The following is a 72,089-nucleotide window of genomic DNA, read 5'->3' as shown; positions in this document are numbered from 1 at the left end:
CTAAGAGACAAGATCAAACTCTTACATCTCTAACTTGTGAACTGAATGTACAGTCGTACAGCCAGAATGACATCCGGTTTGAACAGGTTACTTCCATTTACCTGACAACCAGTCCAATGAGTCTAGTACATCCTATTTATGTCTCACCAATGAACACTCATGCATTTCTCATTGGCAAAGACCTGCTAGACCACTTTGACCCTTTACTGAACTTCAAACAGCTAAAAGACTTTAATCAAGTGCGAGAACCTCTTTCCCTCCAGCCACACAGGTTGCAAGAGCCAGACTGCCAGGTCACAGAGGTCACGGGAACCCCAGCAGCCAGCCATGGGTACACAGCCCCTACGACAGACAAAAGCTCAAGCTCAAGTTCAAGCCTCTGTACCTTAGACAACGAACAGGGTACGGTGGTACCAGCTTACACCAAAGGGGTCGCTGTTCGGCTCAACCTGCAATGTGGTCAAACCTTAAACCACACGCTGGGTTTCTTCCAATTCTCACCTGAATGTGTGGAACTCGGACTCACACTTGAAGCCACACCCCTCACTGAAGTGTCATCTTGTATAGCCTACATCCTGTGCAACAACTGCACGACAACTGACATTAACATTCCCAAGGCCTACCGGCTGGGATGGCTAGTGAGCCATGACTTTATTGACTTTGAACTTGTACTACCTGTCATTGAGCCCATTCCACCTGCACTGATACCCGAAGGGAGTACAAACAACACATTGTTCACTGCACCCTTCAAATTCGTCGCCATCACATCTGTCATGTCGGTGAGCAAAGACCAGGTGTTCAGAATGGATCTGACAGATGACCGACACCTCGCAGTATACACAGTCTCCCACCAGAACGTCAGTGAGACTGATGAAGCTGCTACACCTCTCAATACCAAACTGACTGATGACACACCGACGGAGGAGCTTTACACAGGTTTTCAATCTCAAGTGCAGCAAATTCTACAAGACGCTCATGCACTTCAGAGTGATACAGATCACTCAGACAAGTTCTTTACAAGCTCAAAGAATCCTGTGCCAAAGACTCTTTAGACTGTGGTCTTACCAACCTACATACGGTGTGCATACCTACGCACACTGATGCTCCTCCCACTTCTGTCAAACAGTACAAGATTCCCATCGCCTCACACAAACCAGTGCAGGAGATCATTGAATCTATGCTGGAGAAAGGTGTCATCTATCCATGCAACAGCACCTACTCAACCCTCATCTGGCCCGCCCTCAAAATTAACTGCGAGGGGCGACCCACCATTGACTACAGGAAACTGAATCAAAAGGTGCCGCTGTCACGATGGCACAAGACACAGATGGAACAAGAAATGCCCTGAATCAGAGGAGCCACAATCCTCCCTACACTTGATGTGGCCTCTGGATTCTGGACCATTCCGGTGCACCCGGAAAACCAACACAAACTGGCATTCACACTTGGCAACCGACAGTTCACCTTCAACAGGTGTCTGTTCGACTATGCCGACTCACCAGCTGAATTCAATATCTGTTTGAACAAAGCCTGTACAGACTCTAACTATGCTAGACTCAGTTTCGTGTGCCATCTTCCATGCTGTAGACAGAATGGTTTCAAAACTGCAAACAACAAGCCAGTCAAACACCAACACCTGTTCCAGCAATGTGATAACATCACAAAAACACACAATGTGACTGTGTACTGGAAGAAGGTAAAAGGACACTCGAAGCTACCAGGTCTAGACAAGGACTTAAAAAATCAAACTGACACCCTTGCCAAAACTGGCACGCTAAATAACAGGCTGTGGTCACTCCCAACCCACCCACCCACATTCAGGGTTGAACTGATTACACACAGCATAAGAACTTTACTAGCTAAACTGCCTACCTCAGAAACGCTTATGCTGGCTCCGTTGTCTACACAGACCAACATAGCGGACATGCGGGCTTCTGAAACCTCCATAATGACTTTGCTTTACCACCTCTCAGACCCCTCCAACCACCCTGGCAACCAGTCTACAGTCACTGACAACCAACGCCCCAGACCACTGCATGATACATCGGACATGCTGCGTGCACAGAAAAACATTGTGGGTTGTGCACCGTCTGACATCACAATGCCAGGGCTTGTAATGCCACGTAGCAAAAGGGGGAAAATGCCAATATATTTCCATGACGCAGCATGTGCTGCACCATGCAGCACCAGAGCCACTGACAAGACACTGAAGCAAGCGTCATGCCAGCAGCAAGATGTGGCAAAACATGAGCCAGGGCGAGCTAAACCCAGTCGCCGCCCACGAAGCAAAGAGACTGCCCTGTCCAACCAAAGACAGCCCTCGCTTGTTTCTTCCTCTCCTTTCTCTCTCTCTCCCTGTTATCTGTACCAGGATGCTGCTGTGGTTTGCCGTGCTGTGCTGTCAGCCAAAGAAAGGACAGCTGCTGCCGAGAGAACCACTGAGACTCCTGATCACCGACGACAGAGCACACTACCCCAGCACCGTAACCCAACACAGCTGGACAGGTGTCCGATGGAGAGAGGACCTCACTCACACTGAGGCCGATGTCAAACACATGTTCAGCCCACATGAGAAAGAGACTGTTACACAAATGGAGTTAGGTGGACAACACCACCGCTCCAAACAGTTCCTGGGAGCTTTGCTCAGAGCCGCTGCTGCCGCCAGAACGTTTAACATTGGTATGTCCAGTGTCAATGCAGCAAACCAGACCGAAAACCCTATGAAACCGCTGTTTACTGTCTACCAGAATGACTTTACCCAGACTCAGCTGGTTACAGCATTAACAACAGACATGCTGTGGGAGGTTAGCTCCTCCAATGACAGCCTAACCACGGTTAAAACCCCACCATACATGATACCCTTAAGCCTTGTGCTAACTGTGCTGACTTACGCCATCACCACGCCAGCTGACCTGCTACAAATACACCTGGCCAACTCTCTGGATAGCACGATCCTACTGCACGTCAACCCCAAACAGAGAGAAGTGAATGTGCTCCTGAACCAACCCATCAGCGGGTCAAGCCAAGTCTACAGAACTAAAGACATTGTCAGTGTCAGGTCGTGGGAAAGCAACACCCACACCAAGACACACATTCCAGATGTGGTGGCCTACCACGACAGCGACACACAGCTGTACCCGGCCCCAAACCTGCACATGTGTACTTTGACCAAAGACATTCATTATCTCTGCCTTAGCAAACCCTTCCTCAGACACAACGCTGAAGGAATCTGCAGGTTGCAACCCCTGGTCAGCGACACACGCTGCCCTGCCGAAGCCAAGCCTTGTACACAAGTCACAGAAATGCAAGCAGAGATTGTAGGTGACAGATGGCACGTCAACTGTGCGCACAGCTACACTGACCTACGACCAGCATTACACTGCCACCCGTGTCAACCTGCTCGACCAAGTACTGAAAGGTGCCACCCAACACATTGACATTACTCCCGTCGACACAGCCCTCCAAGCACTGTCTCGACAGCCCGTTCTGAACCCGTCATCTGCGGTCTGAGCCTGGACTGCTGCCGACACTGCACGGTGTATCTCCACTGTCATTGGTCCCGCCCTGACCCTTGGCGTGACCTTCATCCTATACAGGAGACTCAACGAAATGCAAACCTCTACAGCCAAACTCACAACAGCCGTGCCTGGAGGTCTCCGATGGAATCCCCGGAAAGGGGGTGCCAAGTCAAAGACACCACCGAACCTCATCAAGCTGAATCCTCAGCTCCAGGAACCACCTGCCATCATGAACCACCTGACATCATGATCCACCTGCTACACGACCATCATGATTCACCTGTCATCTGCCCATCCTGATGATTGCCGTCCGATGATGTCCACACAGGGACTTCATCTGACGGAAAGGGGGGATGTAACGGATATGCAGGTCATCGATTCATGGGTTCTGAACTAATGAATCACGGTTCGATGAATCTAAAACAATGCAAACTTAACACTTGTAGATTTTGAATTCAGGCATATAAAATTAAACCTTTGTAAACTAAATGCCTGGCCTGGCGCCAGCCTGGCTGGATTTAAATTATTTACGACAAGAAATTCCAGAGTCACGTGAGCAGCCTCAAAGGAGAAACAAAACACCCACATTCCTAAGCACACACACACAAATGACCTTTTCTTTATGCTCTTTATATAAGTCCTTAATAATATGTATCTTGAATAGGTTTGCTTTGCATAAAATGGTTAATCCTTGTTATGTGAGGATCACAAGTTGCTAATTTATAAATTGGAAATGTTTCTCCTAATTTTAATGTTCTCAAATAGAATCGTGAGTTGTAATTCTACCCCCCTGCCCAGGTCGTAAAACTTTATGACCTAACAAACAGGACAGGAAAGCTAACTCTTAGAAAAGAGAATAGTACCCTTTTATTTTCTCAATGTATTCTAAATGTATTAAGTATTGCTTTTTGGTGCATTAGATGTTTTCCATAATCAAAAATTGGAGTATCCACAATTTTATCGTGTGTTAATCTTTAAAGGTGTGTAGTTCTACATAGAAAAGTAACTTTGTGTTCTGTATACTTTTATCTGTCGTGTTTGGTATCTACTTAACCGTTTTGCTTTGAATAAAACATTCATGAATAGGAAACTACAGTAAAATGTTTTATTCTGGAATTACCAACTTGCTGGAATAAAACTGCTGAACTCGACTGTACCATAACTCACTCGAGTAGTTGTCTCCCCAGAGACAAAGGAACTTTTCCCGCTTCAGATTTTTGGACATTCATTGGTTGTTCGCGCGAACAGAGGCGTGAACCAAGTCCCTCTATAAAAGGACTAACACGAAAAGTTCGAAAAAGCACTTCATCTGAGAGAACAGCCATTTCCATGGCTCCTCCGGGAGCTTTTATTTCTTTCCTTTTCGTTTCTTTTCTTTACTAAGTTTTACTCTTATATTCGCCTCCCCACGAGAAAGAACTCTGAATCACTTCTTTGAACCTTCAAAACTTCGCGCGAGTCCGCTCGCCCCGGAAGACACGAGAGAACACACCCAGACCGACGCACGCTGCACGCACGCTCGTCTTTCGCATACACAAAGAGAACCATGCAAGTATCATTCTCTATGGAGATTTAAATGCTGCTTAAAGTTTGTCTATGATTTGATTCGTTGTTGTCTTTCAAGGGTTACTGTCTGTGAGTTTGCATAACTGAGCGCGTGATTCTGTGATCACGCCTATTCTCTCATTCATCCTCTCTCACTCATTCTCTCTCTCCCTCTCTCTCTCTCTCCCTCTCCCTCATTTGGATTTCGTTATGTCTTGTACAAAGTTTACTGTCTATATTGTCGTATGCGTATTTACTCTGTATAAATCGTAGTTTGATGTATTATTAGTTCAATTATTAAATTCCATATAATCCAGATTGTCTGTCTAAGTTGCTCATGTTACAAAGTCAATGAAATGTCGATCTTAGCTACAAAGCTTATTTGTTACTTTTAAGTAATCTAAATTTTATAAGGACAGGAGAATGGTTTTAAGGCCAGAAACTATTTGTCCTGGAATTATAAGAAGTGATAGCGTTACTGAGATTTAATAAGTTAATCTTACGGCACTTTGCTGGACGAACCACGTTTGATTTACATTAATTTCTAGTAAAATATATCACAATAATTGATATGAAGAATGGAATATTGAAATATTAATGAGTAAATTACAGTGCCTTGTGATGAGTTATTAATATATACCATTGACATATTTTTCATCTTCAATAATTTTAATGCAACTGTAATATGATATATATATATATATTAATCATATTCCTGATTAATTATTCAAATTCCCTATATATCATTTGAGTTAATTATTATGTACAACCCAGTGCGACTACACAAGCTTGCTGATTGGTTTAAGAATAAACTGCTATTTATCTTAGATATTTTTGCTGGATATGCTACAGAACAACAGCAGTTGTGCCAAGCGGTGCCAGCCCGAGTTATTTTCTGTTCATTACCAGTTCATTCAATAAAGACAGTTAACAATCTAGCTTCTGAGTACTAAGTTATTAATCCAACAATAGCAACAATAACAATAGTTAATTTTTTTGCAGTGGGCCGCACAAAAATATGTGTTTGGTTGTGTGGGCTGTGAGTTGAAAAAGATTTGGAACCACTGCTCTACCTTTTTTGAATGATTTCTGGCTCTGACCCTTGATCAGACCTAACTATCTGTTCTGTCTTATCTTTGCTAGTTAAATGCCAGCTTATTTAATTTGACTCAGATAGGATGTCTGTGGAATATACAAATATACATCATATTTCCTGTTTGTAATGAATAAAAATTACTTTAGAGACACATTATTGAACACATTAAAGTACCATAACTCTTAAATATGCATAAGTTGTCTGTGGATACAATTTCTGACTAATTATCTAGGGCCTGTCAAATAACTTAAACCTATTGCCACCTATTTGATTTGGCAGAATCCCAGATTCCACCAAATTCATAAGCAGTTTGTGGACCAGTTTGTTGGAGTGTCTCTAGATGGGACAAGTGACCATTCACAGGGAGCTTGACTGAGAGGAGATCTGACCAATCATAATGCAAATATCTGTATATGCCGCCATTGTCATCCACAGTCTTGCCCGACAGCTATGGCTGATCTCCATAGAAATGTTAAATATTAAAACATGTAGATTGAACTGAAACTTTTTAAATATAACTTAATCTAAAAATGTGTACAGGGTTAAGCTGTGCTGCCGTGTTGCTGCCATGTGTACTGCGTTTGAGCTCTGTCACTATATTTTTTTATCGACTATTTTCCTAAAAATCTATTTTATACACCATCATTTTCGTTTTCTATAACGTGTGAATATGTCATCTATCGTATTCTACAACAAAAACAATCAGAGCACCTCATTATCACTAGTTTTATTTTTATTTCCTGGGTCCGCTATTTAGCTTATAGACCGTTAGCATCAGCAGCGTGGTAGCCACTAACCGCGCTTGCATTGCTAATACTCTTTTCACACACATTACCATTGCTTTAGTCACTGTTAATTGCTTTAATGTCGGATGTATGCCTACTTTTGTGAGTGTGTAAGCATACATCCGTGATAGGTGAGGACACATTGAGAAGCTGGAGGCCTTGGAGAAGCAGATTCACGACCTGGAGGTGGGACAGGCCCAGCTGAGAGAGCGGAGATCCGTGCTGGAAACCTCCTGGGCTGACGCTCACAAGTCTGGGGTAAGTATACAGCGCACTGCTAACAGTCCGTCCACCTCTACTCCGTGTGTTTCTCTGCACAGGCCCGGTGCACCCAGGACGCAATCTCAACCCGGAACCGCTTCGCTCCCCTCCACAAGAGGGAACGCGACGCTGTGATCATCGCAGACTCCATCGTCCGACACGTCCGTGCTACGTTAGCCGAAGGTAAAGTGCACACTCACTGTTTCCCTGGTGATCATATTCTCGATGTTTCTGCACAGATACCCGTGATCGTGAAGGCCGACGAGAGCCCCAGAGCGGTTGTGCTTCATGCCAGGGTTAACAACACCACGCTGCGGCAGACTGAGACACTGAAGTGGGTCTTCAGGAGCCTGATCGAGACGGTTCGCAGCACCACACCCGTGTCTACGATCATCATGTAAGGACCACTACCCACGTATAGACGAGGACAGGAAAGGTTCGGTACACTTGTTGCTTTAAATGAATGGTTTTTGTCATGGTGTAAAGAACAGAAACTGCTATTTGTTAATAATTGGAATCTTTTCTGGGAGTGTCCTTCGTGCTGTTGGCCTGCATCCCAGCAGAGTCGGAGCGGAGCTGCTCTCTGACATCTCCAAGACACTTCGCTCCATATGACTAGTAAGCCAATTTTCAAATAACAATTATGATGATTTTTGTTCTACACACTCAAATGATAGAAGTACTTGCGCTGTCCATTCTATTCCCCTGTCTATTCCCCGAATACTGAGGTCAAAATATAAATTTTATGTACAGTAGGATCTAGAAAAAATCTTATCATGATTAAACCAGAAAAAAATAAAAAATAAAAATTAAGTTTGGGCTCATAAATATCAGATCACTCACACCCAAAGCAGTTATTGTTAATGAAATTATCACAGATAATAGTTTTGATCTACTCAGCTTGACTGAAACTTGGCTAAAACCAAATAATTATATTGCTCTAAATGAGTCTACTTCACCAAACTACTGTTATAAGCATAAGCATAATGCAAAATAAATATATTGCATCTCTTGCTCTGGCTACTGTGTATAGACCACCAGGGCCATATACAGAATTCAGCTAAATTACAGCTAATCGTGGGAGATTTTAATATTCACGTTGATAATACAAATGATGCATTAGGACTTGAGTATACTGACCTAATAAACTCTTTTGGAGTCAATCAAAATGTCACCGGGCCCACTCATCATTTTAATCATACACTAGATTTAATTATATCACATGGAATCGATCTTATCGATCAAAGTGATGATGTTACAGACCATTTCCTTGTATAGTGCATGCTGCATATCACTGATATTAACTATATGGCTCAGCGTTACCGTCTGGGCAGAACTATTGTTCCAGCCACCAAAGACAGATTCACAAATAACCTTCCTGATTTATCTCAACTGTTATTTGTACCCAAAAATACACATGAAATAGACGAAATGACTGGCAACATGGGCACTATTTTCTCTAATACATTAGAAGCTGTTGCCCCCATCAAATTGAAAAAGGTTAGAGAAAAATGTACTGTACCATGGTATAACAGTAATACCCACTCTCTCAAGAAAGAAACTCATAGTCTTGAATGCAAATGGAGAAAACTAACTTGGAAGTTTTTAGAATTGTGTGGAAAAACAGTATGTCCAGCTATAGACAGGCTCTAAAAACTGCCAGGGCCGAGCATACTCACAAACTCATTGAAAATAACCAAAACAATCCAAGGTTTTATTTAGCACAGTGGCTAAATTAACAAATAACCAGACGGCACCTGATTCAAATATTCCATCAACATTTATTAGTAATGACTTTGAATTTCTTAACTGATAAAATAGATAACAACTGAAATACAATAGCGAATGTAGATTCTACAGCGTCTAATACTTCAGTATCATCCATCGCACCCAAAGATAAACTGCAGTGCTTTACAACTATAGGACAGGAAGAGCTAAATAAACTTTTTAGATTAGATTAGATTACATTCAGCTTTATAGTCATTATGCAGACTACAAGTACAGAGCTAATGAAATGCAGTTAGCATCTAACCAGAAGTGAAAGAATATAGTGTTTTATATACATAAAAGTGCAGAGTAAGTAAAGCTATGATATACAGAATGTACAGTGGAGTTGCTATATACAATATTGATCAGAGTATATACAGAATATAAATATGAATGCAATGTAGGGATTGTATGTACATCATGAACAGAGCAATGAAGGATTATATATACATTATGAACAGCAGTAACATGAGAACAGTGGTAATAAATACAGTTAGATGAGTGTGCAAAAGTATTGTTAAACAATGTATTCTATGCAAAATAACAGTAGTGCAATGATATTTTTTATAGAAATAGTTTACTGTGCTTGTACAGTAACAACTTTAGACAGTTTATAGTGTAATAGCTTTAACCATGTGCAGTCTGTGCAAAATATGAATAGTGCAAATACATGTATGTAAAGTACTGTGACCAGTGCAGTAAAAGAGCAGGTGCAGGTTAGATTGGTGGTGTGGCGTTCAGAAGTGTCACAGCCTCGGGGAAGAAGCTCTTCCTGAGTCTACTAGTGCGAGAGCGTAGGCTCCTGTAACGCCTGGCGGATGGAAGGAGGGAGAAGAGTCCATGGTTAGGGTGAGAGGCATCCTTGATGATGTTTCTTGCCCTGCCCAGACAGCGCTTGTGATAAATGTTCTCGATGGAAGTTAACTGGGTGCCAGTGATCCGTTGAGCAGTTTTCACCACCCACTGGAGTGCTTTGCGGTCAAATGCGGAGCAATTGCTGTACCATACTGAGATGCAGTTCGTGAGTATGCTCTCAATGGTCCAGCGGTAGAATTCAGCAAAGATCCTGGGACTGAGATGAACTTTTTTAAGGCTCCGTAAGAAGTAAAGGCGCTGCTGTGACTTTTTGACCAGGGTAGAGGTGTTTAGGGACCAGGTGAGGTCATCAGAGATGTGGATGCCAAGGAACTTGAAACTCGACACGCGCTGCACTACAGCTCCGTAGATGTAGATGGGTGTGTGTGCATGATTCCTAGTCCACAATGATCTCCTTTGTTTTCTGGGTGTTTAGTTCCAGGTTGTTGGTGGCACACCACACAGGCAGGTGCTGCACCTCATCCCTGTAGGCTGACTCATCGTCATCCTTAATCAGACCTACCACTGTGGTGTCATCTGCAAATTTGATTATGGTGTTGGAGCCATAAACAGGAACACAGTCATGGGTGAATAGGGAGTACAAGAGAGGGCTAAGTACGCAGCCTTGAGGCACTCCAGTGTTCAGGGTGATGACCCAGACAGCATTTACATTTGTGCCAGATCCGTTTTCGAATCAGCAGATTCGCGCAGCAGTCGCACTCACTATACAGATCTGCACCAACTCTGCGCCAGACTTGTCTGTTGCGAACGCTGTGACAGTCCGTCCTGCGGGTGCGGGGCCGATCCGGGGCAGCTGCGCCGACCAGACGCGCCACAACTGCATTGAATCCTCACGGCGGATGTGTGCGAGATCCGTGCCAGCTGCGCATATCGGACGCGCAGGCGATGCCTAACGTTTTTTCCCCCCGCATATACCCGCGGACGCATCAGAGAGTGGAAGACTGCAGTTACACCGTACTTTGCTAAGGAATTGGTAAGTTCATACAAGTACGATTTAGTTCCTGCATTATAAAAGTAAACTGGTGTTGATGTCATGTTTAGTCTGTTAAATTATTATATTAAAAAATAAGTTTACAAACGCTGACTTTCTGAGATGTGTCAGACAAGCTAGTAGGGGCTAGCTTAGTTAGCCAACGTTATAGGTCTTTTAAAACATCCACAACTAATGTGAACATAGGCTTTAATGCTGAATCGGTGATCTTTGCATATTTTTTACCAAAATGGCTGAATATCCTGTGTGTGTTAACAGCTAACTTGAGAGTATCGGACACACCGCCGCCATTAATTTTTTTCCCCCGCATATAACGTTAAGTTACACGCTGACACATCAGAGTGGAAGATCGCAGGTTACATCGTCTTTGCTTAGGAATTGGTAAGTGCATTTTACAAGTACAATTTCGCATATTTTTCACCAAAATGGCTGAATATAATGTCCATTGTGTGTTAACAGATAGAAGAGCTGTGTATATCGGACACACCGCCGCCATTAACGGTTTCCTCCGCATATAACGTTACCCGCTGACTCATCAGAGACTGCAGGTTACACCATCTTTGCTTAGGAATTGGTAAGTGCATTATACAAGTACAATTTCGCATATTTTTCACCAAAATGGCTGAATATAATGTCCATTGTGTGTTAACAGATAGAAGAGCTGTGTATATCGGACACACCGCCGCCATTAACGGCCCCCCCCCCCCCCCCCCCCCCGCATATAACATTACCCGCTGACGCATCACAGTACGTTGCACAGTAAGTTGCACAAACTCACTTTTTTTTTTTTTTTTTAACGAAGCAGGGAAAAACTCCGGCTATAAAAATATCTGTGTCTGTGAGACTGCTTATGATTTATGGGAAGTGAGTGGATTTTTATCACTGTAGGGTGGTTGCGTACACACACTGCCAACACACATTTATGTCCAAACATCATACAAAAGTGAATTTTGCATAATTGCAAAATTTTGCCCTCCCCCATTTTTTTTCTGCAAATTTCTACAGCTCGTGAGGGATGGATTCAAGAGAAACACTCCTCTCTGGGGCCGCCATGAGATGGAGAGCGCGTAGAGATGTTCAGAAGCGGCTACAACATATTAGGGATATGCACAGTGAAAGTTTTGCTTCCCAATGTTGTAGTGGGGAAAATGTAGTGGAAGGACATCCTGGATGTAGGGAAAGACTAGCAGAGACAGTCTTTGAGAATATGCAGGGTGACATGGAAGAGAGAGAGGAAATTGGAAATGAACAGATGATAGAGGAGGAGATTGGAGAGGAGGAAACCTCAAATGAGCAGTCCTTTAGGATGGATCAGCCTGGATCTGAGGAGGAGTCTTACTCAGACCAAGATTCTGATGAATCAGAGCAGACCTGTAACTTTGGTGATAGTCTACGCAACTGGGCATTAACTTTTGGAGTTTCCCTGGTGGCTCTTACAGCTCTTCTTAGCCTGCTGAGACTCTATCACCCTGACCTGCCAAAGGATGCCAGAACCCTCCTTAAGACCACAACCACATATAGCATAGAAAGAAAATGTGAAGGGCTGTATTATTATATTGGCATCCTGTCCTCCTTTAAGCAGAAGCTACAACAGGCATTTGAGTCATTTGCAGATGGCTGCACACTAAAACTCCAAATCAATATAGACGGATTGCCCTTATTCAAGAGTAGTGGGATTCAGGTGTGGCCAATTTTAGGATGTTTACTTAGTTTTCCAATTAAAGAACCTGTTGTGATTGCATTGTTCTGTGGACCACATAAACCAAAGCCAGCTGAGGTCTTTTTGGAAGATTTTGTTTCTGAGTTGAAAGAGTTGGAGACCGGTATTGACTTCAAGGGCAAAAAGATTTTTGTTAAGTTAGATTCTGTCATATGTGATACGCCTGCCCGAGCTTTTATAAAAAACATTAAGAGTGCTGTTGTTTTCCAGCATTGCAATTTTAGTCAGCCCAACCTTGTCCTTGATTCACTGGCAGTATGCTGAAAGATTGCTCCATATGTTTGTGACACATTTTGGCGAAATATATGGCAAGGAGGCAATTGTGTACAATGTGCATTCACTAGTACACTTAGCCCAAGATGTGAGAAAGCATGGTTGTCTCGACAATATTTCAGCTTTTCCGTATGAGAACCACTTGCAGAAACTCAAAAAACTTGTCAGAAAACCCCAACGCCCCCTTGCCCAAATGCTACGTCGATTGTCTGAGCAAAATCAACAGAATCAAATCATTGATAGAACACCGGTCTCTTTGAAAAAGTCACATTTTGTTGGACCGGTTCCAAATGAGCTTGCCTCTAGAAAGGTTAAAGGGCAGTACAGCCAAATGGTTTCTAACAAGTGGACTATCAAAGTCTCAACAGGAAACAATATATTTGCCATTGCTGGTGATATTTGTCAGATTGACAATATTGTTGAGTGTCATGATGGGATCTACTTGGTTTATAGAAGGTTTTCTGATAAGTCCATCTTTTTTACCTATCCATTCAGTTCAGACTTTCTGAATATCTATTAATTCTACATTCTGTGAAACGATAAAGTAGTTGGCTTGAATTATTTATTTATTTATTTATTTATTTATTTATTTGGAAGTAGGATCAGTTGTTTGATCAATTCTTGTTTTTAATTTTTGGGTTGGATGGTACTACAGCTGATAGTCTGATCTTAGTAATTGTTAGATTTGAGTTTTAAGCTTCTTCATCTACATTACATCAATTCTTTTATGCACATGTAAGTAAGTAAGTACACTTTCATGACACCAGTAAAATGCATTTTGTTAATAAACATGCATACACAACAGACACACCAGCAATATACAGTGTTTATGAAAAGTATTCACCATCCAGGCACCATAAATGGCTAATGCTATTTTCATTTTCTCTCTCTCTCTCTCTCTCTCTCTCTCTCTCTCTCTCTCTCTCAAAAGAATGTTCTGTGTTGTGCAATATTTTGATGCCAAGAAGTCTGTGTCTGTGGTGCCTCAATCATGGTACAGTGACGGTTTTACTTTCTGGCCAAATTACACAAGCGATGAGAGGATTAACAAAGCTGTGAAGTTCGCTGAAGTTCCAGGCCACAAATGGTCGAAGCATCCTGTCAGACTATTGAAGACATATGGTATAGATTTTTTTAATCGCCTAGTTGTTATTATTACCTTGTACTGTGTCTTTCCCGATGATTTACCTATGCAAATGTGCTTTTAGGTGACTTCCAGTCAGCCTGGCAAGGAATGAAACAGTCACTGACATGTGACACATCGGAGCTAGACACCGATGATGAAAATGAGGAAGTTGGTCGAGGCAAAAGAACACCTAAACCTTTGTAAGAGAGAATCATGTTTATGATATTTGTCAGGTTTAAATGGATATAATACATAGATTTTAGAGCTGAAACAACGAATCGATTTAATCGATAAAAATCGATTATTAAAATAGTTGTCAACTAATTTAGTCATCGATTCGTTGCTAAATAACTTTTATTTGCCGTAAGCGGCTCATTTCGTGCATATTTCAAATCTGCGGTGACCAAAGTGTGGCAGTAATGAGCCACCGGAGGTTTTACTCAGCCAGTACAGCAGGAGAAGTAGCGAATAGCCAATAGCTGGCCTCGTTTTATGTCACGTGCTTCCCGAACAGCGTCTCTGCAGCATTTAGCGGGATGTGGGAGACTGGGAGTACTTTACTTTGAGCCTTCAAAAAAGAAGAGTAACCTGTAAACTCTGCACTACTGAACTGTTTAAGGGGACGTTCACATATCGCGTCTTTTGCGCGCTCAAGTTCATTATTTCCAACACCGCGCCGCATCGAGTTAAAAACATCTCAACTTTTCAGAATGCTGCAAGCGCATCGCGGGTCATGTGACAAGAACTAACCAATCAGCTTCATCCTTTCCCGTAACAACGTTAAAAGCTCAGTCAAGATGAAAGGAACAGCTGATCATAGTTGTATATGGATTTCCATTTTGAAATAAATTTAGTAGCAGAGCTACTGCAAGCGATTTTTTGAGCTGCAAATCCATTTATCCTTTGCTGAAATTTCCGCGTCTTCAAGGAGAGAGCACGTCATGGTTGCTTAGCAAAGGCAGACGCCTCAGGGGCGCTTCTGCACGAGCGCTTTGGAAAGGAGAAAGCGGCGCGCCTAGCGTTTTCCACGCGTTTTTAGGCACGATATGTGAACTGCCCCTAAGACTTTTATTTGTGCAGATTCTCCAGTACAATGTTGTTTGCAAATGTTTAGTCGTAAAAGCTGATAACATTGCTTTTACAGTTAACATTTAAAGCTTTACAAACATGTTCTGTGATCAGTTTGTCGTTTACCAGTTCAAAATTCAGTCGTGCAGCCTAATTATGACTGAATGAGAGGGGTAAATGTTTAAAGATATTTGAAATGCACTTTTTTTCTAAGTATTCACTGCTCTTTTTCACACAGCAGGTTTTTTGTGTGCGTTCAATTTTTTTTTCTGGACAACCTTCTGATGGATTTTACTTTAAATTGTGAGTTCCATTCAGGTTTCATGCCATTAGCACTTTATTCGAAGGATTGTTTACAATTTCACAGCAAAAGCTATAAAGCTGTTTCCCAGTAAATAATAAAATACAATGCACTGCAATTTTATTCTGTTTTATCCTTATTCTTCGTGAAAATATGTTCTGAAAGATTCCTTAATAAGCTTCTTTCGGGATGTTAAACTACTTTAGGAGCTCTAAGGACTGCCATGGTGAAAACATTATTTGAAATCTCCTTGTAAAATTTGCTAGAGTATGGGTCAGTGTTCTGATTGCAGAAGAGTTAGACAAAGGATTACTAACACAATAAAACAACTCCAGGTATATTTTTGATTAGGATATGACAGTGCAAAATGGTTAAAATCTCTTAAAAATCTATGCTGAAGGATAAAGACCATTTATTAATAATTTACTTGGGGAAAAAATGGGAAAAACAAAAATATAAGTACATAAACCGATTAATCGATTAATCGTAAAAATAATCGACAGATTAATCGATTATCAAAATAATCGTTAGTTGCAGCCCTAATAGATTTTATTTGTCATGTACATAGAAATGTAATGTTAGACATGTACTGGATTAGAATTTGAATGTTCAACTTTTGTGTACATGGGGTGAAAGAAAGATCAGGAAAGTAATTTTTATAAATGGCAAAAGAGGGGAGTATAAGTGCAAAGTGTTCACAGTGTTAGTGTTAAAGGTGCTAGTGTGTGAAAGTGCAAGTGCCAAGTGATGTGGTGATTTATGTAGTTTTGGTGTGTTCTGTGTGAAAGTGCAAGTGTCAGTCTAAGTGAATTGTGTCTCCTAAAAATTAGGCACCATTACGGTGATACTGAAGACGACAGTGACAGAGAGCCTGCATCTAGGAAAGCACCCACATCATCGATTCAACATCGGCCTTCTTCAGGACCCTCATTAACATCACGATGGTAAAAAACTTTTAATAAATGGTGGGCATAGATGATTTTTTTTAAATCTAGATTAATTTATTATCGAGAACTAATCGATTGTCGATTAATCCTTGACATCCCTAATCAGGGTTTCCGCGGGGTCTTAAAAAGTCTTAAATCATGAACTTTAAATTTAAGGCCTTAAAAAGGTTTGGTGGAGGTGGCAGGGCGTCTCTGTCATGGAGACAATGATAGCAATTTAATATTCTAGCAACCCAAATAATCATGGATAGTGTTGTGAACTTAGAATCGAAAAGACCAGGAGACTTGGTTGTTCCTTCAGCAGGTTTCTTTATTGAAGACACCAGCCGTCGGCAGCTGCGATCACCAAGCCTTACGTGAATGTGTTCTTTCAGTTTATATACATTTAGGGGCAGGCACCGAAAAAGACAGGTTTAGGAACTGGTTTTAGACTGAGAGCATTGCCCACCCTAATCCACTCAGCATATCTATTCAAACACTGAGACCCGAGTACAGGACTGGCTGGACTTTCTTGCTAAGACACAAACTCCAAGAGTTTCAGTCAAACAGGACTGACCAGAGTCTTTTGCTAGAAAACTCTGATAATCATAATTTATACCTAACCTTAACATGCTAAATTCAATGTAAACCTAAATTAAACATTTTAATAAATCTGGATCCCCACAATAGATAGATACTTTAGTTATTCTGAGGTAAGTATATCTATCTAACATGGATTATCTGGTGTGTGCGCGCTAAATGGGTTTGAGTAGCCTGTTCAATCTCTATTATGAAACTAATGCTTTTTCAAATACTTATTCTTTTTTAGAAATCTTATGTTTGAAATGTCACTGAAATATCTCCATTATAACCTTCCCTTATGTTTAGCAACCAACCAGCTCCAGGGCCATCCTACTTTGCCCAACCTCCACTACCACCCCCCCCAGGGCCAACCTCCTGTTCTCCACCTCCACCACTCACCCCTCCAGAGCCATCCTCATTTTCTCCACCTCCACCATGCTCTCCTTCAAGGCCCGCCTCATTTTTTACACCTCCTACTCAGCAGCCATTCCAACCTCCTTACTTCTGTTCTTCTCAGAACACCGATATGTCTCTATGCCATCCACCTATTGGGATGTCATCTGATGGTTTAACAACTAGCTATAGAGAAAGAGCAACTGAAGTATTCATGCCCAGCTTGAACATGGGGCGTTCTGGGAAGGACCCAATCGTCTGTACACGTAAGTGAATTATTGCGCAATTAAACATGCTTACACAATAGCCGCTTTCCGACTGGAGGAACCTTTTCACAGTTCCTAGAACTATTGGCTAAAGTTCCCGGATGTTCCTGCGGTGCGAACATGCCAACTAGGAACGATATTAGTTTTAGGAACTCCATTTGGAGGAACTAATTTAACTCCTACTTCAGAGTAGGGTCTAAACCAGCACTATAGAAACTACCCACGACATTTGTGTACGCTGATTGACCAAACACACATGGAACACCTGCAGTCTGTATGCTATTTTGTTTCCATAGCAGATTAATAAAACGTATACCCTATAATAGCTATTAACACTAAGCCTAATAATAACAGTCTTTAGTTGACTCATTGTACCATTACAAAGAACCAAAAAATCACTCTTCAGAACATTCTCTTTCACAGTTCCATGCTGGTGGAATGATCTCCCCACCGTCATCCGTAATGCAGTCAAAAGACAATTGAAAACCTTTCACAAGCACTATACCCCATAGAAGAAAAAAAACATTTCCCTTACCTGTCCTTCTCCCTTCCTTGTCTGTCTTATACGTTCCTGAGCAATGTCTGCACTTTGTTTTGAGCACTTCTTGCGTTTTTTTTTTTGCCTCGTCACGATGACTCGCTTAATTTAATCCTAATTTTGTAAGTCGCTTTGGATAAAAGCGTCTGCTAAATGACTAAATGTACAACTCTGCCATGTGTGAAAATCAAAAGCAGCTTCAAACACTTGTTTAACAAGAGATTTTCTTCTTTTTTTACTGTCATTAATGTAGGTCAACGAGACATTAAGCCTGTAACTACTTGGTCGGAAAGCGGCTAATTAAAGAACCATTTAAACAAAACCAAATTATTTTAACATTGAGAAACTCACTCAGGAACATTAAAACAATGCTTCTAAAAAATATTTCAATTCAGTTATTTAGTATTTTCTGCGTTGTCTGCTTTTGTTGCATTTAGAATTAATATCATGTCTCTAAATTTGGTGCTTTTGTAGCTGCTGACCTCCACATGCTGACACTAATGGAGACCATGAAACAACAGATGAACCAGCTTTCACTGAATGTGAGTGTGATCATGGCCAGAATGGCACCTGCTGAGCCTGTTGTGGACATTCCGGAGGAGATCTCTTTGCCCCTAGCCTCCCTCGAGGAGGTTGATCATTTCGAAGGATGGTTGAAAAACCCAGGAAACACAACCAAAAAACAGCACTTGGTATTTATGCTTATATAACATCTAAGCACCCATTGCTATGTTGCCCATACCTCTCTATCATTTATCAATCTCTTACTTCTCACTAATTTAGTCTCTTGTTTCCACAGGTGGGGATGCTGGCCTCCATTGGGGGAAGAGACACAAAAAACATAATATTTAACATTTTGGCACACATTTTTGCCGACAGTGTAGCCAAATCAATCAATTGGAAAGGGATGAACAACAAAAGAAAATTCAGTGAGATGGCAACCAAGGCCATTATGACTCGTAAGTATTATATATATATTCCTTTCACTCAGTCTTTACTCAATCCCCTTCTCTCATCCATTCACTCACTTGTACAATGAACATTGTACGTGAACATTTACACTCACAGAGCTGAAATGTAAAAAACTTGTCAAATAGAAGTTGAATATTAAAATTTGCACTTTCATACAATAGTCACAAACCTGTATTCTGTCTATTGTCTGCGAGTGCAAATTTCAATATTCAACCTAAGATTTTTACTTTACAGGTTTTCACATTGGAGCTGTGAGTGTTAATGTTCACATACAAGTACGAATATGTATTGTACGAGTTCTCAAATTCACATCTGTGTGCTCTTGAGTTTTGCTATTGTTTACCTGTTTACTCACTCCACACTTTAGTCACATTTATTATTTATTTGTACAAGCATTTTACTATAATGTCATGTAATAAATAATTTTTTAATATTGATTCTAATAATTAATATTTTTCTTTGCTTTTTGTACGTTTTACAGGAGCAGTGAGGAAAAATCGTTTGTCCGACAAAGCTACAGACACTGAAATAAACCATTACGCCATCAGGTGGTTTAATCTTGCATGCGACCGTGGGGGTGGCCGCCGTGCCCGGTCACATCCACCTAATGACCAGTAAATTGGATAAGAACGCAGAGTTCACTAGGTTTTACTTGATTTTTTTGTGCACCTGGATGTTTACTGTAGAGCGCAGGGCAGCGTTTGAGTTTTTCCAAATGAGTTTCTTAGAAGTCCATGTGAAAAGAGCTTCAAGACTCTAGATATGATATAGATATATATAATATATATCTAGATGTGATATAGATATATATGATATACATATCTAGATATGATATAGATATATATGATATACATATCTAGATATGATATAGATATATATATATCTAGATATGATATAGATATATATGACAAAATGTAATAAATGACTGATTATTGTTTTGTTTTTTTGTGCATCTGGATGTTTACTGGATTGTTGTTCATGAGAGCGCAGGGCAGCGTTTGAGTTTTTCCAAATGAGTTTCTTACAGGTCCAAGTGAAAAGAGCTTCAAATCTCTAGATATGATATAGATATGATATATATATATACAAAATGTAATAAATGACTGATTATTGTTTTGTTTTTTTGTGCATCTGGATGTTTACTGGATGGTTGTTTGAGTTTTTCCAAATTAATTTCTTACAGGTCCATGTGAAAAGAGCTTCAAATCTCTAGATATGATATAGATATATATGATATATATATATATATATATACGTACAAAATGTAATAAATGACTGATTATTGTTTTTTTTGTGCATCTGGATTTTTACAGATGGTTGTTCGATTTAGAGCGTAGGACAGCATTTCAGTTGTTTTAGAGGTCCATGTGAAAAGAGCTTTAAGTCTTTAGATATGATTTGGACTCTTATATCATTAATAACAATGACATTGAGACGTGAGTGTGTATATACAAAATTTTATATGACCAAATGTTAGTTTCTTTTGCCTTTTTAAAATAAACTATTTTGAAAATTACAAATTGTGGTGTTTGGGTCACACAAAAAAGCATGTGAATAACGGACCAGGGCCAGATGAGCCCCAGATGTAAAATATGATTCGCAGATCTGGCCCAGATCTGCACCACACGTCATGGCATTAACAACTGTTCTGGTCCAGTTCTGGCCCAGATCTGTTTCTGATCCGTAAATCCAACCTGTTCCGGCATTGGGCCGTTGGAAAGGATGAGCCCGTTCCAGGTCCGTTTAGCGGATCTGGGCCAAATGTTAACGAAGACCTGGCCCAAATCTGGCCCAAATTCATTTTGCTGTCTGGGGATGGAGGAGGAGAGGTTATCTAACTTAACAGACTGAGGTCTGTTAGTCAGAAAATCTAGAATCCAGTTGCAGATGTGTGCTGATTACAAGATGGCTGAGCTTTGAGATCAGCTTGGAGGGGATTAGCGTATTTTTCGGACTATAAGTCGCACCTGAGTATTAGTCGCATCAGTCCAAAGATACGTCATGATGAGGAAAAAAACATATATAATTCGCACTGGACTATAGGTCGCATTTATTTAGAGCCAAGAACCAAGAGATAACATTACCGTCTACAGCCGCGAGAGGGCGCTATATGCTGCTCAATGGTAGGCTACAGGAGCACTGATCAGCATAGAGCACCCTCTTGCGGCAGTAGACAATAATGTTTTCTCTTGTTTCAGTTAATTTCTCCTGGTTCATGTCAAATTAATTTTGATAAACAAGTCGCACCTGACTATAAGTCGCAGGACCAGCCAAACTATGAAAAAAAGTGCGACTTATAGTCCGGAAAATACGGTAAAGTATTAAATGCAGAACTGAAATCTATGAACAGCATTCTCACGTGTGTGTTCTGACTGTCCAGGTGGGTGAGGGCCGAGTGAAGTGCCATTGAGATGGCGTCCTTGAAAATGTCCGTGGAGACCTCAGCCAGCTGCTCCGCACAGGTTTCACACATTTGATGACCGGGGTATACTTGGGGAACAGGAACAAAGAGAGGTGGTCAGACTGACCCAGATGGGGGAGGGGTGTGACTTTGTAGGCATCAGTCACATTAGTATAAACGTGGTCCAATGTTTTATGTCCCCTTGTAGTGCAGGAGACATTTTGATGAAATTTAGGGAGAACAGATCTTAAAGTGCAGTGATTGAAGTTCTCAGCAACAATAAAGGCTACACATTAATGTAAGCTGATCATTTGCTTTGATGTTCTTGAGTATTGTGGTGTGTTTAACACAGTCAGGTTCAAATGTGGGTGAAAAAAAATCCATTAAAACTCTAGCAGAGGTTTGTCAGAGCATTGCCATTGTGCTATTGCCTTGTGGACAAGTGAGAAATGTTAAATAAAGCAACATGGTAAAAAAATGAAAATGACTTTATTTTACTTTCAATTCCTTTTACATTCTCCAAGGTATTAACATTAACATTTTTCATTACTCCATGTAGGACGTTTCTGTACATAAATGTAAGCAGTGTGGCAGTAGTAATGCAATATTTAGAAAATTTACTCTTGTACTCTTGATTCTCAAGTACTTTTAAAAACAAGTACTTCAGTAATTTTACTTAAGTAGACATCTGACTGTAGTACTTTTATTTGTACTTAAGTAAAATTTAGCAAGAGGTATCTGTACTTTTACTCAAGTAATGAAGCTGTGTACTCTGTCCGCCTCTGTCTATATTTACCTGTAGATTATACTGTAGACCATTACTCTGCTTCAGAAGCCTGTGCAAAATCGATTCATGAGGAGAAAACAGACATGTCAGCTGGACACCCTGTTCCTGTTAATGGCACTCACATGGTGCTTGCATACTTATCACAGATAAAGTAAATAAAATGCAGATTTGTCAAATGCACAAGCGTTTCAGCCATATATTTCAAGAATAAAGTTCACATGATCAACATTCTTTTTAAATGCTAATACAGAGGGGTATATACGCTTTGATCAGTGTAGGATGATGACGTGACTCAATACAACATTAAAAGCTTACTCACTTACTTTAAAGTCACTCTGGAGAAACTGCAGGCTGAATCGTCACTGTCACGGTCATGTGCATCGGCACAGTCTCAGTCAGACAATATTCTACCCGGTATGCACTGCTTCAGTCTGATTGCGATCGGTTTGCACAGTGCAGGTGAGTTGAACAGACCTGATGCCTGATGCTCAGCGAGTCAGCTGCCTAAGATCGGATGCAGCCAGTACTTCTCACTAGTGATTCCCGATGGTTTCAGAGGATGCTTAGTCTGTGTCGCCCTCTGTTGTTCAGAGAAAGGTACACCAGGGTTTTTACGCCTTCGAGTAAATCCAAGCACTTCCAAAGACTTTCCAGCACTTTACCACTGGGTAAATTACCTTTTTTGCATACATACTCTTTGTAACGGCGAAAGAAGGTGAGGAAGTAAATGCAAGTAAATGGATATTTAATAATGCAGTCAAACACATGAGTAACATGAAACAGGATAACAGGTGGGTGAGGCGAAGTCTGATGGCGATCCGGGGAGAGACAATGTCCGATGGTGATCCAGGAAGTGGCGGTGAGGAGAGTCAGCAGGAGAGCATGACACAGGAGCTGAGATGAGCAAGCCGTGGAGGTGAAAGGTATAATCCGTGGAAGGTGAGGAGTGGATGGGGTTCCAAAGACACAGACGATCCAATGACGAGAAGAACACAGAGAACAGGAATGAAAGACCAGACATGAACACGGGGAACTGCAAACAATGCTCTGACAAACACAAGACGAAAGACAGGGCAATAAGTAGGGATCGAGTAATGAGTAGCAGCTGGTATAGATGAACAATTAACGGAGACGCCCACATGAAACAGTCAGTGTTGATGCGAGACACACACAAACTCCACCCACATAGTGCAAAGCCAGTACCCTCCCTCCCTCCTGGCGTTCCCAGATGACCCTACCTCGATTGTAATCATCAATCAGGGAGTGATCCAGTATGTCCCTAGCAGCTACCCAACTCCTCTCCTCCGGACCGTAACCCTCCCAGTTCACCAAGTAATGGAATCCTCGTCCCCTCCACCTCGAGTCCAGAATATGATTGACCGAATAGGTGGGTTCCCCATCTACGTGTTGCGGTGGTTGGGGAACCAGGGTGGGCGGGTTAATTTGTGAATAAAACACAGGTTTAATTTTGGACACATGGAAGGCGGAATGAATCCTCCTGTATGCCAGAAGTAGTTTGAGGCAGACTGTCACCGGACTAATAATCTTGGTGACAGGGAATGGGCCAATAAATTTGGGAGCTAACTTATTAGAAACGGAACGGAGCGGAATGTTGTTGGTTGAAAGCCACACTTTTTGACCCTCGGCGTATACAAGAGTCGCGTGGGCTCTGGTCCACATGCGGTGGCACCTCTGGACAAATGCGTGGGCGGAGGGGACTGCGACTTCAGATTCCAGACTAGGAAAAATAGGTGGCTAGTAACCTATGCTACACTCAAATGGGGAGAGGCCCGTGGCTGACACTGGTAGCGAATTATGAGCGTACTCAACCATAGAGAGTTGTTGACTCCAGGAAGAAGGATTCTTGAAGACTAAACATCGCAACGTTCTCTCTAAATCTTGGTTGGCCCGCTCAGACTGACCGTTGCTCTGTGGATGATAACCCGAAGACAGACTAACCGTCGCTCCTAATAATTTACAAAACTCCTTCCAAAATTTGGACACAAATTGGGATCCCCTGTCAGAAACAACGTCAACCTCCACCATGAACTGACGTGTGGGATCAGGAGCTACTAAGATGGGAGCCGAAATGAAGCAGCTCTTGATGTTGGAAAATACAGTTCGGTTCTATTAGATCACCTGAACGTAGTACTGGGGGAGGTCAAGGTGGTCAGAGGCGAGACTAGTTGGCTGAAATTACGAATAAAACGCCCATAAAAATTGGCGAACCCCAGAAACCACTGTAGGGCCTTCTGGACTTCGTTTCCACTTGCACACTGCCACCAAGGTGCGGAACTGGATGGAATAGTCCGCCACGGAATGATTCCCCTGCTTGAGGTCCGCGAGCTCTCTGTCCACCTCCTTGCAGGCAACGGCCCGGTCAAAAACTATCTTCATCTCCTCGGAGAGGGAGTGGAACGAAGCGCAGCATTGGTCTTGGTTCTCCCACACCGCCTTCCCCCACAGGGCAGCCCTCCTGGAGAGTAGAGTCAGAACGAACGCCACCTTGGACTCCTCGGTCTCAAATGTGCGAGGCTGCAGAGAGAAATGCATGGAACATTTAGTCAAAAATGTTCTGCAGTAGTTGGGCTCACCATAGTAGTTCTCTGGCACCGGAAGGCGTGGTTCCGGCCGGTAATGGGTTTCGGGGATAACCTGGGGAATAGACAGTGCGGGTGGCATGACACTCTTACCTCAGTTAAGCACATGCACATATACCCCACGGACACCCTTACTTGTAAAACGTTTGGATTTTGAAGCGCATTTGCAATTTCATTGTTCTAGACAAATCATCAAATTGCCAACAGGTGGTGCATTTGGACCGGTACAACGGTTTGTATGAATGTCCTTAGATTTTGTCACAATAACGATTAATGTTCGTGGGGGAATGACACATGTTCATAGACCCTTCGATAAGTGATTTTTGTAGCATAGCAGATGGTTAATCCATTCAGGATTTAATTTACAGAACGTGCAACATATCCCTGATTGATGACTGATGATTCTACTGCATTTCTCGGACTACGCCACAAATTAATTCTTGTTTATATCGTTCCGCTGTTTCTGACGACGATGTTCGCGAGAGTCCAGTCCAGTGACGCATGATCTGAACATGACTGGAGCATTCAACGCCGTGTGAGATTAATTAAAATGCCAATAATACCTACCCTGATGCTGGGGAACCCTGCATAAGATTGTATGCATGCAGTCTTAGAATGTAGTTTAACTGAGCAGGGAATTTTTGTTTGCCTTATATGCTCAAGCTCACGCTCTCCCATGGAAAACAAACCAAGCAGACTTTCTTTTTATCGGAGAGCTCGCGTTAATAGAGCACTCCACAGCCACAGGCGAAGACTCGAGCGGAGCTGCTTATAAAATTAACCATGGTTATCCATTCAGTAAGAAGTAAATATTAACCCAATGCGCACATTTACAGGCACTAATTTAAATCCAAGCATTTATATAATTAACCTTGAAAACACTGCATTAATTTCCAGCATTTTCAAGGATTCGAACACCCGTACTATGACTATGACAAGTATGAGGCCTTGACCATTTGATCAGGTGCACGCTCAGTCAGTGGAGGCTCGCAGTGGATCCAGCAAAAGCATGAATCCCCCCTATGCAATGGCAGGACTAGCACATGATGCTGGACAATTTATAAACCTCACAAGCAAGCAGTCCCATATCTTGATAGCTTTAAGCAAAGACCTTCTTAGTGTGTGGAGTTGGGTGGGATCGCCTGCGGAAATAGGAGTAGCAAAGGGTGCTCTTTTAAACAGCTAAAAGATCAGCATGCACCTGTAAAGCAGTACGCCAAAATGATCAGAACTCTAATTTAGGCAACAGCATAAGCCCTTGTCGGATACGTTTTAGCATTTATACGAGCAAAATGTTCTATGTACTTTTAGTATCAAGCACTTGATTGATACACTAGTTTGAGGAACAGCAGATCACTGATTATCCCAGTGTATTGGAGGAGTCAGATAAGTTTGATGAAAGCATACCCAATAGATGAGCCTTAAGCAGCAGCCCGTTCATATTGACAGCCACAGATTAACGAGGCTCGTGGGTATATTTAACTGGTAGTTTTACTGGTGTGGTAATATGATAGCATGCCTCGCAACATAACTGAACAATACCTTTTACAATAAGCAGTGTCTGAAGCATGTCTGCCAAAATAGCACTAGGCAATGAAATGGAATAACTTTGCTTAGCTTCCTGAAGACGTCCAGAGATGAGTTAAAGTTGAAATTGTCAGTTGATCGTGGATGATTTAATTTTGTTGAATATATAGCTTCTTCCAGTGGGTAGCAGATCTCGTGTAAAGTTGTGAGTCGGACGTACTAGTACACTCTGACGATGAATCACGTGCTAAGTATCTATATCAAGTGCTCGCGCATATTCAATTCAATTCAATTCAAGTTTATTTGTATAGCGCTTTTTACAATACAAATCGTTACAAAGCAACTTTACAGAAAATTATGTTTCTACAATATTTAGTGGTAGCTAGTAGTTTGTGCACGTTTGACAGGATTTTAGAAAAATAAAAATAATAATAATAATACAAGACGTAGTCAGCTAGATGATGAACTATCAATATTTTTAATTAATAGTAATTATATGATGCAGTCACACATGTAGCAATAATTGTTAGTTCTGTTTGTTGATTCAAGGTTAGGATCATCTGGGGTCCTCTGAGGGTCAGCATCATCTCTTCTCAGGTGTTCTGGATCCAGACTGGAGCTTGTGTAAATCCTAGTTACCACGGGATGTAAATCCCGTGGCAAAACATAGAAACAAAATAGAGACATCATTAGCATAGCTGCTAATCCAACAAAGTAAAATTAGTTTAACCCAAGCTAAAGAATAAAAATGCAGATGCAACTACACTCACAATTTAAGAGATACATTATTCGAATGCTTGGCGAAAGAGATGCGTTTTTAATCTAGATTTAAACAGAGAGAGTGTGTCTGAACCCCGAACATTATCAGGAAGGCTATTCCAGAGTTTGGGAGCCAAATGTGAAAAAGCTCTACCTCCTTTAGTGGACTTTGCTATCCTAGGAACTACCAAAAGTCCAGCGTTTTGTGACCTTAGGGTGCGTGATGGGTTGTAGCGTGGTAGAAGGCTAGTTAGGTACGCAGGAGCTAAACCATTTAGGGCCTTATAGGTAAGTAATGATAATTTGTAACTGATACGGAACTTAATAGGTTAGGTTAAAATTGGGGTAATATGATCATATTTTCTTGACCTGGTAAGGACTCTAGGTGTATCAATACAATCCGTTGCTTGACAAACAACATGGCGAATTCGCTTAAGTTCACGACTGAAATCTGGTGAGATATTCTGTGGGAATCCTGCCAAAACCTGATTTAACGCTTCCTATGGAGATAGATTTGCCATCTGATAATTCCTGAGCAAGCTATAGCTCTCACGAGCAGTTTTTGCCTTGCGAGCCGTTGAGCATACTTACCGAGCAGTGGTGCCACGTATATATGTCCCGTGTCTAATAGGAGAGTGGCAGTGATTGGAGCAATTTGACAGCTGACCGCATCAGCTGTTCACAGCCTTGCCTTCATGGCCTGACTGAACTAATGCTGCACTCGATTTCCCATGTTACAAAAACTGCATTCTTCCATCTTAGAAACATTGCAAAGCTAAGAAACACGTTACCTGTTTCTGATGCAGAAATGTTAGTTCATGCATTCATGACCTCTAGACTGGACTATTGTAATGCACTTCTAGGTGGTTGTCCTGTATCTTCAATAAACAAGCAACAGGTAGTCCAAAATGCAGCAGCTAGAGTCCTTACCAGGTCAAGAAAATATGATCATATTACCTCAATTTTACAGTCTCTGCACTGGCTACCTTTTAAGTTCTGTATCAGTTACAAATTATCATTACTTACCTATAAGGCCCTAAATGGTTTAGCTCCTGCGTACCTAACTAGTCTTCTACCACGCTACAATCCATCATGCTCCTTAAGATAAAAAAACGCTGGACTTTTGGTAGTTCCTAGGATAGCAAAGTCCACTAAAGGAGGTAGAGCTTTTTTGCATTTGGCTCCCAAACTCTGGAATAGCCTTCCTGATAATGTCCGGGGTTCAGACACACTCTCTGTTTAAATCTAGATGAAAAAAAAAAATTATTTCGCCAAGCATTCAAATAATGCATTTTACAATTTGTGACTGCAGTTGCATCTGATCAAATGCATATTCTTATTCTTTATCTTTTGTTAAACTAACTAATTTTACTTGGTTGGAACAGCAGCTACACTACACAGCAAAATCCCCAGTGTTAATTTAACACTCTGAGTGTGACACATATAAACCATGAAGCAGAGTTGGAGTTAATGAGATAATTAAGAAGTTAATTGAGTTATGATCTTATGGATTTGATTGTGGGTTGGACTAATTGTCATTGAGTGACCTGGATAAAAAAGTGATTCAGCATTTTTGCCATAATATGACATGTTTTAAAAGTTAGTTCTACATAAAGAAAGAATTCTTTAGTTTAGACACATAGACATCAATAATCAGTGTGAGCATCACAACAATGGTGACCATCAATAAAGCATGTTGTAGCCAATAAAAACTCATCCTTGACTCCCATCATGCATTGCGGCATGAATAAATTATGAGCTGAACTGTCTTTTTAACTTTTTATTCTAATTATATTTTATTTTTGCTGTTTTTATCTGAATTTTTAGTATTTAGTTTGTATCTGTTTATCTGAATATGCTGTTTGTCACCGTTGTTGAGATTCATATGCTGATTCTTGTTATCTGTGTGTGCCTAAAATTAAAACTCTTTAATAAAAAAAAAAAAAATCAGAATCACGAGAGAAAAGTGAAGCCCAAACGGTCTTCTTTCTAAAGACACCACAATTATGTTTGTAACACACTGAAGTAGGAAACTATTACAATTATAAGTTAGTTAGAGCACTTTCAGCTGTGAGTCCCATAATGGGGGGTCAGGTTAACAGGTTAACACTTGTTGATGATTATTAATTTGTTCCTAGGAGTCCATAACAGTGTTAACCTTGCACTTCCTGTTACCAGCAGGTGGCGCTATGACTATAACTGAATTTGGTCATGGGTGTTTTTTCAGAACAGAACACATATCACACGTGTGAAATTTGGGGAAGATTGGACATTGCTTGCCTGAGTTACAGCAACTTCCTTTTTTTACTACATTATTAGCATGCTTTAACACTTAGCTAAGTGATGCTAGCATGTTTTAGTATGCTTCTAGAATGTTGCCAGCCTATTACATACTTATTGTTGCTTTTTATTATTTTGTAAGGATTCCATAACAGTATTAGACATGCCACTTCCTGTTGCCATTAGGTGGCGCTATGACTAGAATCGAATACGGGCATATTTATGTGTTCAGGGCAGGACTCTCATCAAACTTGTTCAATTTGGGGCAGATTGGACACTGTATGCCTGAATTACAGTAACTTCCTGATTCACTGCAGTAATATGATGCTTTAGCATTTAGCCAAGTTTTTTGGCAACATGTTTAAGTATGTTTCTAGCATGCTACCAGTGTATTTATTACTTGCTGGCACTTTTTAATATGTTGCTAGGACTCCATAACATTGTTACACATGCTAGGAGTCCATAAGAGTGTTACACATGACACTTCATGTTGCCAGTAGATGGCGCTATGACTATAACGGAGTACGGGGATGTTGATGTGTTCAGTACAGGACTCTTGTCAAATGTCTGAAGTTTGCGGCAGATCGGATGTTGCTAGCCTGAGTTACAGCAACATCCTTATTCAATGCATTAGTTGCATTCTTTGACACTTAGCTAAATGTTGATAGCATGTTTTATTATGTTTCTAGAATTTTGCCAGCCTATTTAACTCTTTTTGACACGTTTTAATTTGTCCCTAGGAGTCCATAACAGTGTTAACATTGTCACTTCCTGTTACCAGCAGGTGGCGCTATGACTATAACTGAATTTGGTCATGGGTGTTTGTTTGGAACAAAACACCTATCACACGTGTGAAGTTTGGGGAAGATCGGACATTGCTTGCCTTAATTACAGTAACTTCCTTTTTCACTGACTTAGTAGAATGCTTTAACACTTAGCTAAGTGTTGCTGGCATGTTTTATTATGTTTCTAGCATGTTCCCAGCCTATTTAACACTTTTTGACACTTTTTAATTTGTTCCTAGGAGTCCATAACAGTGTTAACATTTTCATTTCCTGTTACCAGCAGGTGGCGCTATGACTATGACTGAATTTGGTCATGGGTGTTTGTTTGGAATAGAACACCTATCACACAAGTGAAGTTCGGGGAAGATCGGACATTGCTTGCCTGAGTTACAGCAACTTCCTTTTTCACTACATTATTAGCATGCTTTAACACTTAGCTAAGTGTTGCTAGCATGTATTAGTATGTATCTAGTATGTTGCCAGCCTATTTAACACTTTTTGACACTTTTTAATATGTTCCTAGGAGTCTGTAATAGTGTTAACCATGTCACTTCCTGTTACCAGCAGGTGGCACTATGACTATAACTGAATTTGGTCATGGGTGTTTGTTCAGAACAGAACACCTATCACACGTGTCAAGTTTGGGGAAGATCGGATATTGCTTGTCTGAGTAACAGCAACTTCCTTTTTCACTGCCTTAGTAGAATGCTTTAACACTTAGCTAAGTGTTGCTAGCACGTTTTATTATGTTCCTAGCATGTTGTCAGCCTATTTAACACTTTTTTGGCACTTTTTAATTTGTTCCTAGGAGTCCATAACAGTGTTAACCTTGTCACTTCCTGTTACCAGCAGGTGGCGCTATGACTATAACTGAATTTGGTCATGGGTATTTGTTCAGAAAAGAACACCTATCACACGTGTGAAGTTTGGGGAAGATCGGACATTGCTTGCCTGAGTTACAGCTATTTCCTGTTTCACCGCGAAACATCAAATTTGTTAGGCCGCCAGGGACACACCCCTTGACGAAAACTCAAAACCTTCGCAATTTAACATCACAAAGGTCTTATGGTGACCCTCACCAAATTTTAAGATAATCCGATTAAAACTGTAGGAGGAGTTCGTCAAAGTACGAGGCATGGAAATGGAAAAAACTGCACAAAAATCATACAGAAAATTCAAAATAACTTACTTCCTGTTGGGTTTTGGATTTTGTACCAAGAGACTTTTTTGTAGGTAATGGTGTGTTACATGTGTGTACCAATTTTCATGAATGTACGTGAAACACAGCTCGAGGCGCACTCCGTTGAAATTTAATGTGTGTGCAAAGTTTCGTGAGTTTTGGAGCATGTTTAGGCCCTCAAAAATGCGCTTCATTATGGAGAAGAAGAAGAAGAAGAAGAAGAAGAAACGGAGCAATTCCAATAGGGTCCTCGCACTGAAGTGCTCGGGCCCTAATAAACGGAGCAATTCCAATAGGGTCGTCGCACTGCAGTGCTCGGGCCCTAATAAACGGAGCAATTCCAATAGGGTCCTCGCACTGCAGTGCTCGGGCCTTAATTAAAGCTGCAAGCAGCGATGAACGGGCCCTCGCACCCGGGCTCACCGGCAGCGAGTGGCTTTAGTAAATAGGTGAACGGTGAGAAATATGCATTTAAACTCATACATATAAGTGGAATATATCAATGTTTATTCCATATATGTGCCAATCTTTCTGTTGCCAGCAGGTGGCGCTATCATTATAAGGGAATATTGGCCTTCAGATGTGTTCAGGCCAGGACTCTTATCGAACATGCGGAGTCTGGGGAAGATTGAACATTTTATGCCTGAGTTACAACAACTTCTCTTGCTGTGGCGAGACATCAAATTTTGTCATGGCGCCATGGACACGCCCTTTAACAAAAACTGAAGATCTCCACAATTTAACATTGCACAGGCCTTTAGATTAGACTGAACACAAAAAATACATTAATGTCAAAAGATTTCTAGGAGTAGTTTGTCGCAGCGTAAAACATGACACTTCCTGTTGCCAGCAGGTGGCGCTATGACTATAACTGAATATGGGCATGTAGATCTGTTAAGGGCAGAAATCTTATCTAACATGTGAAGTTTGGGGCAGATTGGACATTGTATGTCTGTGTTATAGCAACTAAAGTTTCATGACTTTTTGAGCATGTTTAAGCCTTCAAAAATGCGATTAATTCGGGAGAATAATAATAATAATAATAATAATTAAAGCTGCAAGCAGTGAAGAAAGGGCCCTCGCACTCGGGCTCACCACCACCCGGTGCCCATAGGAGGAACAGTGAACGTTGGGCCATATGCTTATAAAATAGTAAATATTTGTGCCACATTTCCTGCTGCCAACAGGTGGCGCTATGATTATAACAAAATATTGACATGTAAATTTCTTCAGGCCAGGACTCTTACCAAACATGCAAAGTTTCGGGCAGATCAGACAAGTCATGTTTAAGTTAGTATAAAATAATTCATTTCCTGTTGCCAGCAGGCGGCGCTATACTTAGAATTGAATATTGGCCTTTAGTTGTGTTCAGGCCAGTACTCTTATAAAACATGTGATGTTTGGGTAAGATGGGGAATTGTATGCATGAGTTGCAACAACTTCCTGTTTTACAGTATTAATAGCATCGTTTTGCACATACTAAGTGTTGCTAGAATGTTTGAAAATATTTCTAGCATGATTAGCACACAATGGCATATTTTACTGTGTTGCAAATAGTGCATAAAAAAATGAATATAATCAAATATGGGCATGTTGATGTTTTCAGGACAGGACTCTCGTCAAATGTTTGAAGTTCGAGGCAGATCTGACATTGCTTGCATTAGTTACAGCAAATTCCTTTTTCACTGCATCACTAGCATGCTTTAGCATTTAGCTAAGTGTTGCTAGCATGTATTGGTATGTTTCTAGCATGTTGCCAGCCTTTTTAACACTTGTTGACACTTTTTAATATGTTCCTAGGAGTCCATAACATGTAACTTCCTGTTACCAGCAAGTGGCGCTATGACTATTACTGAATTTGGTCATGGGTGTTTGTTCAGGACAGAACATCCATCACACGTGTGAAGTTTGGGGACAGATTGGACATTGCTTGCCTGATTTACAGCAACATCCTGTTTCACTGCAATAATATGATGCTTTAGCACTTAGCTAATTGTTGCTAGCATGTATTAGTAGGTTACTAGCATGTTGCCAGCTTATTTAACACTTGTTGGCACTTTTTAATATGTTCCTAGGAGTCCATAACTGTGTTAACCATGTCACTTCCTGTTACCAGCAGGTGGCGCTATGACTATAACTGCATTTGGTCATGGGTGTTTGTTCAGGACAGAACACCCATAACACGTGTGAAGTTTGGGATAGATCGGACATTGCTTGCCTGAGTTACAGCAACTTCCTGTTTCACTGCATTAGTAGCATGCTTTAGAACTTAGCTAAATGTTGCAAGCATGTATTAGCATGCTTATAAATTTTGCCAGCCTATTTAACCCTTGTTGATGCCTTTTATTATTTTGCAAGGGGCCCATAACAGTGTTAAACATGCCACTTCCTGTTGCCAGCAGGTGGCACTATGAATATAATTAAATATGGGCATGTTGATGTGTTCAGGACAGGACTCTTGTCAAACGTTTGAAGTTTGAGGCAGATCGGACATTGCTTGCATTAGCTACAGCAAATTCCTTTTTCACTGCATCACTAGCATGCTTTAGCATTTAGCTAAGTGTTGCTAGCATGTATTGGTATGTTTCTAGCATGTTGCCAGCCTTTTTAACACTTGTTGACACTTTTTAATATGTTCCTAGGAGTCCATAACAATGTTAACCATGTAACTTCCTGTTACCAGCAAGTGGCGCTATGACTATTACTGAATTTGGTCATGGGTGTTTGTTCAGGACAGAACACCCATCAAACGTGTGAAGTTTGGGGACAGTTTTGACATTGCTTGCCTGATTTACAGCAACTTCCTGTTTCACTGCAATAATATGATGCTTTAGCACTTAGCTAATTGTTGCTAGCATGTATTAGTAGGTTACTAGCATGTTGCCAGCTTATTTAACACTTGTTGGCACTTTTTAATATGTTCCTAGGAGTCCATAACTGTGTTAACCATGTCACTTCCTGTTACCAGCAGGTGGCGCTATGACTATAACTGCATTTGGTCATGGGTGTTTGTTCAGGACAGAACACCCATAACACGTGTGAAGTTTGGGGCAGATCAGACATTGCTTGCCTGAGTTACAGTATCTATATGTGTACTGAGTTTCATATGAATATGTGCAAGTATGTGTGAGCTATACATCAACATTTCTGACTGTGTTCCAGGGGGTGCCGTAGAGCCCCTGTGCCACGCCCGGGTTTCAGCCTCTGCGGGCTCCTAAAGGCCACAGATTCCAAGGTGTGTGCAAATTTTCAAGAGTTTTTGAGTATGTTGAGGGCCCCAAAAGCCCCCAAAACTTTGACGACAAATATGAATACTAAACCCTAAATAGCCAACTTCCTGTTGGGCGGAGCCTATGATATGCAATACGAAAGTTGTTTGGATTGATGAGATTTATATGTGTACCGAGTTTCATATGTCTACGAGCAAGTATGCATGATATATGGCCCTCCATATTCCAGGGGGCGCTGTAGAGCCCCTGTGCCACACCCGTGTATCAGTCTCTGCCCAGCCCTAATGGCCGCAGGTTCCAATGTGTGTGCCAATTTTCAAGACTTTTTAAGCATGTTAAGGGCCCCAAAAGCCCCCGAGACGTTGGAAAATAATGATAATAATAATAATAATAATAAATAATCCTAAGGAAAACAATAGGGCTCTCGCCCTCCAGGCTTGAGCCCTAATAATAATAATAATAAAAAATAATCCTAAGGAAAACAATAGGGCTCTCGCCCTCCAGGCTTGAGCCCTAATAAGAATAATACTAAAAAATAATCCTAAGGAAAACAATAAGTGTTAAATAATAATAATAATAATAATAATAATAAACAAATCAGATAGAAGAGGGTCCTCGCACCTCAGTGCTCGGGCCCTAATAATAATAATAATAATAATAAACAAAGCAGATACAAGAGGGTCCTCGCACCATCGGTGCTCGGGCCCTAATAAACGGAGCAATTCCAATAGGGTCCTCGCACTGCAGTGCTCGGGCCCTAATAATAATAATAATAATAAACGGAGCAATTCTAAGAGGGTCCTCGCACCATCGGTGCTCGGGCCCTAATAATAAACAAAGCAGATACAAGAGGGTCCTCACACCTCGGTGCTCGGGACCTAATAAACAAAGCAGATACCAGAGGGTCCTCGCACCTCAGTGCCCGTGCCCTAATAATAATAAACAAAGTAGATACAAGAGGGTCCTCGCACCTCGGTGCTCGGGGCCTAATAAATATGTAAATAAGAAAATAATAAAGTGCAGAATGTCAATAAAATAACTTTCAATTTATTTTCAAACTACTGTTAACTCAATTGATAACCAGTTAGATAACAGATTCATAATACCTAAAAAAATATATATATATATACAGATTTTGATTTGATTGACATCTATACAGCACAGTTTGTGAAGAAGAATAAATATATTAATTCTGATTAGGATTTTGTAAATGACATAATCCATCCTCAAAGATTTTTCAGTGAAAAACAACTCAAATTGTACTCTTTAATAGTTTTGTGCTTTTATACTGCCAAGTAGCACTTCAAGTGCATCATGATGTTTTAACTTTTTTGGTACTGCTTTCGGACATCTTTTAAATAACAATAAGTTGTAATTATGATCACACTAGTCTTATGACAAAACAGTAATGAATGATTGATTGATGAGGCAGGGATCTCCAACCCTGTTCCTGGTTAGCTACCTGCAGACTTCAGTTCCAACCCTGCTATATCACATCTAGCTGCCTGTAATTGTCAGGTAACCCTTAACACCTAGGTAAGCTGGTTCAGGTGTGATTGATTGGGGTTCAAGCTGAAACAGGATGGTGTGCCTCCAGGAGCAGGGTTGTAGATCTATAGATTGCGGTTTGGTTTAATGATAGGAGAGAGATTAAAAAATATCTACAGTAGTGGTATATTTTAACTGAAGATAATCATTATAAAACACATACACATGCAATATTTTGATATATGTTTGATTTATACAGTATACCTTATGACCAATAAAGTTGCTGATTAATCCCTTAATGTAGGTGATTCACGAACCAGAGTCACACAAAAAAATAATTTACACAGTTGTGTCATCACAGTTGTGTTTTCAAAGTATTTAATCCACGTTTCCTTGGGGACTGTTCAAGCAGTGAAAACAATAAAGCCCAGGGAGCATCTGGGATCCCTGTAGTTAAGTATCTGAAGAAAAAAACACTTTTAATCAGCCTGAAACTAATTACATCAACACTGGATACATCTGGTCATAATTAGTCACGTATGACAAGAGTTTCCTAGACACTTAAGTGATAGTGAAAAGAAATTAATTGGTCTGACTGATTCCAGTAAATACATTTAACACTTGAGGCATGGAACCATTACATAGATTGTCCCATGTGTTTTCTTGGCTTCCTGTTTAATGAGAAGTTTTTGTTTAATAATTAATAGGAATGATCAAAATAGCACATGCTACACAGTACATTGAGTACTCTTGTTGTTTTGCTCATTAGCACTTTATTCTACTGATGAGAATGTTCTGTTCTTGCACCAGACCAAGGTGCTGAAGGGAAAAAAGCAATAATCAAATGAATTTCATAAAAAAAAAACATAAACAAGATTATTTTGTATACACAAATCATTGTTTTAAAAAAATACGTATTTTAAACTATATCAAAAGTATTGACTAATAAATAATATAATATTTAAATATATAAACATAGGCTATTACACATGCAATAAATATATAATAGAATAATTGAATATAATATAAATAAGTCAAACTTTATTTTGATAATCCACTTTAGACATTCAAGTAACATTCCAACTACATATAAACTACACAGTAAAAAAACAACAAAAATAAAATAAAATAACTGTCAGCTACACAGTTAAAAATCGCTTTAAAAAAATGGCCAAATTTCGACAGTAACATACTGTTTTTCATTAAAACAGTGCATTCTGGGTAATATTCATCATTTTCGAGAAGGTAGCCTGCTGCTATATATCGTAAATTAACAACGTTCAAAGTCGACACTCAGCGGCTGTGTTTCAAATCACACCCTACACCCTCATTCACTATTCCTACATGAGTTTACTAATATAGTCCACCTGACAGGGAGAATGAAAACTAATGAGGGAATTCAGACACTGATGAACAGCTGCTGTTAACAAGCAGAATCACTGAAGAAAAGAGAAACAAGACACACACAGGAACTACAACTGATTTCAGGCACAGCCTTAGATTAAAACAACTGAAGATTTAAACAATCAACAAACAGCTTTACCAGCTTCACACATTACTAACCAGACTGACTTTATTTCTGTCAGATCAGAGATCAAAAGATCTTATAGACAATTACAGAGATTTAGATCAGCTTGATGTACAACTGTCCAGTCTCATGATGTTTAATAATTGCAGCTGCCAAAAAGAAGAGTGAGGTTGCTGGCAATGGGGGAGGGCCACCAACAGCCAACTTTACTCCTGCAGAGGAGCTGGCATTAGACCTGAATAAAGGGAGGCCTGTCATTTAGGGAATAGAGGGGGGAACAGCATCTGGATCCATTCCATCTAGTATAAGAGATCACTACTTAAAAGGTATTTTGTTTATTTTATTTATTTTTATTCTTCCATTCCTAACTAAATATTTTTGTTTTATAGTGATGCCAAATTCTGTGTGCTTTCTGGATCCACCAGACATCATGCTGAACCCTGTGAGTATGACAGTATGAGTTTAAAGCACTGATTTGTCAAGTGGTTATTTATTAAACCAAGTTTAATTAATGGTTTTAGGTTGAAGGCCCATATACAGTTGAGGAGGATGAGGAAACTGTGTCAGTATGTTCAAGGAGGCCTGAGGTAGGCACAAATTTGCAAATTATATTTTTAATAGCCTACCTGTGAGGTGCTAAATTGTGTGTATTTCCATTATTGGCAACAGGATGCTGACACCCTTCTAGAGCCCTCTCAGTCTGGGACGACATGTGACCAAGTGAGTATTAAGAAATTACAAAAAAGTGCCAAGTGCACTAGATCAAATTGAAAAAAATAAAATACATTTCTGTTCCTACAAGACCCAGAACATAAAGAGAGTCTACAAAAGGTATCTCCTGAAACAAATGGAGGCCATAGATACTGACATCCAATATAAAAAACTCAAGATGAGAAAGTTGGAGCTGGAAATCCAACAGCTTGAGAAAAATGCAAGTAGAACTGCCATATTTAAAACAATGACACATGACCTTTTTGTTTTTGACCACATTTAATTGTATGTTTTCACCCCCAACAGGCAGCTTCAACCTAAATAAAATAAAAAAAATAAAATATGACTTGTGTGTCTGGTAAATTAAGGGGAAAGTGAAAAGCTTTAACATGGTTTGGACAGTACTAACTAAAATAATTATTGGCATAACTGTCTCTTATAACCCTGCCTATTTCATTGTCATCAAAAATGCCTTCAATGTCCCAGTCTTGCTCTACAACCATCCTTGGTTGCCTCTCTCTCCTCAGGCAGGCAATGTTATGTAGCACAACACATGCAACTACGATGTCACATGCCCTTTGTGGAATCACTCTGAGGTAATTCAGGCACTGGAACCTTGACTTGATTAGCCCAAATGCCATCTCTGTACGAGCTCTTGTGTGTGCATGGGCAATATTGTAGTTGTGCTGTGCCTCAGTCTGCGTCTCCTGATAGGGAGTCAAGAGATAAGGCAGACATGCATATCCCTTGTCTCCCAGCAAAACTCCTGAGAATTGACCTGAATAAAAAAAAAAAAAATTGAAGTTTTTTTAAAGCTGTAGTTTTTGCCATATGTTAAGTGACTAACATACCTTGTGCCAGTTGGTGGGAAAGAGAAGAGGCCCGAAAGATTCTGGAATCATGCACTGAGCCAGGCCATTTTGCCTCTACATTTGTGATGATGCAGTCTGCATCACAAATCATCTAAATAATTAAAAATGTAGGTCACTACACTGGACTTACACACACACACACACACATATATATATATATATATATAGAATTGTAAATGCATTTGCAATGAATAGAACACAGGTGCCCAGCTTATTGTAAAGAACAATCGCTTCTAGCCTACAATATAATCTCAGTGGGACTGTACCTGTACATTGATGCTGTGTAATGATTTCCTATTAACGAAGTCTGCTTCATGCGGACCAGACGGGCGCTTTATGCGCACGTGGGTGCAGTCCAGAGCTCCGATAACATTTAGGAAAGCTACAAAAGTTAAGTGTTTGTCTGTCAATTGCCATGTCTTACATTAACAGACAATAAATATTTCCATTTTCTATATAGTTCTTATTTTAACTTACCAGCGATTCCATAAAAGGCTTGTCTAATACTGTGAATCGCTCTGTGGCCAGGGAAGGTGATGAACACATTGAGTAATTTTTTTAAAGACAGGTACACAATTCGTACAGAGCGGCAAACCGATGCTTTGCTGATGTTCTCTGCATCTCCAACTGTGTACAAAAATGTTCCGCTGGCAAAAAAGCAAAGTGCAATGCACACAGTCTGCGGGACTGTGAGCGCTTTATTGCCCCGTGTGCTATTTGTGATGTGTGGGCTCAGTAATCTGCAAATATATGCTATCCCTTCCCTCGAGAATCTATACCGCTCATGTAGGTAGTAGTCAGAAAAAGCCAACGGGTCTGCCCTGCCCCTGAAAGTACGCTCTCTTTGAAATGCCCTGCGTATAATTATCGCTCCCTCATCCACCACCTCATCAATAAAAGGACACGCCATGACTATGCGTCCTCCTACACGGGTGGAGCTCCCTATTTATAGACATTTAGGCTAATTGATTCATTACAAAAATCGCACCAACTAAACAAATAGGCCTACAATTACTTCTTTACATTTGTTTCACTTTTTGTATGTTCGAATTACATTTATTTTTAAAGTGCATTTGTTTTCATTGTTGGACTAATAGTGGTTAGGCCTACATGAAATAAAATGGCAGCATGCCAGAGAGTCCGATGTAATATCACATTCCTAGTGGGTCAGTGTTAAAACGGTATTCTGGTTAAGCATCAACTCAGGCTTAGTCTGACAGTTAGCCTGCCCCGGACCAGGCTAGTTTCCCAGCATAAGTTTCCAGGGTAACTGAGTTTGAACTATTTTAAGTTTGCTTTATGAAACAGAATTCACAGACAATAAGTCTGACTAACCAAAATAAGCCTGGCTTATTTTCTAATCTTGTTTTATGGAACAACCCTCAGGATGGTTTGAAATATTTTGAGCTTCAGCATCGGCAACACTCAAAGAGAGACATCAACAATCAGCATATGAATCTCAACAATGGTGACAATCAAAAGGTTCATGATGCAATGCATGCTGGGTACCAGCAGAGGATAAAACTCATCAATGAATCCCAGCATGCATTGCAGCATGAATAAATTATGCCCCTGAATTGTCCACTTATTTTCTTGAATTCTTATGTGCTTATATTTTTGCTTTTGTCTTCAGTTTTAGAAGCATGTTTTGTGATGTTCAGAACTTAACTGTTTATTTATTTTGTGGATTGTCACCATTGTTGTGATTCATACGCTGATTCTTGATGTGTCTGTCTAAATTTCCAAAAAGTTTTTTTTTTTTTTAAATGAGTGATATTTTCTTAAGTCTTTCATAACATATGGCTCAGCAGTGTTCTTTTGCTGTAGTATCAACAGTCAATAAGAGAAGGGACACAGGATTGGATAAGAAATAAGAGAATGTTTGTTTGTACAACAATACCAGGTTTTCTTTGCGGCTGACTTTTTTGCTATAACAAGTTCCAAAGACACATTGTTACAGTATGTAAAAAAATTAGTTTTGAAAAGTCACTGTTCAAGAGCCCAACTAAATTAAACACTGATCTCCATCATGGTAGTGAAAAAAACCTCTGTAACTCTCATTAAGATCTTCTGTAGACATCTGACAGAAATAAAGTCAGTCTGGTTAGTAATGTGAATCTGGTGAAGCTGTTTTAGGAGTTGTTTAATCAGATCTTGAGAGATTTGATGAATTCTTTTATTTCAGTTGATTTCATCTAAGGCTGTGGCTGAGGTCAGTTGTAGTTCTTGTGTTTCTCTTTCCTTCAGTGATTCTGCCTGTTAATAGCAGGTGTTCACCACTAATGCTCAATCATCAATTAATCACAGAATTATCTCATTAACTTCACTGATTCAGTGTTACTCTAACACTCTGTAGTGTGCACACATTATAAGTGTTCATTCAAAACTGAGGATTCTGTTGTGGGGTTTAAAGGGTTAAAGATTTAAGATGAAGAAAAAACAGCATGAAACATTATTTAACAGTAATAAACTGTAATTAGTTTGAAGGAAACAAACTGTAGAATAACAGTTATTTTCTGGCACCCCTGCTGCCAGTAAATAACTGTTTTTCTACAGTGTTGCTGTTAATTAATGGTTGCCAGCAAAAAGTGTTTTTCTACAGTTTATTGCCGTTAAGTTAAGGAAAAAACAGTAATATACTGTAAAACGTAAAAGTCTGATTTACCAAATGAAAAAAAGTTAATTAGACTAAAATATTTGTGAACATCCATAGAAAAAAAGTAATGCAAAGTCATACACTAATAAAGAGATTAAATACTGAACTCAACTGTATTAATGTGTGTTTGCACAAGAGAGATCTGTTAGTTTAATGTAGTTTTGTGGTTCACCATTGTGCTGGAGAGTAGAGCCTGTGCTTCAGTCAATGATGAGACACAAACACTAATCTTTTGCTGCTTTATATAAAGACAGTAAATGTGGAGCCATTGATGCAGTGGTGATCTCTGTGTCAAGTATTTCAGCACATACATGTGTGCTATAGCTGACAATGAACTGCAGTGATTTGAGTAAAAGTCATGCATTTAGTTACTTTACTATTACACATTAAGTGTTTGCAGTTTTATATTAAGAAATATTCCTTCTCAGTGGACTCAAATGAAATAAGTTCATAGTAATAACATCGTAGGAATGCTAGTTTTAAAAACTCGAATTGTTTGAAGCAGTGGGAGTGGAGTTAATTTCCATGGTAGAATTTACAGTGAAATACTAAAAAAAAAAAAAAAAAAAAAAAAAAAGGAAATTAATGGTTGAGAGCTGTAAATTAACAGTACTTTACTGGCACCCCTGCTGCCAGAAAATTACTGTTATTTAACGGCACAATTTTTTCAGTGTATGGCTGCAAAACAAAAACCCTAAAATTAATGTAAAATATCTTAATTTAAATAAAGTGCAAAAAACATTAACAGAAATGTTCCTTTTTTAATTAAAAAAAACTGTCAAATTAATACCAATAATGGCTAAAAAAATCAATACAAAAATTACACAGAAAAACTGTTGTTTTACAGATATTTCCTGAATGATTAATAAGATGCATTAATAAAACATGAATCCCTAACAGTCAACCAGGAACAGCATACATAAAACGATGTAACTATATGTTATTACTTTTGAATAAAACAACATGCAACATAATATCAATTGTTCTTGTTCTTCTGTTAGACTGAAGCACAGGCTGTAATCTTCAGCACAATGGTAACAACTCACAGAAACACTTTAAATCCCAACAGAACATTAACACTAACAGATCTCGCTAGATCTCAGCATCTTCACGTACTACAAACCAGTTTGACCTTATTTCTATCACATAAAAGAGAATTAACAGGTTTGGATGTTGATGTTTTACTGAATATTAAAAAAAAAGTTTGATGTCACCAACATTGTGGTCAATGATTGCTTTATTTAGGATCTCTCTCTGTAATACTGTGTGTGGGGCTGTAAAGCAATGAAAGTAGTGCTTTGCAGTGATCAGCTGTTTTTATATAGTGATATTCATCAGACACCAGCCTGATTACATTCAAAATAGCAGACATTGTCCTGACTGCATTCAAAATAATGTCTTGCATTTCATTCTTATGTTTAAGGCTTTCAGTAAACAACCATGCAAAACAACTGCTTGCAAAGAAAATACAGCTGATTAAATTCATATAAATATTTAAGCTTGTGCATTATTTAGACACACACAGTGATCAAGAACCAGCATATGAATCTCAGCAATGGTGACAATCAACAAAATGCTTCATACTGCAATGCATGCTGGGTAACATCATAGTAAAAACTCCCATCATGTACTGCAGTATGACTAATTATTGTCCCCACTGTTGAGGAACATTTGATAAGTGTTCATGTCTAAAAGCCTGAGCTAATGCAAGGTTTTTTTTTCTTCTCTCTCTCTCCCAATATATAAACCTTATGGGGGCATTTCTTTTATATAATTTTTTCATAGTTCTATAACAGCTGGATATCAGTCAACAAACCAAAGAAAGACATCTTTATGATGATCATTCAAATGATTTAAAAGCAAAAATTAATAATCCATAAGATGTTTCTGTATAAAACCAGTATCAGGTGTGACCACCATTTGCCGCAGCTTAACACATCTCCTTCACATAGAGTTGATCAGGTTGTTGACTGTGGCCTGTGGAATGTTGGTCCACTCCTTTTCAAAGGCTGTGCAAAGTTGCTGGATATTGGCAGGAATTGGAACATGCTATCGTATACGCCGATCCAGAGCATCACAAACATGTTCAATGGGTGACATGTCCAGTGAGTATGCTGCCCATGTAAGAACTGGGGTGTTTTCAGCTTCCAGGAATTGTGTACAGATCCTTGCAACAAGGGGCTGTGCATTATCATGCTGCAACATGAAGTGATGGTCGTGGATGAACGGAACAACAATGGGCCTCAGGATCTCATCATGTTATCTCTTTGCATTCAAAATGCCATGCACTCTCAACAACCTGGAGCTTTACACGCTCAAAACAATGGAGATGATCATGGACTTCAGGACTTCCCCCCTGCTCTCCCCCCACTCACCATCATGAACAGCACTGTGACTGCAGTGGAGTCATTCAGGTTCCTGGGCACCAATATCTCTCAGGACCTGAAGTGGGACATTAACATTGACTCCATTGTGAAAAAGGCCCATCAGAGGTTGTACTTCCTTCGCCAGCTGCAGAAGTTTAATCTGCCACAGGAGCTGCTGAAACAGTTCTACTCCACCATCATTGAATCCATCCTCTGCACTTCAGTAACTGTCTGGTTCAGCTCAGCTTCTAAATCTGACCTCAGAAGATTACAGAGGATAGTCCGGACTGCTGAGCGAATCATCGGTACAACCCTCCCTTCTATTCAAGATCTCTACTTATCCAGAGTGAGCAAAAGGGCTGGCAAAATCACTCTGGACCTCTCACATCCAGCACACTCCCTCTTTGAACTGTTGCCATCTGGTCGACGCTACAGAGCACTGAGCACCAGAACGACCAGGCACAGGATCAGTTTCTTCCGTCAGGCAATCCTTTTAATGAACACTTGATCATAACTGTGGAACACACTACACTATTTATATTTATATACACATACACTTATTTATCTAACACACATACATACTGTACACTTAAATTTTGCACATAATATACCTGTACATACATAACTGCTTTTTGTAATATATATGCCATACAATTGTCAACTTGTATATTGTCATTCCTTACCTACTTATTTTTATATATTTTTTTATTCTTTTATTATGTTTTTTGTTCTGTCATTGTCATTCTGTTGCACTGTGGAGCTTCTATCACGAAAACAAATTCCTCGTATGTGTGAACATACCTGGCAATAAAGCTCATTCTGATTCTGATTCTGAAAATGCTGTGGTTGTTGTCCATAACATATGCCAGCTCATACCATAACCCCACCCCCACCATGGGCCACTTGATCCATAAAACTGACATCAGCAAACCGCTCACCCACGCGACGCTATACACACGGTCTGCCATCTGCCCCGTACAGTGAAAACCAGGATTCATCCATAAAGAGAACACCTCTCCAAAGTGCCAGACGCCATTGAATGGGAGCATTTGCCCACTCAAGTCGGTTACTGCAGTGAGCATGCAGATGAGCTTCCTTTAAATGGTTTCTGACAGTTTGTGCAGAAATTCTTTGGTTATGCAAACCGATTGTTGCAGCAGCTGTCTAGGTGGCTGGTCTTAGACGATCTTGTAGGTGGAAGATGCTGGATGTGAAGGTCCTGGGCTGGTGTGGTGTGAGTTTTCCTGTGGCTCAGTGGTAGAGCATTGTGTTAACAGTGCAAAAGGTTGTGGGTTAAATTCCCAGGGAACACACATACTGATTAAAAAAATAATAATAATAATAATTATAACCTGAATGCACTGTAAGTTGCTTTGGATAAAAGTGTCTGCTAAAGGCATAAATGTAATGTAAATGTGGTTACAGATGGTTGGTGGTTGTGAGGCCAGTTGGATGTACTGCCAAATTTTCTGAAAGGCCTTTGGAGACAACTTATGGTAGAGAAATTAACATTCAATTCACAGGCAACAGCTCTGGTGGACATTCCTGCAGTCAGGATGCCAAATGCATGCTCTCTCAAAACTTGTGGCATTGTGCTGTGTGATAAAACTGCACATTTTAGAGTGGTCTTTTATTGTGGCAAGCCTAAGGCACGCCTGTGCAGTAATAATGCTGTCTAATCAGCATCTTAATTTGCCACACTTGTGAGGTGGATGGATTTTCTCAGCAAAGGAGAAGTGCTCACCAACACATATTAAGACAGATTTGTGAACAACATTTGAGAGAAATAGGCCTTTTGTGTACACAGAAAAAGTCTTAGATCTTTGAGTTCAGCTTGCAAAAACAAAAGTGCTGCATTTATAATTTTGTCCAGTGTAGTTGATTTGTTAGTTTATTTGTTGCCTTTGTGACTAGCTGAAATAAAAATAATTTTAAGTAATTTTATTTATTTTTTATTTCATATCAATGGTAATTTATTTCTGGTCATTCAATTAATTTAGTAATTAATTTTGTTTTCGTCAATGAAGAGAACACTATAGAAAGACAATGTTGCCTCTCCATTATTTTGCGGTTAGTTCATCGCATTTGATACACAATCTAAGAAATGGTGTAATATACATGTATTAGATCACATTTGATATTCTACTTGTAAATCATAGTTATAAATAAAATATATTTATTCAACTGTAATAAAGTGGCTGGCATAGCTGTGCAATTAATGAAAAAATACACAGAGTATATTTAGTTCATTTATTTAGGTAAATTTGTTAATTTGATTGACATTGCAGAAAACAGAAGATTAACTTACTGAAATTAAGGCCTGTTAAGATCGCAAGAACCATTTTATATTTCCAAAAAATGAATGCTGCCCTAAGCCATATCGATTTAGGAAAGCAACAACAAAAACATAAAATAGGAATAATGATGACAACTCTCTGTCCTAGCTCTGTACCAGGGGAGGGGAGCGAGGAATATTTAAGAGAGGTATCATGTCCTAAATCCAAAGAGGGGGGAAGCAGTTGAAACGGAGCCTGATATAAGCATAAGACTTGAAACTGTTTCACATGTTGTTACAGCATTAAGAACTAACTTTTCAGACATTAAAATTAAAAAAGGTTTTAGATTTAGCTAGAGTTGATGCAGGTCTGAGCATGAAATACAAGCCACATTAAAGCACACTATTCTTTGCTGAAATGTAAGCACAATTCTTTGTTTCTAATATTCAGCTTATTTTTTTACTGCTTTTGTAAATGTTTTCTATGTATTAACTGTAAACATTTTATGTCTTCACAGCGTACTGTGATCAAAGGAATGGATGACAGAACATTCAACTTCTCTCATCAGGAATTCTATTTGATTGGATTCACGGATTTGCAAGAGTATCGACGATATCTTTTCATTCCTTTTTTCATCATCTTTGCTTTCACATTGTTTGCAAACTCAGTTATAATGCTGGTGATTGTAAAAGAAAGCAAATTACATGCACCCATGTACATTCTGATTGGGTTTATTGCAGCTCTTGGGTTTATACAGCCAATATTTCTTGTTCCGAGAATGTTAATCAGTTTTCTGTTTGGCAAAAATATGATTTACAAAGATGAATGTCTTATTCAAATGTTTTGTCTGCATATGGCAGGTTGTTTTCAGTCGACTATTTTAGTTGGGATGGCGGTCGACAGATTTTTTGCCATTATTTTCCCATTACAGTACCATGACTATGTAAACTTTAAAACATCATTGATATTCTGTTTGTCCCTTTGTTTCCGTAACTTGCTTTACGTTGTTGCAATGGTCGGCCTGCTTGGGCCGCTTTATTTTTGTAAATCAAACGTGATTTATCATTGTGTTTGTGAGCACACATCAGTTGTTAATTTAGCCTGTGGTGATTTGAGTAAGAACTACATGGCTGGAATAATCGGTTTCAGCTTAACATCAAGTGACTGTGTATTTATAGTTTGCTCTTACATTGTCATTTGTGTGATTATTTTACGCTCTTCTTCAGGTGAGTCACGCCAAAAAGCCATCTATACATGTAGCACTCATTTAATGGTGTTAGCGGTTGCATTTCTCAGTGTTGTGGTTGCATTTGTTGGCTACAGGGTTCCTACCATGCCTAGAGATTTACGTGTAATATGTACCTTGTCATATCTTCTTCTTCCAAACTGCTCTAACCCAGTAATCTATGGAATGCGAACAAAGGAAATCAGAGTTCAAATTGTAAAATATTTAGCTTTTAATAAGGTCAATTCATATTAACTCTCTTATAGTTTACTTTGTTACCTCTTTATTTTCAATTCTAATTCATTTTACATGAAAATAAATGTTTATTATTATTATGTGTGAATCATGTAATCTACCTGTGTTATTTGTACATGGAATTGTGAATTGTGGATTTTAAATCTTAAATTGTAGAGCAGGCATGCAGTATAATTTTGTTTTTTAATTTGATTTGGACAATGTAAATGTAAAATGTACAATTTTATGTGGATATTTCAAAATTAAGCATATCACTGATTTTTATTTTGATTTCAGCAATTTAATTGACACTGACCCTTTCCAAAGACTATCCATACAGAAGTATTTTTTTTCTTCAGCTTTGTAAAAAAAAAATAATAATAAAAATAAATACCATGTAAATGCATGTTTTGTTGTAAAATGTCAAGTTAAAATACATTTAATGAAATTAATATACTTCGACAGCTTGATAAATATTTAACTTCTATAAATAAAATGTAGTCTTCAAAAGGTGAGGCTTGCTTGCCAAGGTTTTTTTTTATTTTTTGTTTATTTATTTTTTGAGAAGTGCTTTCTATTTCTCTGAACCTGTTCTATGTCTTACATTTCCAGGCAGCAGAGTTTGTATATTCTGCCCATGCTGGTATGGGTTCCCTATAGGTCAAGGGTTTCCAACCCTGCTTCTGGAGAGCTAATGTGCTACAGATTTTAGGTCCAACCCAAATCAATCCCACCTGAACCAGCTTATCAAGGTGCTCAGGTTTACTCAATAATTGCAGGCAGGTGTGTTGCAGGAGGCTTGAAAATGAAGTCTGCAGGAGAGTAAATTCTACAGGAGTAGGTTGGAGATCCCTCCTTACATGCTCTTTTTCACAACAATTCAAAGACAGGTGAAACAGAGTCTCCGAATTGCTTGTATATGTGAATGTGTGTATGTCTGTGTTTGTAAGCTCTACAAAAACCTAGCTGACCAACCAGGATGTTGCCTATGGCCTGAGATCCTTGCATCCCTACACATAATAATAATAATAATAAAAATAATAATGTTATTAATAATAATTTACATGATAATAATCAATAATAATAATTCTATTTATAGCCACCTGACACGACGCCCAAGGACATCTTAGAAGCAAGTAAAACACACACATTACAACCAATAAAGGACCAGGTCCAATAAAAGATACATATACACAGTCACCTGAAGGCCTGTTTAAAAAGTGTGTGAAAAATAAAAATTGGGAAGTATCACTATTGTGATTGTAAGGAGCCCGGGAGGTCACCTGTAGGAGAAAAAAATGCAATCCATGTCAACAGTTTTGCAATCTGTCCCCTCAGTTTGTAAACCATACTCACAAACTCCTAAACTGTTCCTAAAATCAGTCATTCAAAATGTCAGGGAGCTGTGGCCTAAATTACAAGGAAGGCTCTCCAAAAAGGAGGCTCTTAATCTACATAACACACTCACATACCAAAATAAAGACCCCAGTGCACGCCAAAGGCCACAGCACACAATTAAAAAACATGACCACCATCTAAAGAGGAAGTCATCAACCCTGGTCAATAAAGGCCAGCAGCTCCAAAAGAAGAACTTTCACACACACATACATAGAGAGAGAGATATTAACACAAGTTGTTCTAGATCACAACCTACACAAGTCTTATACAAATCTTAAACAATACACTTTAACTCAAATTATCAAATGACAACAGAACTGATTGAATCAAAACAAGATTTCACAATAAAAAAAAAAAAATCAAAAATAATTCACTCAAATAAATGGCGGGGGGGGGGGGGGGGGGGGTTAATGAACAGTGCTCTCTTCTACCCTCAATACCCATGGCTGAGGCAAGGCACTGAGCCCCCAGTCGCTCCCCAGGCTCTGGATATATAGCTGCCCACTGCTCCAGGTGTGTGTTTACTTCTCTCACTGCTGTGTGTGTGCACTTGGATGGGTTAAATGCAGAGCACCAATTATGAGTATGGGTTACCATATTTGGAAAATGTAACGACTTCCACTTTTTCACAAAAAAATACATGCAAACCTAGAAGAAGACAGATGTTGTCACATTCATCAGCCAAACAGAATAGCTGCAGCAAGATGCCAAACAAGGAAGCGGCTGTTCACACAGCCACTCTGCTAACAATGAGAGCAGAGATGATGGCTTCAATTCCATGGCTGAAGAAACACAGACACCACACTAGTACCCATAGGAGTAGCAGATACAGACCATCCCACCACCTGGGTGAGCCAATGAATATTAGGATGATAGCCAGCCGTTATTTGCCTCGACCGTTGAACCCCATCCTCCTCTGCAATAAAATAGTTAAGTACCCTGGAACCCCCATATACCTCACTGACCGGCCGTGCTCTTAAGTCAAATCCTATGGGCACTGAAGGTGCCCCTCCAATTGGCGCCCCCAAACCAGCAGAGGAGAGTTCCACACAACCAGTTAAAATCTTGATTACAGACCCATCTCTTTAACCTGGCTTACACATAACATACTAATATGCTTTTATTATCCAAATACGTTAAAGGATTTTCGGGTGTAGTAATTAGGTAAACCGATAAAGAAACTTCCGATAACACCCGATGTACTTGCTACATCATTAGAAGAATGGCATCTACGCTAATATTAGTCTGTTTCTGTCTTATTCCGAGGTCACCACAGCCACCAGATCCAGTCTGTATCCAGATCATAGGGTCACTGCAGTCACTCAGATCCAGTATGGATCGGCACCTAGAAAGGACCTCTACATCCCTGAAAGACAGCGGAGACCAGAACAACTAGAGCCCCAGATACAGATCCCCTGTAAAGACCCTGTCTCAGATGAACACCAGGAAAGACCACAAGAAACAGATGATTCTTCTGCACAATCTGACTTTGCTGCAGCCTGGAATTGATCTGCTGGTTTCGTCTGGTCAGAGGAGAACTGGCCCCCAACTGAGCCTGGTTTCTCCCAAGGTTTTTTTCTCCATTCTGTCACCGATGGAGTTTCGGTTCCTTGCCGCTGTCGCCTCTGGCTTGCTTAGTTGGGGTCACTTCATCTACAGCGATATAGTTTACTTTATTGCAAATAAATGCACAGACACTATTTAAACTGAACAGAGATGACATCACTGAATTACATTTACATTTAATCATTTAGCAGACGCTTTTATCCAAAGCGACTTACAAATGAGAACAACAGAAGCAGTCAGGTCAACAAGAGAACAACAACAGTATACAAGTGCCATGACAAGTCCCAGTTAGTCTAGTATAAAACGCATAGGTAGGGTATTTTTTTTTTATAAACTTAAAAGACAAGAAAAGGAAAAGTGCTAGTGTTAGTTGGTTAAGTGCAGGCGAAAAAGATGAGTCTTTAAATGTTTCTTGAAAATGAGTAAAGACTGAGCTGTACGAATTGAGATTGGAAGGTCATTCCACCAGCTGGGCAAAGTCCAGGAAAAGGTCTGTGAGAGTGATTTTGAACTTCTTTGGGATGGTACCACAAGGCATCGTTCACTTGCAGAGCGCAAACTTCTGGAGGGCACATAAGATTTAACCAATGAGTTTAGGTAAGTTGGTGCCATGCCAGTGGTCGTCTTGTAGGCTAGCATCAGTACCTTGAATTTGATGCGAGCAGCTACTGGTAGCCAGTGTAACCTGATGAGGAGAGGAGTAACGTGAGCTTTTTTTGGCTCATTGAAGACAACCCTCGCTGCTGCATTCTGGATCAATTGCCGAGGCTTGACAGTACATGCAGGAAGGCCCGCCAGGAGAGCATTACAATAGTCCAGTCTGGAGAGAACAAGAGCTTGGACAAGAAGTTGGGTTGCTTGCTCTGACAGGAAGGGTCTAATCTTCCTAATGTTGTATAAGGCAAACCTGCAGGACCGGGTTGTTGTAGCAATGTGGTCTGTGAAGCTTAACTGATGATCCATCACAACTCCTAGGTTTCTAGCTGTCCTCGAAGGAGTAATGGTTAATGAGCCCAGCTGTATAGAGAAGTTGTGATGAAGCAATGGGTTAGCTGGAATCACCAGGAGTTCTGTCTTCGTAAGGTTAAGCTGAAGGTGATGGTCATTCATCCAGCTAGAGATGTCACTCAGACAGGCTGAAATGCGAGCAGCTACCGTCGGGTCATCTGGTTGGAATGAGAGGTAGAGTTGGGTGTCATCAGCGTAGCAGTGATAAGAAAAGCCATGCTTCTGAATGACAGATCCTAATGATGTCATGTAGATGGAGAAGAGAAGTGGTCCAAGTACTGAGCATTGAGGAACCCCAGTAGCAAGGTGGTGTGACTTTGAAACATCACCCCTCCAAGACACACTGAAGGATCTGTCAGAGAGGTAGGACTTAACCCACAGGAGTGCTGTTCCAGAGATGCCCATCTTTCTGAGGGTGGACAGGGGAATCTGGTGATTAACAGTGTCAAAAGCAGCAGAAAGGTCCAGTAAGATGAGTACCGAGGATTTTGAAGCTGCTCTTGCTAGTCGCAGGGCTTCAGTAACCGAGAGCAGAGCAGTCTCAGTTGAGTGGCCACTTTTGAAGCCAGATTGGTTGCTGTCCAGGAAGTTGTTCTGTACAAGGAACATAGAAAGCTGGTTGAAAACACAGCTCGCTCAAGTGTCTTTGCAATGAATGGAAGAAGGGATACCGGTCTGTAGTTTTCAAGAAGCGCTGGATTTAGAGATGGTTTCTTGAGCAGTGGGCTTACCCGAGCCTGCTTGAATGCTGAGGGAAATGTTCCAGAGTGAAGAGAGGAGTTGGTAACGTGAGTAAGCGAAGGTATGACTGAAGAAGAGATCGCTTGAAGGAGGTGAGTGGGGATCGGATCAAGTGGACAAGTAGTAGGATGATTAGACAGGAGAAGTTTGGAGACGTCCATCTCTGAGTGTGGGGAGAAGGAGGAGAAAGAGTGTGCGTCGGTCATTGTGAAGTTGTCCTCAGTCTGCGGTGTGGAGAATTGGTCACTGATGGATCTAGTCTTATTTGTGAAGAAAACTGCAAAGTCATCCACTGTAAGAGTTGATGGAGGAGGTGGTGGCGGCGGATTAAGAAGAGAAGAGAAAGTCTTGAAGAGTGTCCGAGCGTCACAACAGCTGTTAATTTTGTTGTGGTAGTAGGATGTTTTAGCTGTGAAGAGTTAAAGAGAAGGAAGAGAGGAGAGACTGATATACACTGAGGTCTGTAGTGTTTCTTGATTTCTGCCATTTCTTCTCTGCAGCCCTGAGTTTAGAGCGATGTTCACGGAGAACCTCAGACAGCCAGGGGGCAGATGGGGCGGTGCGTGCTGGTCTAAACAACAGTGGGCAAAAGTTTTCCAAGCAAGATGTTAAAGTGGAGCAAAGAGTGTCCGTAGCGCTGTTCGTGTCCAGAGCAGAGAACTGAGAGAGTGCAGGAAGCGAGGATGAAACCACAGAAGATAGGCGAGATGGAGAGAGGGAGCGTAGGTTCCGACAAAAGGTGACCTGCGTTGGAGTGTGAGGCACTTCAGGGGTAAGTGCTAGGTTAGCAGTAATGAGGAAGTGGTCTGAGGTGTGCAGTGGAGCAACTGAAGAGTTGTCCACAGAACAACAGCGCGTGTAGATGAGGTCCAGTTGGTTGCCTGATTTGTGAGTCGCTGTAGTAGACACTAGCTTGAGATCAAATGAGGTGAACAGAGTTTTGAAGTCAGCATCCTGGGGTTTATCTAGGTGGATGTTGAAGTCACCAAGCAGTACCAGAGGAGTACCATCTTCAGGAAAGTTTGATAGCAGCACATCCAACTCCTCTAAGAAGTTTCCCAATTGACCTGGGGGACGATAAATGACCACAAAGTGGATTTTAACAGGGTGGGTTACAGTAATGGCATGCAATTCAAATGAACGAGTACCTGTAGGTGATGGCTGAAGATCAAATTTCTATTCTTTAGACCCGTCCCTCCACCCCTAATATGCTTTTATTATATGCTATAATTCAATGATGAACTTCTTTTAACTGTCATTTTGCATTATTGACACACTGTTTTCCTAAGGAATGTTGTTCAGTTGCTTTGACGCAATGCATTTTGTTTAAATCGCTCTATAAATAAAGGTGACATGACTTGACTTGACCTGGCTCCCCAGGATGTGGGGCAACAGGAGCCTGATGTTCTAGTACCACCACTCCAGCAGAGGATAATCCCCCACCACCTGGCTTTTCCATACCCGGTGCCACAGGGGCTTTATTCTCTCTGGAACCAACCAATAACCAGTCTGCCTCATCAAGCTCTTCCTCCTGCACAAATAACTGCTGTACAGGAGAACCATCCTCCCCTGTCTGCTCAGGCAGCACTTCCTGATTTTGGGCCTCCAATAAGGAGCGATGAACATGCTTGACCTTATCTGGTTTGTGCACTGGTACAACTGAGTAAACCGCACTGCCTTCCCTTGGGTCCTTCACTACACGGGGTACCACAGAATTCCATAAGTCTTGATTTTTATTATGACCTATTATGACCTATATAAAACATCTGATTTTCAACCAACGGATCATCCAGAACATGCTTATCGTGATTAGCCTTTCGGCGGTCTGCAGCCACCTTTATTCGCTTATGAGCCCCCTCAAACACAACCTGGAGCCTGGATTGATGTTCTATCACCCAGTAAAGTACTGTACCAGGTACTACATCATGGACCCTTCCCAGAAGGAAGTCCACTGGGATTCTGGGTTCCTGCCCGAACATCAAGAAATGGGGTGATTCACCAGTGGTCTGGTGGGGAGTAGTATTGTAACAAAACAATACTTGCGGGAGACAAGACACCCAATCCATTTTTCTGGAAACTGGGAGGCTACACAATAGGTTGTGCAGGTTGAATCACTCGTACTGGCCATTACCAGCCGGATGGTAAGGTGTAGTGCAAGAACTCTCAACCTTATACAAATTGCACAACTGTTGCATAAGCTGGGACTCAAAATTTCAGCCTTGGTCTGAATGAATTCGACCAGGCTTCCCCAGCTTATAAAACCACTCCATCACCAGTACTCCCACCACAGTCTCTGCCCTCTGATCTCAAGTAGGGACAGCCATACTGTATTTAGTAAAGACATCCGTCATCACTAATACATTCTCTATACATTCTCTATAAATCACCCCCTCCTGCTCAACTAACCTCTCCCACTGATGAAGCAGGACTAAAGCGGACTTGGAGAATAGACAACATTCTTCAAGACTGGGAAATGTCATTCTCTCCCAAAATCTCAAAACCTCCCGAAGAACCACATCTGCTCTTTGTAATGACCTTATGTCATCAGCCAAATAGCTAGGGATAACCATTACGGATGCTTGGGTTACCTAACATGTTGTACCTCCAGTTACTTTGGTACCAAAAGTCTTTTGACACAACTAGCAATGCCTTTTTTGGATTGAGTCCTGAAAAAACATCCACATTGCCATTACTTCTCCCAGACCTATACCTAATCTCAAAGTCAAAGGAGGCCAGTTGTGCAGCCCAACACTGCTCGGGAGCACCAAGTTTGGCAGAAACCAGATGGCTACAGGGGTCATTGTCTGTCAGGACAATACACTTCTGCCCTAACAGGTACTCCCTGAACTTCTCCAACCTTGCCTTCAACACTTCACGCTCTAACCTACAAAAACAGCTGCATTAAATGCTGCTCTACAGATGAAGAAAACATCACAACATCGTCGAGGTAGAGCAGCAAAGATTGACTCTGCTGATCACCAAACAGTTGTTGCATAAGCATTTGAAATATGCTGGGGGCATTGCAGAACCCAAATGGCATCCGATTATACTCAAATAGCCCAAATGGGGTGCAGAATGTGGTCTTTGGCCTATCACCCTCCACCACAAGGACCTGATTATATCCGCTGGCAAAGTCTAAAGTTAAAAACCAACGGGCCCCCGTCAATGCATCCAGTGACTCCTCGATGCGTGGCAAGGGAAAATCATCCTTCCGTTTCTTGGAATTTAACTGACACATGTGCAGACCACCATCCTTTTTCTTAACCAAGACTATCAGGGAAGCATAAGGACTTTAATCTGTTAGCCAGCACCCCCCATTATGGGACTCACAGCTGAAAGTGCCCTACCTAACTTAAAATTGTAACAGTTCCTTACTTATGTTTGTTACACACATAATTTTGGTGTATTTGGAAAGAAGAGACTTTTGGCTTTACTTTTTATCAACAAGATTTGATAATGCTCAAAAATATTAAAGGTTATAGACACTTAAGTGCCTTGAAAATTTTTTTACCACACTGGTTTTTATTTTATTTTATATAAAAATACATGAAATCAGTCCTGGAGTAATCTAGAAAATTAATGTCTTGAAAGTCACATGTCTCATGAGTTTCTATTTCAAATCTGAAGATGATATCACGAAAAATAAGATTCCTGCAAATATTTTTTCTGAGACTGTCTACACCCCCCCACCCCCCAATATAAAAAATATTTACCAACTGTATTGAAGGCTTCTTTACAAACTATTTTTGTCATTAAACATACCACTGCATAGTTTTTTCAATTATAAAACACTAGACAGAAACTTAATAATAAAATATAAAATAAGAATAATTTGAGTAATAAAAATAAATAAATAAAATAAAAAAGATTTAACTTTGTATGCCAATTACAGAACATCCTGAGATTGCTAGAAATGCAGCATTTAGAATGAATTACAATGAAAATACATACAGATGATCAAATTTGAACACATCCACCACAAAATCAGACTTTAGATTTGCCTTTTACTTTGAGATTGATCTGAAGTTTAATGCAGATTTAAAATCATAAGAAATTGTTTAGTGAAACTGTTTTTGAAACCAAATCTTTGCATAACTACAGGAAACACTGCTTCTAACAATGGTTTGAAAAAATATTAATGGTTAATTAAAAAATAATAAATAAAAGCATATACATCAATTCAAATATGGTTATCTAATAATCATACGTCCTATTCTGTGTACTAAACTCCTGAAACACTGCTGTCTCTTTGTATATGATGATAGTTTTCTCAAAACAAGTTAAATGCTCATGAAGTGACTCACAGCAGTTCTAGATATGTTTATGTGTTCATGTACTCATATATTAAGGCAGCAGAGGTGGAAAACACTGCGAGCTTCACTAGGCCTATGTGTAGTAAATGAAACCGCATGTCTGCTTCATTAATTTCCACATGGGGCGGACTGGGATAAAATTTCAGACCGGGAAATCTCAAACTCATACAAACAAATTCATGGACAACACTATTTTTTGTATGGACCTGATATAAAAAAAGATTTAAATATTTAGTTTGGGGACATGCAAAATAATTAAAAGTTCTCTCCTGAACTTCACCTTCACTTCATTTTTCTTTTCAGTCTCTTTATTTTGCACTGTTATCCATCTACCTCATGACTTTAACACTCAAGATTTAACAAAACTATACTTTCTAAATTGCTTACATGTCAAAATGAGTGCATCACTACAATATAAAATCCTAATACTGAACATGAGTCATGTTTTTCCCGCACAAAAATTAACTGCTTTTATTACGTAAAAGTTTAAATAAATAAATATGTAAATTTGTAGCATGGTTTAACAACAGTAACTTTTGTCTCTGGATTTATAGCAAAATATTAAAACTTTGCATATGCTTTGATTCAAGTGTACTTTTGATATATTTGTCCAAAATGTGGCATATTCCGTCCGCGTTAGGCAATAGCAATCCCGTTTTTATGACTGGATTCTACTAACCAGATTATGTTTCTGCATCGCGGAAATTATAGGGCCGTACGTCTCAGAATAGTCGGTTCAATTTGAGAAAGAAATCAATTAAATCTGTATGTGGATGTGTGTAAATATTCAAATGTAATCCCCACTGTAATCTTTAAAATTTTCATAAGTAACTGTAATTTAATTACTATTTTTTTCTTAGTAACTGTAACTGATTACAGTTACATTTATTTTGTAATTAAATTACGTAATTAAGTTACATGTAACTAGTTACTCCCCAACACTGTACATGCTGATGTCCAATTATAGAGATGGTAATCATAGAGATGCGCCATAAAGTCAATAAACCACTCTTTATTCATATAGATAGCATTCATCCGTGATAACCATGATTATACAGTAATAGTGAGCTGATTTGCACTGATTTGCACTCAAACAGATGGTAATCATGCAGATACAGGCACATTCAACATAAAACACACTCACACATATATGAAAACTGTTGAAAAATAAAACAAATAAAGAAAAAAGTGATCGCTATAAGTTCCGCCTCAATCAGCTGACAAGTGCATCAGAGCGCGTCACGAGCCGTCATGAGAGAGCGCCAGAATTCAAATAAATAATCTTTCGCCCATCTTTCACTTTTTTTTGTGGATCATCTCATTCTGTTAGTGACACTGTACGCTGCGAAACCATGCTTTTTTCTACTACCAAGACAGTTTCTTAGCGTGAGTTATTCCATAACGAACACAAACAGTTCTGTCCCTGAAGAACTGAAACATAAACAAAGGAATTATCATTCATATTACAATGTTATTGATTCGTTGGACTAAACATGCTCCATGAGATGTCGTTCAGTGGACCCTTACCTTTCTAACAAAACTGGGATTTACAGCTGTGGATGTTTATGACTCGTTATTATTACGAGTCTGGTATGTACTGTGTTTTCATTTCTTCATGTTTTGATGTACTGCTTAGACAAATGTAGCAAATACAGTCTTTATAAGCTTTCCATTGAAAAACAGTGATCTTTCGACGATGCTTGAGGCTTAGATCTTCATAGTGATATATAGTTTGTCAAGATTAAATTTGTCCCGTTTCATTTAATCTACTCGTAAAGATTGACACGTGCGAACACAGGGAGTTGAGGACGCCCGAGTCGAGGTGCAGGTTAACAGGTTAACTTTCCCTCATCACCTATGCCTCCAGCAGCTGGTTTATATGGGCTTGTACAACCTCATATTCTGAAGGAGGTATTCGTCGATAGCACTGCCTAACTGGAACATCATCAGAAAGAGGGATCTCATGGGCAATGAGGTTGGTACACGCTACATCCCTTTCATAAGCAGAGAACACAGAATGGTATCTCCGAAACAATGCTCAAACCTGAGCTTCTTCCTTACCTGTCAACATGAACAAATCCATGGCATCAATTTGATCCAACACAGAACCTACCAGGGGGGCCTCAGAACTAACAGTGACTGTAGCAGACTTTACCTTTACTATATCTGTGGGCAAGCTAACCAACAAAACAGTGTTCAAAATGACCAAGGTGTTATATGGGTACAACACAATATCCAAGGTGCCTACATTCACTACTGGTACATAAAAATAAACGCATACCTGGAAGAGGACAGATGTCGTCACATTCATCACCCAAACAGAATTGCCATGGCAAGACGCCAAACAAGGAAGTGGCTGTTCACACAGCCACTCTGCTAACAACAAGAGCACAGACCAGATGCAGACACAAGTCAACTAAGACCATAATAAAGCAAGAAAATGCAAAACATGAAAGGCTGCATTAACCCACCTTCACCGACCCAGAGTCACGTTCAGCAGAAACAGAAACAGCGCAACCCCATCAGGGAAATGACACCTGCCTTGGTACATCAGCCAATGGCTTTTATAGACTGCACCAATCATTGAAGCAAAAATGCCCGCCCTTATAATTCAATTTGCGAGATCACAACCATCTTACCTATTATGCCACATATGTACATATATTTTTCCCCCCTTTGATGCTTTTTCTAGCACAAACACATGCGCATGTTGATAATGGTGTGAATCTGCTGCCAGCATCATCTAATCACATGTTCCCATACTGTTTTGCCAAAACATGCACAGCTACAGCAGAAAGAGAAAAGCATTAAAAATTCAAGTGTAAAATTACCCAACTAAAGCAAACACATATCACTATAATGTAAGACCTTTTGTAAATGTATGACAGATATAAAGTCAATCTGGTTCATAATAAGTGAAATTGGAAATACTGTTTTGGGTGTTACTGAAGATGGCAAAGGTTGGGTTTTTACATACAACCAAAATTTGACATATGAGTAACATTTGAGTACACATCCAATGTCCAGTAGGACACTACCTGTTTATATCTTAATTTGAATGTTAGGCTATAATGTTCTAATAATGTTATCAATTAACATTTTTTGAATGTTTTTAGAGAAAGTTATCCTACCTTTTAGCAGAATATTCTAGGAACTAAAATAACACGTAAAATAATAAAACCAGAACATTCTTAGCTGGGTATGTTTATAGTTTAAATATTAAATTAGTTTAGCTCCTACCCTGACAAAACTAACCTGTAGCATTTTAATAATCCTAATTAAGTTACCTGGTAGAGGTGAGTTTGATTAGGGTTAAAGCTAAACTGCAGGACAGTGGCCCTCCTGTATCAAGTTTGCCCATCCCTGCTTCACCTTACAAAGATACTTTAAAACATTTTAACCCTTTTATTAAATAGATTATTATTAGAGTGTCACATACACGATGATTACATATATTTAAGATATTTAAATTATTATAAAATGTACAGTATAACAGTGAATGATTTCAGAGAAAGAAAGAAAATGTACCTTTATTGGTATTTGCTGCTGTCAGATTTGGAAGATGCTGGCAGCTTGCAAATGTTTTATTATTTTATTTTTCTTCCTGCTCATTCAGGTGCCAACTGATAAGCACCTAAACTACACTGTAAAGAGATTGCTGTAAATGATACAGTAGATGGGTGTATTATTACTGTATTTTCATTTAAAGCATTATTACTATATTGTCAATGTTAGTACTGTTCAGTTTATTTGCATTTTACCTTTATAAAACAATCCAATTGCAATACAGCACTATAAACCATATTTTTTTACAACCCCAACCCCATACAAATCACAATAACTCACTAGAAATTTTCCTGATAATATTATTTTTAATTGTTGAACATTTTCTTTTTAAAAATACAAATCGTATATATATATATATATATATATATATATATATATATATATATAAACCCTTTTGCAGTAGGGTTAATAGGAGGATCTGGTGGTTAATCATGTCAAAAGCAGTGGACAGATCAAGCAGGATAAGTACTGAAGATTAAGATTCCGCTCTTGCCAGTCTTAGAGCTTCAACAACTGAGAGCAAGGCAGTATCAGTTGAATGTCCACTTCTGAAGCCAGATTGGTTGCTGTCAAGGAGGTGGTTCTGTGTGAGAAATGCAGAGACTTGGTTGAACACAGCTCGTTCAAGTGTTTCTGCAATGAAAACTTATAATACAATATAACCATGAGATATATAATCCATTGTTACTTAAGTGAATGCAGCATTTTAATTGTGTGTTTAAAATCATCACACACTTAAAAGCTATAACCACAAATAAATAAATATTATAATACATTAAAACTGTTCTTATGAATATTCATATCATGAAACAACATATGTTTACACACACACACACACATATATATACATACATATATATATATATATATATATATATATATATATATATATATATATATATACATATATATATATATATATACATATATATACATATATACAACCCGAATTCCGGAAAAGTTGGGACGTTTTTAAAATTTTAATAAAATGAAAACTAAAGGAATTTCAAATCACATGAGCCAATATTTTATTCACAATAGAACATAGATAACGTAGCAAATGTTTAAACTGAGAAATTTTACACTTTTATCCACTTAATTAGCTCATTTAAAATTTAATGCCTGCTACAGGTCTCAAAAAAGTTGGCACGGGGGCAACAAATGGCTAAAAAAGCAAGCAGTTTGGAAAAGATTCAGCTGGGAGAACATCTAGTGATTAATTAACTTAATTGATATCAGGTCTGTAACATGATTAGCTATAAAAGCTTTGTCTTAGAAAAGCAGAGTCTCTCAGAAGTAAAGATGGGCAGAGGCTCTCCAATTTGTGAAAGACTGCGTAAAAAAATTGTGGAAAACTTTAAAAACAATGTTCCTCAACGTCAAATTGCAAAGGCTTTGCAAATCTCATCATCTACAGTGCATAACATCATCAAAAGATTCAGAGAAACTGGAGAAATCTCTGTGCGTAAGGGACAAGCCCGGAGACCTTTATTGGATGCCCGTGGTCTTCGGGCTCTCAGACGACACTGCATCACTCATCGGCATGATTGTGTCAATGACATTACTAAATGGGCCCAGGAATACTTTCAGAAACCACTGTCGGTAAACACAATCCGCCGTGCCATCAGCAGATGCCAACTAAAGCTCTATCATGCAAAAAGGAAACCATATGTGAACATGGTCCAGAAGCGCCGTCGTGTCCTGTGGGCCAAGGCTCATTTAAAATGGACTATTTCAAAGTGGAATAGTGTTTTATGGTCAGACGAGTCCAAATTTGACATTCTTGTTGGAAATCACGGACGCCGTGTCCTCCGGGCTAAAGAGGAGGGAGACCTTCCAGCATGTTATCAGCGTTCAGTTCAAAAGCCAGCATCTCTGATGCTATGGGGGTGCATAAGTGCATACGGTATGGGCAGCTTGCATGTTTTGGAAGGCTCTGTGAATGCTGAAAGGTATATAAAGGTTTTAGAGCAACATATGCTTCCCTCCAAACAACGTCTATTTCAGGGAAGGCCTTGTTTATTTCAGCAGGACAATGCAAAACCACATACTGCAGCTATAACAACAGCATGGCTTCGTCGTAGAAGAGTCCGGGTGCTAACCTGGCCTGCCTGCAGTCCAGATCTTTCACCTATAGAGAACATTTGGCGCATCATTAAACGAAAAATACGTCAAAGACGACCACGAACTCTTCAGCAGCTGGAAATCTATATAAGGCAAGAATGGGACCAAATTCCAACAGCAAAACTCCAGCAACTCATAGCCTCAATGCCCAGACGTCTTCAAACTGTTTTGAAAAGAAAAGGAGATGCTACACCATGGTAAACATGCCCCGTCCCAACTATTTTGAGACCTGTAGCAGAAATCAAAATTATATATATATATATATATATATATATATATATATATATATATATATATATATATATACAGGTGCTGGCCATAAAATTAGAATATAATCAAAAAGTTTATTTCACTAATTCCATTCAAAAACTAAAACTTGTATATTATATTCATTCATTGCACATAGATTGATATATTTCAAATGTTTATTTCTTTTAATTTTGATGATTATAACTGACAACTAAGGAAAATCCCAAATTCAGTATCTCAGAAAATTTGAATATTTGTGAAATGGTTCAATATTGTGCCACACTCTAATCAGCAAATTAACTCAAAACACCTGCAAATGCCTTTAAATGGTCTCACAGTCTAGTACTGTAGGCTACACAATCATGGGGAAGACTGCTGACTTGACAGTTTACCATTGACACCTTGCAAAAGGAGGGCAAATCACAAAAGGTAATTGAAAAAGAGTCTGGCTGTTCACATAGCTCTGTGTCCAAGCACATTAATAGAGAGGTGAAGGGAAGGAAAAGATGTGGTGGAAAAAAAGTGTACAAGCAATAGGGATAACCACATTTGTGAAACAAAACCCATTACAAAATGTGGGGGAGATTCACAAAGAGTGGACTGCAGCTGGAGTCAGTGCTTCAAGAACCACTACGCACAGACGTATGCAAGATATGGGTTTCAGCTGTTGTGTTCCTTGTGTCAAGCCACTTTTGAACAACAGACAGACTCAGAAGCGCCTCGTTTCAAAAAGGACTGGACTGCTGCTGAGTGGTCCAAAAGTATGTTCTCTGATGAAAGTAAATTTTGCATTTCCTTTGAAAATCAGGGTCCCAGCGTCTGGAGGAAGAGAGGCACACAATCCATGTTGCTTGAGGTCCAGTGTAAAGTTTCCACAGTCAGTGATATACCAGGAAGTTTTAAAAGCATTTCATGCTTCCTGCTGCTGACCAACTTTATGGAGATTGTGAGGCTAAAAATCTGAATTGTGTCTGAGATTGCTGCACTGTTAAAATAAAATCGGCGAAACTGAGAAGCTGAATTCAAATTGAGTGATGGAGAGCGGCGGAGAATGCCGAGTGAACGCGGAAAAAAGTAAAACTCACATGCAGACGCGGACGCAGAACTAGAGTGCGGAGAAAGTGAAAGACGCGACTGTTTCAGTAAGTTAACGACGCGGTTTCAAGGCACGAGTAATTTCTGCATGAAGAGGATGCAGAAAAGTTAAAAGGCTGCAGAGAGTAACGCACAAGACTGGAAACGCATCAGCAATCGGTCATCTCAGGGACACTGATGGTATGATATGAAGGTAAATCAGTAGCAAAACTCGAGAGGTTGAAGATCTGATTGTGAGAACTTGTCATATTAATATTTGTATTTGTAAGTTAAAATTTACACTCACAGCTCTGATGTGAAAAGCTGAATCTTTCAATTTGCACCCACAGACAATGATCAAAACACCCGTGTTTTGAATTGGAAGTTGTAGATTAATAGTCACAAATGTGTAGAATGACATTCACACAAAGAAAATGACATACACACATGTTTACGACATATTTACTTTTGCACTTTACTTCAGTTTCGCTGCACAACGTCAAGTCGGCATTTACAACCTCTCAGATCTGGAAGTACAAGTTCAAATCCTAGCGCTCTGACTTTTGCTAATCTTTTTGCGGTATTCTGTTGCAAAACTCACTTGTGCACTTGTTTATGCAGATGTGAGAGAGCAGAGCTGGGGGCGGGGCTTTGGTGCGAATGAAGACATTTTATTGGTCGATGCCCGACCAATGAATAACGCCAGCTGTTTTCACTGAATATCCTTAGCTTTGATAGGATTTTAAGACACTGCATTCATTTCGCCATTCAGGTATTATCTAGTAGACAAATAATGCAACATATTTTATATGTATATCCCACGCATATCACTCTACCAGAGTTGCAATATAATGCTGTTTTTATTATTTTTATGTTTTGTAAAAATAATTTTAACTTCTTCATTGGGTTAAATTCCTAATTTGCTTGTCAGTAATGAACCTTTTAAATGCAACATTATTATTATTATTTTTTTTATAAAAATCGAGTGTTTAATAATGTCTAAATGTACATTAAACAGCAAAACCTAAAAATAAGCACTTATGACCAGAAATACTGTTTTGAACAACTAGTAGAGCTAAATACATGTATTTATTAAACATCAACAATGCCATCTAGTGTTTAAGCAATGGAATTGCATATGAATATTATCTTTCTGGCCACCAAATGCCTCTAATTTAAAGCGTGCCTCTTTGCACTGGAATTTAAACCTAAATACTACAGTTATTGTAGTATAAATAATAACCATATTAGAAAATGTTATATTTCAAATGGTCATTCATGGACCATAATTATTGCGCATATTATTTAGTACCATGATCTCTTCAAATTAACTAAACAGGACTGAGTTAACATGTAGTACAGTTATTTTATTGGTTAAAAGTTACACTTACTTGTTTAGTCACATTTTAACTGCCAAGGAGGAGTATGAAAACATAATGCTGTTCCATTTTCCAGTATAAAATGCTATTGTAACGCATAGTCATTAGTCAACGTAGTTATCCATGCATGATCAATGCACTTTATGTGTTACAAATTACTAGAAATCGCTGCAAGTATAATGAAACTGCTGTCTGTCCCAATTAATACATTTCAAGCATATTGACAAAACGTTTAGTTTAGTACTATTGATAGCTCCATGAACCACGTGACCGCGTGGCGGTGAGATCAAAGCATGTTCTGGTACAGCGAGTTTACTCTGTAATATGCAGTGGGATATACATATAAAATATGTTGCATTATTTGTCTACTAGATAATACCTGAATGGCAAAATGAAGGCAGTGTCTTAAAATCCTGTCAAAGCTAAGGATATTCAGTGAAAACAGTTGGCGTTGTTCATTGGTCGGGCATCGACCAATAAAATGTCTTCATTCGCACCAAAGCCCCGCCCCCAGCTCTGCTCTCTCACATCTGCATATACAAGTGCACAAGTGAGTTTTGCAACAGAATACCGCAAAAAGAGTAGCAAAAGTCAGAGCGCTAGGATTTGAACTTGTACTTCCAGATCTGAAGTAAAGTGCAAAAGTAAATATGTCGTAAACATGTGTGTATGTCATTTTCTTTGTGTGAATGTCATTCTACACATTTGTGACTATTAATCTACAACTTCCAATTCAAAACACGGGTGTTTTGATCATTGTCTGTGGGTGCAAATTGAAAGATTCAGCTTTTCACATCAGAGCTGTGAGTGTAAATTTGAACTTACAAATACAAATATTAATATGACAAGTTCTCACAATCAGATCTTCAACCTCTCGAGTTTTGCTACTGATTTACCTTCATAGTATGACAACATTTCTCTTTAATTGTGTGAAGGACTGATTGTCACTTAAATCTGTTACTTGACTATTATAATGTACAATATAGAGGAGAACAGTGAATTATGTCATGCTGTGGTTGTTATTTAAGTGTATGGTGCATAGTTCTCGTGTGTTCATAAAACGCAATTTTGTGTGTTCAGAAGAAATACAACAGTGAGATACCACGTTTGTTTAACTAGTTTGTGTAAAATGATAATATTATGTATTGATAAGGAAAGAAAGAGAGCTTAAATATGTAAATGAACAAATATTGAGACCGTTTTATGTGGTAAAATCTTTATTTACATTGTATTTGTTCACATTTGAGAATTTAATCAGAATTAATAATGTTTCCTTTTATTTGTTTTCTTTGTTTTTCTTTTTCTCTTTAAGGTTATCAACCTTAATGAATCCATTTGAGGCAAACTGTTCAATTACTGTCTAATCTGCCAGAACTTACAAATACAAGAGCTGAAAAGTGATTTGGAGTTGTTCCCTGTGTCCCCTGTTCTTGGCTGATGCTCTTTTCGAGTTAGAAGCAGATACTGATGCACAAAATTCCCAGATAACTCGACAGTTGATAACCAAGTGTAGCAGCGTGAACAAAGAGAATAACGGCTCAGAAGTTCCAGACAAAGTGCTGCTGACGCAACGGAGTTAAGTGAATAACATCCAAACCAACATGGCTGAGGAAGCTTTAGGAAAAACAGTCGTTAAGCATAAAAGGGAAAGAACCTCTGCAAAAAGCAGCTTCACCAGGCAAGCTAACTTCATCTGTAGAGATTGTGGTACTCCTGCCTGCGGGTGTCGCTGTTGGACAGTGTTTTCTCTACTTCCTGTTGGCCTTCTGTAGCAAATCGTAGCTCCGTGTAGCTGTTTTTATTTTATTTTTTCTCTAGAATCTTTATCTTACTATCACTCTCTGTTTTTTAAAGTGGTAAAATATAACTTAATTCACACCATATTTCTGATATTATCGATCAATCTTATCAGATTAACTTTGATCGTTCACTTTTATTTTATATCCGTGAGTGCAGTACACCTGCAAAGCGTTAGCACTCGTTAGCTTGTCATTAGCGTTTTCATTCGAACCTATCGCTGTTTTCTTTTCTCCTCTCGCTCTAGTTTTTCACAAGTTCATCAAACAACCGCAGTAAGAATATTTCATCAAGCACGGTGAGTAATGGCTTCTCCTGCTATTGTTATTTGCACCTCTTGCCACATGTACAGTTTATCTATCTCTGTCGCTGATGAGGGATTCCCATGTGATAAATGCAGGGAAATAGTTAGGCTGACAGAGAAGATTTCAGAATTAGAGACACGCATCCAAACTTTAATTGAGGACAGTAAGAAAGTTAGGGCTCTAGATACGGCTTTGGATGCGTCTAGCTCAGGGATTCCTGTACATTGTTCGGTTCCGGAAACCGAGCCCCTGCAGCAGGGCAACTGGGTGACGGTGAGGCAGCGTAGTCGTGGGTCAAAACACCGCTCCTCTGTTCCGATCAAAACATTAAACAGATTCTCCCCTGATCAGAAACCTGATGAAAGTGCTCTAGTTATTGGTGATTCTATTGTACGGAACGTGAATATAGAGACACCAGCCACCATAGTCAAATGTTTTCCGGGAGCCAGAGCACCTGACATCTTGGCAAATTTAAAAGTGCTGGCTAATGCTAAACGTAAATACAGTAGGATTGTTATTCAATGATGTTCGACTTCGCCAGTCGGAGATCACTATAAAAAACATTAAAGAGGTGTGTGAACTTGCAAGCACGATGTCAGACACTGTAATATGCTCTGGTCCCCTCCCTGCTTACCGTGGTGATGAGATGCATAGCAGATTGTCATCACTCAATGGCTGGATGTCTAAGTGTTGCCCACAGAATAACATAGGTTTCATAGACAATTGGACGAGCTTTTGGGGCAGACCTGACCTGTTGAAAAGAGATGGTCTTCATCCCTCCTGGGGTGGCGCCACTCTTCTCTCTAGAAATATGGCAAATAGTCTTAGTGTTTATACTTGACTAACTGGGGCCCAGGTCAGGAAGCAGACAGACTGGCTAAACCGACCGTCTGCTAGCTGCCTCCCATCACAGAGGTCAGTTAATTCTCAGCACATAGAGACTTTTTCACCTAGATATCACACTATAGAGACTGTGTCTGTTCCCCGAACTAGAAAAAACAAAAAACGTCCAAACCAAGTAAAGATTAACAATTTAATTGAGGTTCAACAAATAAAAAACAGAAGCAATATGGATAAACAAATGATAAAGCTTGGCTTATTGAATATCAGATCCCTTTCTACGAAAACACTTTTTGTAAATAATATGATCACTGATCATAATATAGATGTACTCTGTTTGACAGAAACCTGGCTAAAACCTGATGATTACATTATTTTAAATGAGTCCACCCCCCAAGATTACTATTATAAACATGAGCCACGTCTAAAAGGCAAAGGTGGAGGTGTTGCTTCAATTTATAACAACGTTTTCAGGATTTCTCAGAGGGCAGCCTTCAAGTATAACTCGTTTGAAGTAATGGTGCTTCATATAACATTATCCAGAGAAACAAATGTTAATGATAAATCCCCTGTTTTGTTTGTACTGGCTACTGTATACAGGCCACCAGGGCACCATACAGACTTTATTAAAGAGTTTGGTGATTTTACATCCGAGTTAGTTCTGGCTGCAGATAAAGTCTTAATAGTTGGTGATTTTAATATCCATGTTGATAATGAAAAAGATGCATTGGGATCAGCATTTATAGACATTCTGAACTCTATTGGTGTTAGACAACACGTTTCAGGACCTACTCATTGTCGAAATCATACTCTAGATTTAATACTATCACATGGAATTGATGTTGATGGTGTTGAATTTATTCAGCCAAGTGATGATATCTCAGATCATTATTTAGTTCTGTGCAAACTTCATATAGCCAAAATTGTAAATTCTACTTCTTGTTACAAGTATGGAAGAACCATCACTTCTAACACAAAAGACTGCTTTTTAAGTTATCTTCCTGATGTAACCAAATTCCTTAGCATATCCAAAACCTCAGAACAACTTGATGATGTAACAGATACTATGGACTCTCTCTTTTCTAGCACTTTAAATAAAGTTGCTCCTTTACGCTTAAGGAAGGTTAAGGAAAACAGTTTGACACCATGGTATAATGAGCATACTCGCACCCTAAAGAGAGCAGCCCGAAAAATGGAGCGCAGCTGGAGGAAAACAAAACTAGAGATATTTCGTATTGCTTGGCGGGAAAGTAACATATCCTACAGAAAAGCATTAAAAACTGCTAGATCCGATTACTTTTCTTCTCTTTTAGAAGAAAATAAACATAAACCCAGGTATTTAATCAATACAGTGGCTAAATTAACGAAAAATAAAGCCCCAACAAGTGTTGACATTTCCCAACACCACAGCAGTAATGACTTTATGAACTACTTTACTTCTAAAATTGATACTATTAGAGATAAAATTGCAACCATTCAGCCGTCAGGTACAGTATCACATCAGACAGTGCACTATAGACCCCCTGAGGAACAGTTCCACTCATTCTCTACTATAGGAGAGGAAGAATTGTATAAACTTGTTAAATCATCTAAACCAACAACATGTATGTTAGACCCTATACCATCTAAGCTCCTAAAAGAGGTGCTTCCAGAAGTCATAGATCCTCTTCTGACTATTATTCATTCCTCATTGTCATTAGGATATGTCCCCAAAACCTTCAAACTGGCTGTTATTAAGCCTCTCATCAAAAAACCACAACTTGACCCCAAAGAACTAGTTAATTATAGACCAATCTCGAATCTCCCTTTTCTGTCCAAGATACATGTATATGTATATGTGAGGATTTCCAGTCAGGATTTAGACCGTATCATAGTACTGAGACTGCTCTCCTTAGAGTTACAAATGATCTGCTCTTATCAGATGTGGAAATTAACGAATTACATTTACTCGCGTTACTGTAATTGAGTAGCTTTTTTGTGTACTAATACTTTTTAAAGTAATTTTTAAAATCTGTAATTTTACTTTTACTTGAGTATATTTTGATTGAAGTATTGTACTTCGCTACATTTTAAAACACATTAATTACTGAGTAAAAAAAATAAAAATAAAAAAAATAAATCGCTCCCTGGAAACTACGGCAGTAAATAATGGGCAGGAGGGCAAACTGGCACTAAAATCACAAGAAAGATGCAGACGGACAAAACAGGCGTTAGTGGTGCAGACACCGCTGAAAACGAAACCCCGTCATATTCTGAAGTTGAACTCGAAGGAAATGAAGTGAACCCCTGGCCATATGTATGCTCTATTATGCAGTGTAAGCTGTACTTGCCTAGGAAGACCAAACTAGCAGCTTATAAAATCTCGACAAGACATCAACCCTTCGCAAGAATGTAGAGGTAAGCTAAATAATTGCATCGTTGCATTGGTGGCTAAATGAAGCTTTGACATTTTAGCAAGAGGTTTTGCACAAATTAGCCAAAAAGACAGTGGTGAGGAGTGTGCTATTTTTGTTTTAATGATGTGCGCGCGCATTTATAGTGCGTTCTTTCACTGTGTGATTCAGTCTCCTAAAATGCATTTAGAATGATCACAAAATTGAAGATATAGGGGCAGAAAATTCACATATTTATATAATTTCATATATTAAATCAAAATCACACAAAGAATGCCATCTTTTCCTCCAAAAATCATCATGAATATATACATACATATATATATATATAACAGTTCAGTAAACAAGTTAATTAAGAGACTTGCGTTTTAGACACCTTATTGCCTTTTTTAGCTCTATTTCTACAACAGAAAATAATTCCAAACACAGCCACCAAAGCACAGTTTTGCGTCTCTGAGCAACGTGACAGTGTTTCGTTCCTGAATGAATCAACCGTTTAAATGATTCGGTTCAATCGCAATGACTCACTTATTAACAGTGACTTGCTGACACATACTGGCCATTTTAATTTCACATTTAAAGTATCTTTTGATTTTTTAAAATAATTAATTTCTTATCATTTCAAATGAGTATTCAACATTTTATGTCTTGTATATCAAAACATTATTCATGCATTTGTAACTGCAGGTTAAATGCATTCTTGTCCTGCACTAAACAGTGTAATACATCTAAATGCCACTTCCAATGAATCTTCTGCATTTCCTCTGCATTAAAAGATGGGTTTGTTGATACTGATTTGCCTGGTAACAGCCCAAATGTTTTATTATTCTAAATAACTGATTCCTTTAATTAAAAACAACTAGTTTGAGATTAATAGACCTATCCCAGGGGTGTCAAACTCAGTTCCTGGAGGGCCGTAGCCCTGCAGAGTTTAGTTCTAACCCTGCTCCAGCACACATATCATGTAGTTTTCAAATAAACCTAAATGATTAGATTAGCTGGATCAGGTGTGTTTAATTAGGGTTATATCTAAACTGTGCAGGACTGTGGCCCTCAAGGAACTGAGTTTGACAACCTTGGTCTGTCCCATTTTTGACTCCCTCCCACTGTTAAAATGTAACTAAGTAATTTTTACTCTGAGTAAATTTTAAATGAGCTACTTTTACTTGAGTAGATTTTTAGACTGGTACTTTTACTTGTACTTAAGTAAAATTTCATTAATGTATTGGTACTTTTACTTGAGTAGAATATTTTTGTACTCTTTCCACCTCTGGCTCTTATCATCTGATCGTGGGTGTATCTCTCTATTAGTTTTATTGGATCTTAGTGCTGCGTTTGACACAATTGACCACAACATTCTTTTGCATAGACTTGAACACTTTGTTGGCATCAGTGGAAGTGCATTAGCATGGTTTAAATCGTACTT

At 39.4% G+C, this 72,089-nt stretch overlaps 2 protein-coding genes across 2 annotated transcripts; one reads left to right on the top strand and one right to left on the bottom strand.

Moving 5' to 3' along the window:
- Positions 1-22,949: 22,949 nt before the first annotated feature.
- Positions 22,950-40,062, bottom strand: LOC132107557 (putative nuclease HARBI1). The gene is made up of 6 exons (XM_059513671.1): positions 39,630-40,062; positions 39,419-39,534; positions 39,132-39,243; positions 38,724-39,058; positions 24,451-24,727; positions 22,950-23,239 (listed from the first exon to the last, which is right to left on the bottom strand). The coding sequence occupies exons 1-6, from the start codon at positions 40,060-40,062 to the stop codon at positions 22,950-22,952; spliced, it is 1,563 nt and encodes a 520-aa protein (XP_059369654.1).
- Positions 40,063-46,985: 6,923 nt separating this feature from the next.
- Positions 46,986-47,930, top strand: or55d1 (odorant receptor, family 55, subfamily D, member 1). The gene has a single exon (XM_059515199.1). It carries the CDS (start codon positions 46,986-46,988, stop codon positions 47,928-47,930), a length of 945 nt encoding a protein of 314 aa, XP_059371182.1.
- The last annotated feature ends 24,159 nt before the right edge of the window (positions 47,931-72,089 follow it).

This window comes from Carassius carassius, chromosome 28, assembly GCF_963082965.1.
Source record: "Carassius carassius chromosome 28, fCarCar2.1, whole genome shotgun sequence".
Classification (NCBI taxonomy): domain Eukaryota; kingdom Metazoa; phylum Chordata; class Actinopteri; order Cypriniformes; family Cyprinidae; genus Carassius; species Carassius carassius.
Note: the sequence above shows the minus strand (reverse complement) of the source record. Positions and strands in the feature narration are given on the sequence as shown.

Excerpts from the sequence above, each read along its gene's own strand:
- LOC132107557 (XM_059513671.1), bottom strand. The coding sequence starts at position 40,062 with ATGGCGTGTCCTTTTATTGATGAGGTGGTGGATGAGGGAGCGATAATT. Across the intron at positions 39,535-39,629 it reads AGCCTTTTATGGAATCGCTG|CTTTCCTAAATGTTATCGGA; the intron begins GTAAGTTAAAAT and ends TAACTTTTGTAG. Across the intron at positions 24,728-38,723 it reads ATGACAATGAAATAGGCAGG|CCTCGCACATTTGAGACCGA; the intron begins GTTATAAGAGAC and ends TTCTCTCTGCAG.
- or55d1 (XM_059515199.1), top strand. The coding sequence starts at position 46,986 with ATGGATGACAGAACATTCAACTTCTCTCATCAGGAATTCTATTTGATT.